At 38.0% G+C, this 62963-nt stretch overlaps 4 protein-coding genes and 1 long non-coding RNA gene across 11 annotated transcripts in view; 4 read left to right on the forward strand and 1 right to left on the reverse strand.

The window, feature by feature from the left end:
- LOC122076499 (NADH-cytochrome b5 reductase-like protein) overlaps nucleotides 1-8885 on the forward strand; it is a 21069-nt gene extending 12184 nt beyond the window's left edge. Inside the window, exons 4-13 of the mRNA XM_042641809.1 lie at nucleotides 2880-2939; nucleotides 3101-3151; nucleotides 3720-3774; nucleotides 3914-3984; nucleotides 4073-4124; nucleotides 6443-6520; nucleotides 7337-7426; nucleotides 7506-7619; nucleotides 8523-8591; nucleotides 8687-8885. Coding sequence (XP_042497743.1) covers nucleotides 2880-2939; nucleotides 3101-3151; nucleotides 3720-3774; nucleotides 3914-3984; nucleotides 4073-4124; nucleotides 6443-6520; nucleotides 7337-7426; nucleotides 7506-7619; nucleotides 8523-8591; nucleotides 8687-8743 — 697 coding nt within the window. The 3' untranslated portion in view covers nucleotides 8744-8885. The remainder of the gene's footprint in view (nucleotides 1-2879; nucleotides 2940-3100; nucleotides 3152-3719; nucleotides 3775-3913; nucleotides 3985-4072; nucleotides 4125-6442; nucleotides 6521-7336; nucleotides 7427-7505; nucleotides 7620-8522; nucleotides 8592-8686) is intronic.
- LOC122076500 lies at nucleotides 8852-11351 on the reverse strand. The gene is made up of 3 exons (XM_042641810.1): nucleotides 11179-11351; nucleotides 9645-9876; nucleotides 8852-9318 (listed from the first exon to the last, which is right to left on the reverse strand). Exons 1-3 carry the CDS (start codon nucleotides 11268-11270, stop codon nucleotides 9022-9024), a joined length of 621 nt encoding a protein of 206 aa, XP_042497744.1. The 5' UTR covers nucleotides 11271-11351; the 3' UTR covers nucleotides 8852-9021.
- A 10434-nt stretch (nucleotides 11352-21785) lies between these two features.
- On the forward strand, nucleotides 21786-27057 carry LOC122077107 (zinc finger CCCH domain-containing protein 34-like). Its single transcript, XM_042642907.1, has 3 exons — nucleotides 21786-22035; nucleotides 22758-22868; nucleotides 25143-27057. Exons 1-3 carry the CDS (start codon nucleotides 21964-21966, stop codon nucleotides 26712-26714), a joined length of 1755 nt encoding a protein of 584 aa, XP_042498841.1. The 5' UTR covers nucleotides 21786-21963; the 3' UTR covers nucleotides 26715-27057.
- A 4566-nt stretch (nucleotides 27058-31623) lies between these two features.
- Nucleotides 31624-60637, forward strand: LOC122077237 (protein OVEREXPRESSOR OF CATIONIC PEROXIDASE 3-like). Of its 7 annotated transcripts, none has more exons than XM_042643119.1 (5): nucleotides 31624-31881; nucleotides 50354-50695; nucleotides 56804-57112; nucleotides 58308-58426; nucleotides 60489-60637. In XM_042643119.1, the coding sequence occupies exons 1-5, from the start codon at nucleotides 31657-31659 to the stop codon at nucleotides 60496-60498; spliced, it is 1005 nt and encodes a 334-aa protein (XP_042499053.1). In that variant the 5' UTR covers nucleotides 31624-31656; the 3' UTR covers nucleotides 60499-60637. The 7 variants fall into 7 exon arrangements, with proteins under 7 accessions (XP_042499053.1, XP_042499048.1, XP_042499050.1 ...); XM_042643114.1 differs by lacking the exon at nucleotides 60489-60637 and adding an exon at nucleotides 58623-58964; XM_042643116.1 differs by lacking the exon at nucleotides 60489-60637 and adding an exon at nucleotides 58623-58964 and having other exon boundaries at nucleotides 56804-57001.
- Nucleotides 50702-55272, forward strand: LOC122077239. The gene is made up of 2 exons (XR_006139748.1): nucleotides 50702-54006; nucleotides 54371-55272. It is a non-coding gene; the product is annotated as an uncharacterized LOC122077239 (long non-coding RNA).
- Nucleotides 60638-62963: the final 2326 nt, after the last annotated feature.

A 62963-nucleotide genomic window follows, 5' to 3' on the forward strand; every position in this document is an offset into this window, starting at 1 on the left:
CTGGGCTATGAGTGTTGTATTGAGTTGATTTTTTTCTGTCTGTTACCAATTGTCTTGCAAGCTGCTTTCCAGAAATATGGCTTTTGGTACATGAATTATGTTCCAACATCACGTTCTATTAAGTGAATCAATATACATGTCAAAGGATTGGTTGCCTGCTAAATGTAGTGCTCCGAGGCTTGAGACTAGCAATGCAGGTTAGATAGCTTGGTTCTGGCATAATTATGGTAGTCTTGTAATTACGTATTTAACACCTTAACTGTATGTGGGTGCTTCTTTTTTTTACTTATCAATATATATATATATATATATATATTCTGGATATGTTTATTACTTCGTAGTGAGGGGACCTCTTCTTGGATTACTTTGAAACCATTTTTTCTTATATTGAATGCATTAAATACGAGTTTTGTGTGACATCAAAACAACCAATGAAGAGAATGTTATTGATTCAAGAGGTTTGGTGGATCTAGTTATGTAGAGGAGCAATTTTAGACACCCTTCTCGTTACCAATTAAAAATGAATTGGTTGAAGCCATTGAGAAAAAGGAAAAAAAAAAACCATTAAACCTTTATACCCTGCTTCTCAAAAGACAATGGAAGAGAAATAGAGGCGTGAGATCAACAATGTTAATGTATACATTGATGCTGCCCTTCCTTAACGGTCTGAGTTTCTAGGTGAAACGGTAGTGAACATGGTATCAGAGCAGGGAGGTCGAGTGTTATTAGCAGGATAGAGAGGGAATTTTGGGGTTGGTCCAGCAACCATTAGAGATGATTGAGGAGACAGAGGCAGATCTAGTGATGCCAGAGGAATAGACCTATCTATGGCCCACAATCAGGGAGAGCACACCGGCTAGATGCCAATTATCAAGCCAGAAGGAAGTATTCAACCCATTTCCAATAGTGTTCTGGATATTTATGTCCCTATGCAGTAGAGTTTTGGTCTGTGTATTCTCATAAATTATAGTATCTCTGGTAAGATGCTCTCACATTTCCCTTGTCCATTCTTCTTTTCCTAAAGACCATATAGCACATTCACTTGGAAAACACTTAGCATGGAAGTGCTTTTTGATCTTAAGGAAGACCTTAAACAACTTTGGGCAACTTAGGGAGGCATAAGAAATTCCAGGTGCCATCAGTTCATAAGATTGACATCAGTAGTGATGCAGTCAAACTGCTCCAGTCTGGTTTGTGAGATCATGTAATAGCTCTTGATTTTAGATGAAGTTTGAATCGAGATTTGTGTGGTTGGATCTGTATTTTGTTTTATGTGATGTTTTTGTCAAAAATCCTGGAAGATGCTTGAAAAGAAAAAAGTTAATTTTAGTGGTTCTGTGGATCTTTAATGTAAGAACTAGAACCACAAGTGATCCTAATCCCAGGAAAGATCTGAAAAATCTGGCTGAATAGGGAGAAATATGAGATCTCACAAACCATAGCTTAGATGGAGCTAAAACTTAGAGTAGATGAAGGTCTTAGATCAGTCAACAAACCCTCAAAAGAAGAGCAAATTCCAATGGTTGAATTGAGAGTTATGTTGTTGACATGAATTAGGAAACTTTTGACCACTATTCTGAAACTAGGGTTCTTGGCTTCAGATGATCCTCAAAATTGGATTGAAGATCCCTTGTACGGTGTATATGTTTCCTTAAAAAAATGAGCCTCAACTTATGGCTGGCTGGAAAGTTATGCTTGACAAATGAAAAAGAAAATTTTATGGAAGTTCTGGAGTAGCAGCAGCTATAGGCCTTGAATGGTCTTCAAACTGATCTTTTAATGGAGCTTCTAAACTTCAACAAGCTTGTTTTGATTACTCAAACACTCTCTCACAGCAAGCAAATAAAAAGGAAAAGAAAGAAAATAAAGAGAATCAATGGAGGGGTTGAGAAGGGGGAAGAAGAATTAGTGAATGGGCATCTCACCCCTCAGGTTTTGGGTATCTCACCCCTCAAGGTAATAGCTATCTTAGCCATGAGTAAACACTCAATTTTCATAAACTTCAATTTTCTTTTTTTATTATGATCAATGGACTTTAAATAGCCTTACAAAACTTGAACACAAAGAAATAACAAAAGGAAACTAATTGACTAAAATAAGACTTTCTTATTTGTGTAACTTGCTAACCAAGCTTAACAAAATTTGAAACTAATAACTTATTGCTTAACCAAAAAGGAAACTAACTTGGACACAAAAATAGAAACTAAATATTATGCTAGCTGGATCAAATCAATGGCTGCTGGAGATCTTCTCTTAGAGCTGAATAAGGGACAGTTGTATAGCTTCTAGAAGATCCTTTTGAAGACCAAAACTTGCTGAGAAAAATACTGTTCACGTGAACATTAACACCAGTTATGGATGCTGCTTGACAGGCTGGATTGATGGCTGCTTGGGCTCTTCTGGAAGACCACTTAGAGGAGTAAGCTATGCATTATTCAAGGGGCTATGCTGGTTCAATGGCTGCAGGACTGGACCAGCATTGGTGCAAAATTGGGGCCAACAAGGCTGGCTTGACGGGACTAAACCACGTCCAGACTTGGGACAGAACTGAACCATGGTTTGGTCAGTTCGAGTCTTCCTTTTGACATCCCTATCCACATCAATCTTGGCTTTTAATGTAAAGTTCTTTGGAGTTTGGTCAAATAGTCAATGGATCATGTTCTTTAATCTGGCTGATTTGATCTTGTTTAATCCAATTATCTGTTCAGTATTTGCTTCCTTGCCATGAATTAACTTAAATGGTCACAGGTCCTATTGATTATTGTGTATCAGTTGTTCTGAATTCTAACATCTCTGACTTCTGTAGTTCCTTCATCCTAATCATCTGAACTTTTCCAAACAACATTTGTGATCCTGACTGATCTTTCACATTATTACAGGTTTTCATTTGATCCCACTTCTAAGTTGGGCCTGGATATTGCTTCCTGCATTATAACAAGGTATAACACATGGCATATCAACCACTTTGTCTTTTAATGGAAGGAGCTTTTGCAATGATTATGGTCCCTTTAAGTGGTTACTTCTATAGCAAAAAGATGGCCTATATGATTGAAATCTCTTGAATTGTCTGATCATATTTAATACTTTCTTGTTACTGCAGGGCCCCGCAAGGACAAGATGATGGAGGAAAAACAAAATATGTGATTCGCCCGTAAGTCTTCTGTTCAAATCATAACATGCTCGATGTGAATATGTCTGTGTGTCTGTTGCCACCGACCTTGGTTTCAGATCACCTCTCACAAAATTACTAACCCACTACACCTGCTTGCCTGATGATGTTGCCATCTGTTGATTAGAAATGAACCGGATATAAAACCAAGCGGAACCAAACCATGACAAGTTAGCTTTGTTATTGGGGCTTATAAGGGTTCAAGAGTCAAAGACTCAAAGTCAAAGTAGGTTTATTCCTTGAGGGAAGTGAACAGTGGTACTTCTTTTAATCAGTTATTTAGTTAATACTTTGGTTCTAATATGGTAGTAATATAACATCTCTTTTATTTAATTATAGGTGTTTGACTACGTAATCAAGAGATTGTATGAGTAGTCATATAATCTTATTGTGGTCCTTTAGTTTAAAATGTATGGAGTGGGAACTTTACATAAATTTCCCTGTGCATGCAGTCACATGCTATTGTATTCTTTTATTTTACCGATCAATTAGTTTTTCCTCCAAGGAACATGGAATTGCTTAGATTTTCTTATATATAACTTATATTCAGGTATACACCTATATCAGATCCAGATGCGAAGGGATATTTTGATTTATTGATTAAGGTATGCCATTGTCAATGGGAATTTATCATCTATTACTCTCCAGTTCTCTTTACACCTATGTATCAGTGCTCTTGCTTCAGAGAGCAACCCCTCCTAATCTGTGTTTCTTGAAGTGCTTTTGTTCTATAAACTGGTGCAGATTTATCCTGAAGGAAAAATGAGTCAGCATCTAGCAAGTTTAAAACCAGGCGATTTATTAGAAGTCAAAGGGTATCCCTCCTCCTATGTACTGTTCTCAGCTGAAAAGCTACTTTCTTTTTTTATTTTTCTTACTATTTTATGGACATTTTATTGGCAGGCCAATTGAAAAACTCAGATACACTCCAAACATGAAGAAAAACATTGGCATGGTAAGGTACTGGCATCTGTGAACGTAAGACCAATTTTCTAAGTTTCATCATTCAAAGGCTAAAGGAAAGGAAGAGAGAAGAGAGAGAGAGAGAGAGAGAGAGAGAGAGAGAGAGAAATCTTTAAAAAAAGAGCAAAAGGTGATAACTCTTAACCTTGACAGCACACATTACTGCTTAGCGTGGGAGGATGGGAAGAGTCCATTGACTCCATTTTCTTTGCTATGCATGGTAAGCATATGTAGGGGAGTTGGGAACCACAGTACAGCAGAAACCAAACTTTTTAGAATTAAAGTCAAACCTGATCTGAGGAAACTAAAATCTGATCTATGATGACACTCTTAAAAGAAAAACTTTAAGTGGCTTGAGAAAAAGGAATTTCTTTAATTCTCTTCCATTAGTTATTTTTGGTGGTATCTTCTTGAATCTTTAGAATTATCCCATATGTGATAATACAGTATCACTTTTTTTTTTTGGTGTGGGGGGGGGTTGTGTGTGGATATGTAACTATGCCAATCTATGGTCACAACCACACAAAATGTTTTTCCAATCATGTACTACATATCACATTGCAAGGCCTAAAATCATAGTGATTACTCGGCTCTTGACCTGCCTTATGGTTGGGTACCAACTGATTCTCAAAAAGTTGGTATTTCATTCCAGAACAACTGGCCAAGATAATGGTAAACATATGAATGCGCCTATCTATGTTCACAAAGCCACAAAAAATGTTCTGCCAACTTTGAATTTCTACGATAACTGTAATGCATGTGACCATGCCGATCTATGGTCACGTAACCACTCAGCTCTTGGGCTTCCTTATAGGCTGGTTCCACCTGTCTCTCAAAAATTTACCTTCATTCCAGCCCAACAGGCCAAAACTCACTCCTGGTACTGGTAAACTAGAATTACCTTGCTTTCGCATGCCAACAAAAAAAAAAAAATGCCAGCTTACCGAAACATCCTTGGATCCCTACATGTCCAACATAACCCAACTCGTTATCCCCTATAATTGTTTTGAAACCTCTTGAGCAAAGGGACAAGCACAATGAATTGCAGGGAACCTCTTAATAAAGTCATGACTTGCAATATATAGTAAAGGTGATATGTGAATTCATTCCTTCTTCCTCATGTCTGCCTTGTGTGCAAAGTCTATGCTTGTAATACATGCACCGCATGTTCTAGAAATAAGATGGTTTTGTACTTAGTTTGGTACCCAGCACCTTGGTGATTACATTTAAATGCTTCAAACCAGATTGATGGTGCTCACAAAGAGACAGAAAATTGAAGGGAAAAAACAAAAGAGAGAATAATTATAGGTGGGCCAGAAATAGAAGTCAGTACCGTTAATGTTAGTATCGGTTAGAAAGTAGTTTGCACTAGAAAAAATTGTTCAATTACAATAGCTATGGATATTGCTATAACTATTTCTATCAATAACATAGTAGCTTGCTTGAATATTACTTTCTCCTTGTAAAGTATAGAAGACTGTTGAAAAAGAGTGAACATTTTAAATCAATATTTATACATATTAGCCATATGGTAGCTTAGTTGGCACCCGAATTTTGACATATTACTTACCCTCTTATAGTGCAGTTTCAGCCTAAATGCAGTTCTCTATGTAGCTAATAGCCCTCCTTTTTCTAGATTTTTTTTGTGGTTAAAATTAATCGCCCTTGGTGGACTGTTTCTTATCAGAAAAAAAGTAAACTCTCTGACAAATTCTCTGACAGGTACCGCAAGGGGAAAACTCAATCACATGATTGATGATATAGTTGACTAAGTTGAGATGGGCCAGAAATTGCCGATAGCTGGAATGGCTACATCACCCCTCCAGTTGAGTCCGGTCACCTGGTTCACTAATGACCACTTAGCCAACATTGACCTAGTGGACCATTTATTTAAGCCACATGGATGGATGATTTGGCTATTCATACTGTTGGATAGATAGGGGAGCCTTCTAGATTTGCCACTTGTTAACATTTGTGGGCAACTTCTACTGTATGGCCTATCATGTAGGAAGTTCTCCTTGTTTATCAGCCATTAAAACCTTTTCCAATTTCAAATTGTTGACTTAACATCCATTTTCCAAAGCTTTATCCTTCTGCATGGCAAACTGCATTTGAGCTGAAACTTACCAGCTGATTAGAGGGTGAAGTTGGCTATAGGTGAACCTTTTCTTTGGGGCCATCTAAGTCTCAATGTGGCAGATTTTGGAGCCCTGTTACCAAACTAGGATATAGGTATACAGATACCAACTGAAAAACATTAAAATTAATGGGCATGTCCATTTAATGCTTAGAGATATTCTTTTATCACAGATTGCAGGTGGTACTGGCATTACACCAATGCTGCAGATAATTGATGCTATTTTAAAGAATACTGATGACAACACACAGGTAAGCCTCTTAATTTGCTATAAAGAGGGTGTAAATAAGGATGGTGCTTATTGTTGATCATTTCAGGGTAATTTTAGGGATATTTATACTATTTTATGGCATACTCTTAACTTGGCAGTTGACAGACCTTACACTCAATGGAGTTGTACACAGGTGCTCATTTCACAATTCACCTGTGGAACTCCAATCTCATTGGGAGGTTCAAACAAAGTTTCTTATCTGAATCACCCAATCCTGATTAAGATCCGAATCCAGGCAAAAATCTACTGTTTGTTTGGCCAATCCTGATTGGGATCCATCTGAACTACTCTGTTTTATGACCAATCCCTCTTCCTTCTACGGCAACTAAAGTACAGCCATGTCTCAGTTCAACATAAGAAATGGTCCTAAACAGATCTGAATTCTGAAATGTGATTCATGTGGCTGACTTGAGATTTGAGAAGCCTTTGTTGAGTTGAGGATCTGTCGTTTTTTTATCTAGAGGCCCAATAATTTCTTCATGTCCGTTGCCAGATTGGCTAAGAAAATTTATTCTAGTCAGTTCAACAGTAGATCCATATTAATTTGGCTGTTTGGTGGTTGATTTCACATGCATTTATTGGTGACCTTCCATATCAAAAGATCTTCTTTGATGATTATTACTGTTCAATATAATATGTCTACATTTTCAGGCTTTTCTGTAGAAGTTTGGCCCTCATCCTGCTTAATAGTTTGTAGAGTTGATGATTGCAATCATTCATTGAGTTTCACGATAAAAATGCCTGGTGTGCTGCATGAGTAGTATGATTCTAAGTGGGAGGGCTTTTTATTCTTCAGGTATCTCTGATTTATGCTAACATATCCCCAGATGACATACTACTCAAAGGAAAACTTGACATTCTTTCAACAAGCCATCCTAATTTGAAGGTAGTATTTGTGGTTTTCAGTCCTGGAGTTGTTTGTATTGTTTTAAACAAAGAATTAATTTGTTTTCTGGAAATACCAGGTATTTTACACAGTAGATAATCCTTCGAAGAATTGGAGAGGAGGTAAAGGGTACATTTCAAAAGATATGGCTGTGAAGGGCTTGCCTGGTCCTGGTGAAGACACATTGATCCTTGTAAGTAGTATTGTTCACTTTATGTGCTCCAAACTTAGCGGCTTTTCACTAATTCATCAATCTTTAGCATCATAGCCATTTCAAAGGAGCACTCCGTCTTAATTGTACTAAAAAATTGCTGCATCCAATATTGGCTGCTTTTTTTTGTTTTTTTATAACCATTACTTTTTAAGGAAAGGTGATAGCTGAACACCTGTTCAATTGGGGAGACTACACAGGCTAGTTATAACTGCCATGTGGCAGCATATTTGCTGCCCACATTTTAGCCTCAGGTAGGTTCCATCAAACCGCATCATGTGTAATATTTCATCCTAAATGGAGTCTTACATATGGCAAAAGTCATGGTCACAGCTTTGGCTAAAAAGTCAAAATAAGAATGAGAAGAAGCATGATCATTCGACGGTTCAAAATATACGAAGTCTAATACAAGGCGAGTTGTATGATTGACTTATATCATGAAATTTGACATGTGACCAATCAATATGGTGATCTATTAAACCAATGGATCGGATTGGCCACAAGGATCCTTGTATGGCTAAATTACAGCTGCCCGTGTAGCCTGCCCTGGCTGAACAGGTGTTTTGTGATACTTTTGCGTTTAATAAGATATTATGTTTTTTACTTTGATTTCATGAATTTATTGGTGACATCCTAATCTACCCCAAAAAGAAAAGGAAGAAAAAAATGATGGCATCCTATTCAACTGGACCATTTGCAAGTGAGGTATACAGGATTACATGGACATATATCAAACCACAAAGCCTATATTTGAAGTTATAATTAGTTTGTAAATATTTATGTATAAAAAAGTGGACCAGAGGCAGAAACCCTGACCTTGCATTGTACACTTCATTGAGAATTCAATCTACATCCTGCAACTATTTTTGCTACTCATCCTTCTAGGTATGTGGTCCCCCTGGAATGATGAAACACATCTCTGGAGACAAAGCTAAAGATCGTTCACAAGGGGAGGTATATGAGAACGTTTTATGCTTTTTCCTGTGTTGATTCTTTGTTACTGGAGATCTGTTTTACATATACTTATTCGATATCTCCTATATGTGCAGGTCTCAGGTCTACTAAAAGAACTTGGATACACAGAGCAGATGGTATATAAGTTCTGACAAGATTGAAACACTAAAGCCTATCAGTTTTCATCATAAACCTCAAATTTTGTATTGAAAACATTTGGTTGTAACGCAGACTCTTAGAATTTAGTCCTGCCTACCCTATAGTAATAAAAATGAAGTCCAATTTCTTTGCTAATGCTTGGTTTTACAGAAAAACATGAGATAATTTTCGGACACTGTTTGCTTTATGCCACCTGAGTCTCAAAACAAGGGACTTCAACTTAAAAAAATTGCTTCCCAGGAAAGATGATACATTTTGTAACAAACACAACTCATTTCAGCTTTGACTTTGCAGAGCTTTTCAGAGGTTTGGCAATAGGACGGACTGGTGCACTGCTGGTAATCTTCTTCAAATCATACTTTACAGATGCAAGTGCACAAACCAGAGCAATTACCATTGTTGGGTATATGTAAACGGGTTTCGTAGGATCTGTGTTAACAGATTTTCCAAGGAACCCTTCCTTCACAAGACCCCAAATGACAAGAAGTGTCCCAAACATGCTCATCCTTCCTCGTTTCATCAAACCCACAATAGCTCCTGCCACAGCGAAGTAGCTGCCTGCAAGAACCTGGCAAGAGAGTCAAAGGAAATTGAGATGAAAGAACTGAAATGAAAATAGAAAGAGGAACTCCAAGGCACTCTCATCTGGAGCTACAGGTCACCATGTCTCTATGAGCTAATAGATGGTTTCAGCCATTTGATCCATCTCATTAAGTTGGAAAACAGATGGATACAGAATTAAGGAGAAAATGCTCAAGTTGAGTTGTTTAGAAGCCTTTCTTGCTCTCTGTTCACCAAATAGAGGACAGGCTCTTTACATGCAAAAGTGCATACCCTGTTTAGTTCCTTGGATTTCCTTAAATTGAAAAGGGTTGAAAAGTTGAGACATTAAACCTCAAGGCGCTTGAGGTCAACCTCTGGTGAAGCTTCTTTTACATTTGTCAAGTTATAGATATTGAGTATGTTATCCCATTTGGGGATGGTCGTATTGTTGATGATACCATTAGCAACAACACCAGGGTAGAGAAGAGCCTTCACTACAACTGCAGGGCAAATCTCAGTTGCTATCAACTGTGAAGAAGTCACCTCTAATGGTGTGGTACACATCCCTGATCGACATGGGACCCTGTGAATTGAAGAGAACAAAATTTCATTGTTAGTTTACCTATCTAGAGAAACGGGGATGGATATTTAAGTGAATTGAATTGGACTAGATTAACAGGCAAGTACAAGCAGGAAAATCAGTTCATCAACTCCAAATCCAAGGCCAAATAGCAATTCATCAGTCTCAAGATCATTTTGAGGCAAAAGATCCAAGGATAAGGCCTGTACAGGGAAACAACTTCTACAACAGGGGCTGCATTAACCATGGATCACACTAAGATCCACTTGATTTAACCGAAGAAAGGTCAAGAAAAGTGGAAATTTGTGTTAGTGAAGGAAGCACAAATCTTGGACCAAGAACTGAAGCAAACTGGGTAATTGTTTCATCAAGAAACATTATATGGCCATGCCATGCCTACGATCAATCTAAAATCAGTTGAAGTAGAGTAGGTTTCCACTGTAAATCATGAAAGTTAGTCTTGGATCAGCTTAATGTAGAATTTGAAACATATCTATGATGCAGAAAACAAAATTTAACAAAGGAAAGAGTAATCAAACAACCACAATGTAAAGATATACACGATTGCAAGATGTCTACATCCACGATGAGATAAGATGAGATAAGAGTGTCTTCACTAACAATGGAGAATAGGGTTTATAAGCTTTCTCCCTCACCTCTTTGTTTACAAAAAAATTCCCATAACCCTGATAATCCTCATCGTTACAAATTTAAAGGGAAAACAAAGAGATACAATTTCCTACAGGCTTTCAACGGCCCTTCAGAGGTCCATGCTGTACTAATCCACTGAGACAGTATAAATGGAAATTCCAAAAAAAGAAAATCTGCATCCCCCAAATTAAGTCAAGAGGCTTCTGCAGCTGCTCCCAGGAGAAGGATTGCAATGCTAGTGTTGGATGACTCAAAGATCAACATTTTTGGAACTCTTACGATGAAGGATACAAATTGATTTTCCCTTCCTTTTTCTTCCAAGAAAGGATAAAACTTAATATAGCACAGAAACGCATTGAGTTTGTTACTTTTGTATTAACTAGATTCGAAATACCCATATCTTTTGAGAAGCGTGGATGTGTTTTCTAAGTATCAATAGGCAGAATATGTAAGAATTCCAAACTCCGAAAAGCATAACCACATCGTAGAACATTTGAGTTAATTAATTCCCCAAATGAAGATCTCGAGACTGCAACAATTCTAAGAGAAAACAGATCCAGATCCAAGAACAGACCGTAATTTGGTTCTATGGTTTGTAGATTAAATCATTTCACCATTGAGACAAACAAGAAAATGAGAGACGGTGAGACTCACCTGAAGAGAGGTATCTGAAGGATTATGAGGAAAAAATAGATGCGAGAAGCAATCGAAGCCATGTTCTCCATCCATCCGCTTGAAGAAGCCATTGTCGCAGAGAGAGAGAGAGAGAGAGAGAGAGATTGCTTCGTTCCTCTTCTTTGGCGGGAGCGGGACACGAGCAAGACAAGGCAAAAGTTAACGGAAAACGTTTCTGGTCAGCCGGTCAAAGTAATTGAGCCTTGGTCGGGTGTCTAATTCTGTCATTTGGCAGATGGGATTGGGTCAAATTTTTCGGTGTGAAAATCGTTGCAATTGTTGCTTTGGTGCAATGAGCATCGAATGGCTAAGAGTCCCTTGGGACATGTGTTCAGATATTTTCAGTCGTCCGTTGCTCATTGCACCTCACCACTCGCTGCAGAAGATGTGGACTCAATTTTTTGGACAAAGTAGAACCTAGTATGCTCTACTCCATGGTTTAAGAAGGTATTGGTCTTGGTTGACCAATCCATGGCTGATACTGATATCAAATCGGTTAAGTGTAGGAAATGGTATGGACCAAGGATATTTTTGCTAAAATACACTCAAAAAATCGAAATCTTTATTGACAAAATAGTTTTGTGACTAATCCAAGCTGGATTGGATTTGATACCAATCTTGATCTTGATTCAATCTACTCAAGATCTCAAACCGTTCCCTTACTCTTTTTATTTTTTGATAAGTCAAACCATGTCTTACTCATATGTCAAGTTTCAATGCAAATAAAATTCATTATCATGAGAAAAAACATAGCATTGATTTTTTTCTATGAGATCAATCAAGAGGGCATACATAAAATGTATGATAACCACAGCTTCAAGAATGGATCCGCTAGGGGAAATCCTGATTTTCACTGTTTCGATGGTTGATTTCCATTGCATTTCTAAGGTTCAGGCCAAATGTAGCTGCCAGACTGATTCCAAGTTTAATAACCTTGATTCAAACACACAGGTATGTGATTGATTCCAGATATAAGCATTTTTTTTTCTTTTTAATTTTTGTTACCTTCATTGAAAATTAGAAATTTATATTATATATATATATATATATATAAAGTGACACAAAATGAAAAAAAAAAAATGTAACTTCATATGAATTTTCAACCTAGTGAGCCTTACATCCCAATGACTTAAAAATCATTTTTAGGGTTCTTATAATACTTCACATACATCTCAATAGAGTCAAATTTTAGTCTAAATTAAGCAAAAAAAAAGTTGCTCAAATTCTGATTCAAAGTTTTAGTAAAATTATTGTTTGAACATAGAAGGTTTTAAGATGATTATGTGTTTCATGTATATGAAAATCTTGTGTGAAGTGTGTTTGGGTATTCTTACATTTTTGTTTATGTGTCAAGAAAAGTATGAAACCCAAGTACTTGACGTGAAACTATTGATGTAAGAAATAACATGTTGATTGGAGAAAGAACTATTGTTGACAAATGTCTATGATGTGACTATGGTCTTTTGGGAAGAGAACGATCAAAAGACTTCAAGCTGCATCAAGTTGAAGAATCTCTGAAGACATGAGATTTGTTTTATATTTCTATAGAGAAAATAACCTTGTCGTTCTAGCGTTTCCCACGCTCAGACATAGTTGAGTGTGAAAAGCCCCAATTGCCCCCATGCACACTATGTATCATGCCTAATTATATCTGGGCATGAAAAAGCTCGATTGGAAGAGTTCCTTTGCCTATTTCTAATGTTGATGGGCACAATATGTAAATGCCCAAGTAAAAGTCATCTAAAGACCTAAATGAATAGTCCCAAGAAAATATGTGGTTTGACTAATAACTATATTTGAAATTAGTGTTTATGAATTTCCGTGAGTTAGTGAAGACATTTTTACTTACAAAGAAAAATCAAGTCAGACTAAGCCTTCTCGGATGGACAATAGTACTTAGTATTAAGTGTATGTGAAAGGTCTTGACGAACTTCTGTGAACTGCTTTCATGAAAACTGAGAGTAAGGTTCTTAAGTCTCTATTTTGTGGATATTGCACGAATGTCTGTGTGAAGAGTATTTAATGTTTCATTATAGTTATATTTTGAATGATTTACAATGGGGTTGGTAGCCTAGTGGTGAAAATTCCCTCAACCCATCAGTGCTTGAGTCGGCTAGCTGTGGGTTCGAATCTTGGTATGCCCACTATCTCCCATTGGGAAGCCGTTTACCGTACGAGGGCTTGTCCTGGGAGCTATGATCACTACCATGGAGCATCTTTTTATGTTATTAAAAAAGAATAATATTTGAATGATTTGACCATCTACATTACATCACTTGGATTCTAAGCAATTGACGGAGAACTCTAGTGTCCTACAAAAATAAGATTGCTTTTTGGAAGAGCTAATATTTCCAATAATTTAAAGAATATCATGCTTGACTCTAACAATTAATTTTCCACCTATACAAAAACTAGGTCATTTGAAAATTATGAACACTTTGGAATTGAACAAAAAAGTATCAATTTGAGAAAGGACTATCAAGTGATCTTATGAGAATCAAGTTATGCTGAACTGGTACATTTTTCAGGATTGAGAAAGAAGCCATTCGTTGTGTGAGCTTGTGTAACTCAATTTGTACTTTGTGTACTTGTCAGTTAATGTGTGTTATTGTTTATGTGATGAAATTGTTGGGTAATTGTATTACAATTTCTTACAAAAATAAAACAAATTGTAATACAAAGCTTTTGCAGTAGAAACTACTATGATGTTGTAGTATTGATCTTTGATTGAAATGAAATGAAGAAAAGCTTGAAATAGATGTTGAATCACCACCATAGCAATTGAAGAAGTTTCGAACAGAATTGATGTTGAGTCACACTTGTAGTACTACCTTTAAGGTAATTGATGTTCTCTACTGTCAAAAGTTGTTCTGCACATTTACCTCCAAGATAAAACAACCTCCCATTAAAAGATGAGGCAGTTCTTCTAGTCCCTTCAATGAGCAAAATGCTATAACACAACAGCCCCCTCTAACCTTACACAAGACTTAGAGAAAATAGAAGAAAGAGAAAGACTTGTATGGTTGCAAAGAGTAGAAATATATGGAGTGTCAATGTATTAATGTATATCTCTGCAAGGTATTTAGTTGGATTTATATAAATCCAAAACCAACCCTTGCACCCTCTTGGATTCCCCAAGAGTAACCTCCAACTAATGGCAAGTTAATTAGAGAATAATGTCATATGGACTTGAATTGAAAATTAATTCAATAAATTGAATTAATCCCAATCAATTTCTTAATCCACCTCCCCATTCGTGGTAGTGACCATGAATGGACTTTAGGGCACCCATATAATGACATTGACCATTTACCTCAATTTGACAATAACTTATGGCATGAATTGAGAATTAATTTTATAAATGAAATTAATCCAAATCAGTTATCTTTACCCACCTCTCCATTCATGGTAATGGCCATGAATGGACTTTAGGGATCCCATAGGGTGTTATTGACCCTTTTTCACTACCTTGACCCTAAGGGTCCCACACCATTACAAGTCATAAAACATATAAAAGAAAGACCTCATTTTAAAACTTAATTATAATAAAATAAATATAAATTCTAATAATCCCCCACAAGTTTCAAATGACATGAAGGACACATGTGTTATGACTGTATTAGACACTATAAGACGCATCATTGTATGTGTCTTTCTGACTTGAACCTATACTTAGTCTAATGATTCGCGCTACAGAGTATGGGTAGAGTCAGACTCCTTGAACCTTTCCTCATTGGTGTAGCTGACTGACCCATCAACCACCTCCCATAAGTTGAATTTTTGAACTATCCATCATATAATCACTTTGGACTTTTGAACCGACCATGTACCTTATCTTGGATTCATTAATGTTTTGAGAATTTGCCTATAAGTTCTCATCGGCAGTTGTCACACCCCTTACATTCACTTAGGTTAGTCCCCGATGTGCACCACATTTAACACACCCCTACATTTCCTAGGATTAGACTAATTAAGAGCTTTACTGCTCAACCTTTCTCCTTGTGGTGGTACTATTATCACCATCTACATATTGAAATGAAAACTTATATAAGTAGTAGTACTAAACTGGTCATCCCATGACTTCATCTATACACCTTGAACCTAATTCAGGTGTTAAGCATCTTCACATTGATAGGGTGTCCATCACATGACTTAAGGATTAAACATCAACCCCATTCCTGTAGATGTACTACACAAGTTCTTGACAGACATAGGCTTTATGAACATGTCAGCTTGGTTACTTTCTGACTTCACATAATCGATAACTATCATTCCTTCATTTATGTGTTGTCTCAAAAGATTGTGTATTAGGCGTATGTGCCTCCTTTTATCATTTTATATCTAGTTCTTGATTATCACAATGTAATGATATCGATGGTGCTGATTTTTACTACAAAGGAATATCCGCCATTAAGTTTCTAAGTCATTCGGCTTCCGTTCCCACATTTTCTAAGGCTACGAACTCAGCTTCCATAGTAGAGCTTGTCCTACAAGATTGCTTTGTGGACTTCCATGAGATGGCACCGCCTGTTAGTATAAATACATACCTAGTAGTAGCTGAGGACTCATTTGTATCCGCGATCCAATTTACATCACAGTATCCTTCCAACACCATTGATTTACCACTATAGTGCAAACTATAGTTTATAGTGTCTTTTAGGTACCTTAGCAACTTATTAATGGTACTCCAATACTCCTTATTTGGATTGTGAGTATGTTGACTCAATTTTCTTACCACAAAGGCAATATCATGATGTATACAATTCATTAGATATATGACTGAACCAATAATTTGAGCATACCTTTTTTGATTCACCGGTTCACCCAAGTTTCTTTTCAAATGACATCCCATTTCAAAAGGTATTTTAACCATTGAAACTTCATATTACTCATACTTCTTAAGTATATTTTATATATAATGGGCTTGGGATAGTGAAATATTATTCTCTTGCTTGATGATCTTGATCCCAAAGATCATATTAACTTCTCCTAAGTCCTTTGTGTCAAAACTAGACATTAAAAGTTTCTTAGCTTGATTCACTATTTCCAAGTTTGTTCCCTTTATCAGCATATCATCTACATATAGTAGTATGAATATGCCCTTACCACCATGAAATCTGCTATATAAGCACTTTTCAGCATCTTTCACAATGAAACCATTTGAAATTAGAACTTTGTCTAATTTTTCATGCCATTGCTTTGGCGCCTGCTTCAATCTATATAAAGATTTTCAAAGCTTATAAACTTTTTACTCTTGTCCATTTACAACACAACCTTTTGGTTGCTTTATGTAGATTTTCTGCTCTAAGTCCCTATTTAGAAATGCCGTTTTCACATCCATTTGATGGATGACGAAATTATATATTGACACCATTGCTAACATAATCCTTACTGTGGTAATCCTTTCTTTTGACTTCATTTCTTCATAAGTCAATTGACTATCCTTACTTATAGGTAAGTTGGACTTAAAGGGAAATATGTTTTCAAATAACTCAACATCCCTTGATTCTATGATGCTATTTGTTTCAATAACATCATCCATGACTTTAATCACCATGAAACTGTATGCAGTACTATTTGAAGCATATCCCAAAAATACACAATCACATGTTTTTTGCCCCAATTTTGTTTTCTTAGTATCCAGTAATAATACCTCAGCCAAACAGCCCCAAATCCGCAAGTGTTTTAGACTTGGTTTTCTTCTAAACCATTTCTCAAATAGAATCATACCAGTCTTGTTATGTGGGATTCTATTTGATAGATAACATGCTGCTAGCATGGCTTCCCCTTAGATATCAAGTGGTACACTTGAACTCAATAACATAGAGTTCATCATCTCTTTAAGAGATCTATTTTTCCTTTCGGTAACCCATTGGATTTCGGTTGGTATGGAGTGGTTGTCTCATGGATAATTCCATTTTCTTCACAAAACTTTTCAAGGTTAAAATACTTAGTCCCTCTATTGGTTCTAAATCTTTTAACATTTTTGTCAAGTTGATTTTCAACTTCCGTTTTGTAAGATATAAATGTCTTTCCGGCCTCATTCTTTGATTTGAGTAAATAAATCATGGTATACCTGGAGTGGTCATCTACAAAGGTTATGGCATAATTGTTTCCTTCCCTAGACTCATATGACTTATAGTCACTTAAGTCACTATGAATCAATTCCAAGAGATCACTCTTTCTATCCACAGTTTTATGAGGTTTTTTAATTAACTTTGCCTCTACACAAGTTGTACACTTGTTCACAGGGGGTTCCACCTTATTGGTGATCATGTCTAACATACAAAGTTTGGTGATATATTTCACACTACTTTAACCCAACCTACCATGCCACAAATCAAAAGAGTTAATAGGGACAACAATGTAAGCAGAAGAAGTACTAGATTTCTCAATTATAATATTTTCAACACTTAGTACAAATAACCCCTCACTAAGGTATTCCTTTCCCACAAATACATTGTTCCTAGTGATAACTGTCTTATCACTCTCAAAAGCTAATTTCATTCCTACTTTATTAAGCAAAGAAACTGAAATTAAATTACGCCTAATGTCCGGCACATGGAGGATATTGGTGAGAACCATAGTCTTCCCTGAAGTGAGCTTCAACACTACATTTCCTTTCCCCATAATATGGGCACTTTGAGAATTTTTTATGAATACTTTTTCATCTTCCATACTCATGAAATAAGAAGAGAACATCTTCATATCACCACAAAATGTATCTTATAACACCGGTATCTAATACCCAATCTTTTGATTTTTCAATCAAATTTGCTTCTGTGATCATAGCTACAAAGACGTGTCTTCAAATAGGTTCACATTTTCAGATTTTTTCTTCTTGAATCGACAATCTTTCTTGAAGTGCCCTAGCTTACAGCACACATAACAAGTGAGTTTCTTCTTCTTAAAAGAATGCTCATCTTTATAATGACGATTCTTCATTTTCTTGTCTAGTTTGTTGGTTTCTACCAAGTTCACTTTTAAGCATTTCTCCCCAAGGTCTTTTTCACCCTTATCCTTGTTATGATTATTCTTCTCAATGTTGATCCTTACAACCAACTAGTCCAAGATCAACTCCATCTTCTTGTGTTTCATTGACAACTTAAAAGCATCCCAAGAAGATGGAAGCTTTTCAATTAAGGCACCGATCACAAATTCTTCTGGTATAACCATTTTTTCCTTTGCTAGCTTTTCAACCAAAATTTAAAATTGATCAATTTGGTTTGAAATGGTGTCACTATCTTTCATAGTAAAATTTAAAAAGTTAACCACCAAGTACTTCTTTGAGTCAGCATCCTTAAGAGAGTACTTATTTACCAAAGCATTCCAAATCAAATATGCATACTTCAATGAACTATACACATGGTATAAGTCATTGGATAATGCATTCAAGATCTGATTTTTGCATTGGTAATCCGCTTGAATCCAAACCACCCTTTTACCCTCCTTTATAGGATTATTCTTTTTTTTTTTACATGGATTCAATCAAGGTAAATACCATTCCAATTTGGGCTAATGCAAACAACATCATTTGCCTCCACCGTTTGAAGTTTTGACCTACAAATTGCTCAATTTTGTCAAATTCAGTAACAATCCTCATCTTACCCAAATTCGGGATAAGATCAGTTACCGACGGGATAGCATTGGTGGGAATTGAATCAATGGTGGGTAAATGAGGAATCCCCTTACCATTGTGGCTAACATGAACCCTGCCTCTTTGGTTGTTGATTGTTCCTTCAACATTAATGTTTAAAAGATCTCTTACATTGATAGTTCCATCAACAACATTGTTATTCGAAGCATCACTTATAATAGTGATTGAAGGATCATCATTGTTGTTGGAGTCATCACCTCTGTTGAGGCTCGCATCTTCAAGATTAGCCATAGGATTTTACAACTATCAATTACCTTAAAATTGTTGGGTAATTATATTACAATTTCTTATAAAAAAAAATAAATTGCAATACAAAGCTTGTGCAGTAGAAACTACTATGATGTTGTAGTTTTGATCCTTGGCTGAAATGAGATAAGAAAAAACTTAAAATAGATGTTGAATCACCATCACAGTAATTAAAGAAGCTTCGAACAAAATTGAGGTTGAGTCACACTTGTAATGCTGCCTTTAAGGTGTTTAATGCCTTCTACTGCCAAGAGTTGTTCTGCACTTCTACCTCCAAGATAAAACAACCTCCCATTAGAAGATGAGACAGTTCTTCTAGTCCCTTCAAAGAGCAAAAAGCTATAGCTCAACAACCCCCTCTAACCTTACACAAGACTTAGAGAAAATAGAAGAAAGAGAGACTTGTATAATTGCAAAGAGTAGAAATATATGGAGTGTTAATGTATGAATGCATATCTTTGCAAGGTATTTGATTGGGTTTATATAGACCCAAAACCAACCCTTGCACCCTCTTGGATTCTCCAAGAGTAACCTCCAACTAATGACAAGTTAATTGGAGAATAATGTTATATGGATATGGATTGGAAATTAATTCAATAAATTGAATTAATTCCAATCAATTTCTTAACCCACCTCCCCACTTATGGTAGTGGCCATGAATGGACTTTAGGGCACCTATATAATAACATTAACCATTTACCTCAATTTGACAATAACCTATGGCATAAATTGAGAATTAATTTTATAAATAAAATTAATCCAAATCAATTATCTTTGCCCACCTCTCCATTCATGGGAATGACCATGAATTGACTTTAGGAATCCCATTGAGTGTTATTGACCTTTTTCCACTACCTTGACCCTAAGGGTCCCACACCATTACAAGTTATAAAACACATAAAAGAAATACTTCATTTTGAAACTTAATTATAATAAAATAAATATAAATTCTAACAGAAAATCCTTGAGCCTACAAAGAGATTCCAGGTGGAACCAAAAAAGGGTCCCAAGGGTTCAATCCAAATGACTATGATTAAGAGGTGGAAGACTTGATTCTTTGCCATTTGAAAATGGATTGTTTAATAGTAAAAACCCTGTTTATGTGATGTGGGAGGAAATCCTTAGTCAATGTGTTTATATAGAACGTAGGATTAGGTGGATCCGAGCCCGTTTAAATCTGTCATTATGTCCCTCTTCTTTGTCATTTGTCTTTGCAAAACTTGTTATAATTGTTTGTTTCATCTTTGCAAGAAAATATTGTCACCTAATTCATCCGTCCTTATTGGATGTTGCCATTCAATCATGCACTTACTAAAATGCCATCAAATGGAGACAAAGATAAATACAAAATGACATCTTTTGTACTTTTAACTACTTGTTCTACTCATTTTAATTTGAAATAGTACCAATGAGATGCTAGTCTAGTCTTTTATCAAAATTAATAGTGGTCCAAGCAATTGGTGGAATTGGAGAAGAGAGAATCTCTTCACTCATGATGATTTGTCAGTATGAATGAATTCTAGGAAGAGTGAATGTCATCATTAGTTCCCACTCTTCTATATATTTACGGGTCTAAAATACATTTTTCTAGTCTAATAAGAGAATTAGATACCATGAACGAAGATATTCTCTCTTCACCAAAAAATGAATTCTCTCTTCACCATGAGTTAAGAGAAAATGAATCCCAAATGATGACTTCTACCAAAATGTTCTCATTTGGTAGTGGTGAAGAACTACTAAGCAATTCATGTATCACTTGATACTGACGACTTCTGTTTTTCTACGAGACCACACTGAAGACCTTCAATTGAGCTACAAGTAAGAGTAGCTAAGTAGGTAGGTGGCTGGGGGGTTGGGAAGGAAGGAAAGACCTTTGTTTTTTGCTTCGGACTCCTCAATATTTCATTATGTGTTGGACGAAGTTTCTCTCAACCCTAGTGAATAGATTTACCACCGTTGGATGGGACTCTTAAGGGTAGACAAGGACATTGAAAAAGTAATGGGAAAGGACATCCTTTGATTCTCTTCACCCACATTGAAGAGAAATTTTCTCTATATCTATACACATTGGTCTTCAAATTTTCAAGCAATAAGGCATGAACTGATGGACTATACTATGATCGAAGAGTCAATCACCCAAGATGTATGGTTCTGATGAAAGGTTCCACTCAATATGGTGTGTCTGAGTTGCATCCTATAGCTAAACCTCACGGCGAAAAATTTGTAGCCCGTACCAATATCATTTGGGCCAATAAAAGAGCGGGCAAGTAGAGATGGGACCAGACCGGACCGGTACAGATCAGGCCATCCAATTTTATGCACTTCAGTTAGCACTTAGCACCGAACGTTTCTTTCTAGCCCGTTTACTTAAAAGCAACACACCGACCCACCACATTAGTCCTTGAGGCCATGTCGTTCCTCATCTAGTAAGAACAGTATCATAGTCCTTAAAGGGGCCCACACACGGAGCCCACCAGCTCTAGTACTAGGACCAAAGGGTAGGGCCACTTTTTGGAGTTCTATAAATCAAACGGTGGAAATTTCTGGGTTGGTGGGGTCCAGAAGTAGAAACTCAACTCACTCTAGTGCTTGGATTGGAATATTGGATAGCAGAAGGCATCAAAGCGTAATTTAGCGAGAGATATGGGGATTTGCATAAATTGCACTTGGTAATTCATACTGAAAAACCCCTCACCCTTGAGATGGCCAGAACCAGAGCCAGCCCCAATGGAACCATAAACTCACGAAACAAAGATGGCGTCTCTCGTTCTCTGCGCGATCTGATTTCTTCGCCATGACTGCAAATGCGAAGAGCTTGAAGGGTACCATCTCATTCTGAGATAACCCTTTCGTGTTTCGAAATGGAAGATGAAATACAGAAGCGCAACACTGACTGCGTGTACTTCTTGGCTTCTCCCCTTACCTGCAAGAAGGTTTGTCTTCTCTGAAATCTCTTTCGATCTTCATCGTCTTCCGTTTTTTTCTACGATTACTATGTGTGTATCAGTTAGATTATGTTTCTATTACTACTTGTATAATGTAACATGTTAGTTTTTCTTTTCGGCGCATTTTTCCCCTTGATTTGTCTCTGTTTTCTTGGAACCCTTTTAGGGATCTTGGGCATGAACGGTTTTTCTGATCAAATGATGTCGGATTTTTCTTTCTCCAACGAGATTGAATGGAATGTTGGAAATATTAACTTTCTGTCTTTTGATGCTTTGGGAAATGGTTTCTCGACTTCTCGTTTCATTGCTCTTTTCATATTTAATCGACTGGGCATCTTTGTTATTAGGATTTTTAAAGAAAAATTAGAAGCCTAGTGGAACTATGCCCCTTTTTCTTCCCTGATTAGGTTATCGATTTTATTTTTTTTGCATTCCTTGTTTTGGCCTTTAAAACGTATTTCTTCTCGCATTGTGTGCTCTATTTCCGTCATCGCCTTCATTTAACTTGCCCGGATTCAACTGAGATTCGTTTTGAAGTTGGCGGTCCTTGTATTTTTTGCAAAAGGTTTGGCAGATACTGTGCATTGAGCCCAGTTGCGTTATGTCTGTGCCTGCATGTTTCAGTGTCTGTTCATGTATATATGTCTATTTAGGGTTCCGTAATTTCTTTATCCAATAAAATTATTGAATTTTTTATTTGTTCTTTGCAGGGGATTGAGTGTGAGTATCGGCATAGTGATAGTGCAAGGCTCAATCCGAGAGATTGCTGGTACTGGTTGAGTGGGAATTGCCTCAACCCAACCTGTGCTTTTCGACATCCGGTGAGATCTTCTTTCTATTTTGTTTATTTTGTCTGTGTAAGTATTCAGTTTGGGAACCTATTTGGTTGCACATAAACTAAAGTTGCATCAGATTCTGATAACTTTTAAATTTAGAGTTGATGTGTTTTACCTTTTCCCTAATTGGCCACGTGTAGGACTTTCATATTACCGGTATCTTCTTTCTTCATTGCTTAATGCCTTTTCCTCTTAAATGTAAAATCATTTTCTAAATTTAATAAAAAATGAAATGATTAGATTTAGCAATCTGATGTTTGCCAAAATGAAAATAAAGTTTTTAGCTTGGTAATTATCTTTGACTTATATGATACTATTAATTGTATCTTCCTAAAGATTTGAGGAAGGTTGATTAGTCTTTGTTGTAATCTAAGGTTGATTAGTCTTTTTTGTAATCTAAGGTTTATTAGTCTTTGTTGTAATATATGCATTTAGTTGCATCATAGTGTTCCACTTTTGTGAGCACTAAATAGTGTTCTAAGAGAACATTGCTTGGGCTGCAAAACATTTGTTTGATATTTTTTATTTTTTTACATTTCTCGGCTTACATAAGGGTACACTTGGGTAAACATATTTTCTTTCTTCAATTTCAAAATTTTCAACTAATCTATTGGAGATTATCTACCTTGGTTAATTCAAGGATATGGAGGCTTTCCTCTATTTACAGAGAGGCACAGAGTGGCTTTTTCTCTACTTACAGAACCAGATTCTGCTAAAGGTAATGTATCTATATGACTGCAAATATTGGAAAGGTTTCAAATTTCTCCGGGGATGGGAGAGACAACAGTTTTACATGGTTTCAAAATCTGAAATGCATGTGGGTGGGTCAAGTTCAGGATGGGAGGAACACTATAAGCTTGAATGGTTGGAGGGGGAAGGAAGACAGTCAAAGACAAATAATAAGTGTATCCAACCCAAGGGACCGAGTAAGTGGTGGTTCAATTCTATTCAATGAAGTTGTAGGACCAAACTATACCAATCCAATTCCTGTAGTAATCACATCAGCATTAAGTTTTGAACCACAAAGCATGGTAATTGGATTCTGAAAATGGCAGAATCTAGATTCTGGGTGTAGTTCTAGAATTCACAATTCTTGTTTGGGACCCAAAATTCGAAATTAGAATCTGAACCAAACATATCCTGAAAGAAAAATGTCTGTAGAATCCATCATTATGAATCTGTTTCTACAATAATTGTCTCCATTGAAGGTATCTCCACTAATGTTTGTCATGCATTGTTGTGTTGGAATGCCGATGAGATTAAATTTCAACTGTAAGTCTGTAATTGCCAAGAATTCGGTAATGCAGTAAGTGCACTCCATGGTCATGAATGGATGAGGAGTTTAGTCCCACTCCCACATCGATTGGATAATGTGTGACTATTAGGCTTGCGACGCCAAATGATGTCAGAATGGATTGTCAGAACACCGATTAGAACATTTAATTCATTGTTCATATAAAGTAGGAGATGCACTTTTAGCATTAATTAATTAAGAGGAGATCAAGAGAAGGTCCGGTGGAGATCTGCTCCCTCCTTCCAAATAAGAAGCAACTGATGCTTTAATATATGTAGCTTTTGTTTTTGTTTCTGTGCGCATCTCTCAAATCCTTATGAGGAGCATGGTAGGTAGAAACAAGGCCGAAAATAAAAAAAAGGCAAACTAGAGGGAAGACTCCATAAGACACAAACAGAAACAGATGTGCACATGGTCAGGGCTGACAAGATCCATCAAACCCAACAAAACAAATTTCATGAACATAATAAGCATACCAATCTTCTTCTTTTTTGATTTTTTTAAGGGACCAAAAGGAAACAGAGAAGGAAAGGGAAAAAAGAAGTGGGGTTTGGACACCAACCACCCCATGTAGACATGGTAGGGGTTTGGCGAAATATTATATGTATGACCTTTATCCTTATTGCAAACCATTGAGGACACTTGAAAAGTATACCTCAAAGGTGCACTGTAGATTCAGGAGGTTCTTAGCTGATCTTTTAGTCAAATATATGCCTCAAAAAGCTTTCTAGGATGCATATCTCGAGCTCCACCTTTGAATGCTAGATCTTGATGGTTCCATGCCTGATTGTGATTTGTGCTTCGGGTTTACTAACATACTTTTAAGAATGGTTTCTTGGCTTTGGTGTTCTTAAATCAATGAGCTTTATTGTTTCTCTCTTTCTCTCTCCTTTTGGTGCTGGGGGGGGGGGCATTTGCTTTATTGCTCTGATTTGCCTGCTGACTATTTGCTGATGTTTTCACAGCCATTAGAAGCGCATACTGAAGTTTTATCAGACCCTACTCCCTCTCTCCATCAGTCATCTGTGCCGGTAAACAAGACCAGTGTCCCCTGTTATTTTTATTTCAGTGGATATTGTAACAAAGGCGACAGATGCTCTTTCTTGCATGGTCCTCCTAATGGTGCTAATTCTGGTACGAAATCCACAAAATCCACTGGTGTGGTCGCTGATGTCCATCATATTGAAAATAAGACATCAACAGGAAGTGATGCTGGTGCGGCATCAATAGTGACCCTTCCTAACCCATCTGAAATCACTTCCAAGCCTGCATTGAGCATACAGTCTGGGCACGATAATCAAGAATCGGTTCCTAATACAGTTGTGGAGCGTAGCCCATCCCCTGAGATATCTGTGCCTGAGTGTGAAGAAGTAAGGATCAAGTCAGAAAACCCACTTCCTACAGAAGATTTTATTGAAGGTGGATCCCCTTCATGCCAAGAACAGAGTTCTGAGGAGCATGCAGCTGCTGGTCCCATTGTACCAGAGGAGTGGTGGGAATCATCACCTGGATTTGATGTACTTGTGGATGATGGATCAGAGAATTTGGGCTATGAGGATGATCCTGAGTACTTGCTTGCCCCTGATGGTGATGCAAGGGAGCTGCATAACCATTTGCTCCAGTATGATTACGAAGATCCAGCTGCTTATGATCCAATGGAATACACAGATGCAGGAAATTTGTACAAACATGGTCATTATGAATCTTATGAGCATTTGGAGAGCGATGATATATCTGATTATATCCATAGAGGCTCTGACCACTCGAGGATGGTAGATCCTATATTGTTCCCGAAGAGGAAATTCTTGCCTAGGGATCCTGAAATTGATGGGAAGAATAGTGTGGATCTTAGAGATCGCCTGAGGAAACGGAGGAGGATGGATAGTCGTCTGATGTCCAGAAACCCAAGAAGGCATGGCTCAGCTCACCTGAATGACCGGATGAGGGAACGGCCTGGAAGGCACGGAATGGCGGACCCTCTTCATGGAAGACTGGCATCTGAAGTGGGAAAGAACACGATAGGGTCTCATGGTGATAAGGTTGCTGGGCCAAATGACAACCACAGAGGTAGGTTTACACATTCGCAGTTAAGGCAAAATAGGTCCAGGCACAGAGAGAGGGAAAGAAGAAGGCAGGGAAGGCCTGAGTTTCTTCCCTCCGAAGTTTCGAGGGGCACAGCTCCTAGGGACAGGAGACATATGCAGGAGTCTTCTGAGTTTAGTGGACCAAAAACCCTTGACCAAATCAGAGAAGAAAAGAGAAAGGCGAGGGAAAACAAAAATGGCTTTGGGAGCACAGCGCGATCAAAAAGAACATCATCTGTGGACTTCCAGGGCCCTAAACCTCTTAGTGAAATCCTCAAGGACAAGAGGAAGCATTGGTCAGAAGACGATGAGAATTCTAGCAGCAGGTCAAGGCATGGCAATGGTGAGCCTGGTAAGGGGCATGATTATATAAACAAAGACGAGAACTTTGTAGATGAGGATGATGAAGATGATGATGGGCTTGAGAAGAAGCTTGCTGCCATATTCTCTTGAATCCCTCTTGAATCAAGTAAGTCTGTTTCTTAATTGGCCTTCGATATTGAGAAGACAGACTAGCAGAATCTTTTGCTGATCCTTGGGAGATCATTTGCGATGACTGGCGGCCTGGGCCCTTTGGTGCCCGTTAGTATTAATAGTTTTATCTTAGAGCGTAGTTTGGCTTCAATTTAGATTTACAACCTTTACTGAGAACATCATTACTTCACTATTGTGAATTCTTCTTTTTGTGTACAGTACAGTTGCCATTTTGGGGTTCTCATATGTCGGTTGAACTAAGTTGTATTGTGGAGCCTTGCGATTATTGATGGACCCTACTGGGTCATTCTGCATAGCAAAAGATGGGTTAACGAAAATTTTCCCCTATGAAAGATGGGATCATGGAAGAGACCTCTTACCCCCAACCCCTCTAAAAAAGGTTCATTAGGATGAGCCGTCATGATAAGCTTACCAGGGTGGTTCACCAATTTTTAGTATCATGGTAGGGTGATGTGGCAATTATGATCCTTGGTTGGATAGTTTCGATGAGCCATATGATATACGTTTTTGAGAAGGCATGGATCCTTTGATTAGATCCCTACAAAAATCCGGTTGTTGTGAATAACGTATTAGATCATAATTTCCTGTATTGTATTATATTGTACAAGTATTGGTATTCGAATCAGTAGCCAGTTTCAAAAATGATGACACGTGTGGTTTTCCATGAAACGAATCGGATCCTTCTAAATGACTCTTCGATCCCTCTTAATTCAAAAATCGACGATTAAATTTTGTATGAATTTGGAACCTTTTTTGAATTTCTTTTTATTCCAATAGTTTTTTTTTTTTTTTTTTTTAGAGCCTAGTTCAATTCTCTCTCTCTCTCTCTCTCTCTCTCTCTTGTCCATTGGCATGTGTCTTTGTATTTTACTAATCGTTGGATATATGGGTCTATGATTGAATTAGCCACATGTCAAATTTCAAGACTTAATTCAATCAAACACCCTCTCTGTTATTTGCATGAATCTTTGTATTTTTCAATCTCCTTTGTATGTGGATGCATCTTCTTGTAGTCCTTTGATTTTTAGAGTTTTATTTTGCCATTGGTGAACTTAGTATGAGCTGAAAATTGACATTTAAGTCGGGAAACTTGAGGTTTACCCATCCACATAATGAGTCTATTTGATCTGTCACATGGCTGAAACTTTGGTCGTTCTGAATAAGGTATAATTTAGTCCATTTGAAAGTGAAAGTGGAAGTGGGGCCAGTGCATAGTGCACTGGTTGTAGCCTCTGCTTATAGAGCAGGTGCTAGGAGTGTGAAAAGTCTAAGGATCGACTTTTGTCACATGCATTTCCCCCCCCCTCCCCTCTAGTGTGCGTGAGTGTGGGACTTTCGATCATATATCCACCTCATTACCAATTTAAAGATTGGTTAAAAAATGCAAAAAATTATTTAATGAAAAGAGAAGAAGAAACATTAATTTAAATATCCGTGTTAAATCTCCCTTCACTTGGGATTTACATGCGAAAAATGGATAATTTTTTTTTTTTGGTGAAAACCAAAATAGATAATTTAGAAGCTACATATTTAATAAGCTGTTGTTCATTAACCTGAATATTAATAGAATGTGGATAACTGAGTTGCTTAGTTGGTTAAGCTCTTGTCTCATCGTTGTAGGCCTCACATCGGCCTGAGTTCAAACCCTCCCCTGGTATTCATAGTATAAGTTGCTATTTCCACCCTATTTGGTCTCACCTCCACCCAATCACCCCGAGCTGCTTTCTTGGGACATCATCCTAATAGCCTATGAGCCCTCATATACCTTGGTGATTGTAGAGGTTGAGTATATCAGGCCTTCTCTGCGTACTGTGGCTACCATTTCCATTGCCTCTTTCAATCTTCATTGAAAGCTTCTTGCCTTCGCCTTTTGTGAACATCTTGTTATACCTTGTTCATAAAACCCCAAACAAATTGACAGTTAACAACCATGGAACATCATCATCAATCAAAATAACGAATAAGGTAATAGGGGCAGTAGCAAATATTCGATGGACATCACTACAATCAAAATCGAAGTCATTAAGGATTGAATTAAAAAGGTGGAGAATGTATTCGAGTGGATGGACACATGGATTCCCTCCAATCCAGAGTTTATAAGCTTCAATATCTCATATCAGATTCTTATAATGATTTACTTGTTTCTGAATTGATTGATCATCCCAATCGCTCTTGGAAAAGGGATCTATTCTCAAAATTAAGCTGGGTATGTTCAACCAATTTGATAGAAGAATGTGGAGGGGTACCAAAATGGAGTTTATACGGCTAAAGCTGGATATCATTTCTTTTGCAATTAGTTGGACAGAGAAGAGCAACACTATGGAAATTCACATGGTCTTGTAATTGATTGCCCAACATTCGTAGCTTTTTATGGCGTGCCTGTGTTGAGGGACTTGCTTCAGGTGCTGGTCTTTCTAAGCGAAGAGCCCCCATTGACCCATCTGTTGGTGTACGATGTCTTGTATTCCATCATAGTTTAACCTAGAGAGTACTAGTGCAGCGCCTCGATAGGCAGGACGACGATCCCGCTAGCTGGTTAGCGGGCTGTGGAGGTTGCAAGGGGGGCAGGAAGCCCCCTACATAGCAGGGGGTGTAGGGAGGCGCAACCCTCCGCTCGAATTTTTTATTTGAGGGCAATTGTGCATTTTCCGGATTAGGGTTTTTCGCTATATATTTGTAGCGAGGGTTTCTTTCTCTATAATGCAAGCAATACTAAGAATTGTGAGAACGAACACTGTAACCCTATTCTCCATTGATAGTAAAACAGAATCTCATCTCACCAGGGATGTAGGCAACCTTGTCGAACTTTGTAAAATCCGTGGGCGTTGTTTGTTCTTGTTTTTCCATTATCTTCTGCATCGTTTTAGGGTTACGTTTCTACACCATCTTGTCATAGATGTGGAGAATCAATGGAAACTATTGATCACATACTGCTTGATTGCCCCTATGCGAGAGCAGGTTAGTTTGGTTGTAAGCTCTGTTTCTCCCTTCCTCAATTTGATCCATAACTTCCCAATCTTATTCAATATTGGAGTTTTGTTTATTTGACCAACAAGCAGCTGGGTAGGGAGATTTCAGGCCTTGGTTCCTTGGTTTGTTGGGCTCTATGGAAGGCTAGGAATGCTTTGCTTTTTAATGGCAAGAATTTCTCTCATGCGGAAATGATTAGATATGTTGACTATCAGTTTCCAGAATTTTTTGAAGTTTGTTGTACAAGGATTCCCCTGCTGCCTACTCTCCAACAACATCCCAAGTTGCTCAGGTTTGGACCCCCTCCAAATCACCCCTCTTTCAAACTTAATGTGGATGCTTCTCTAAGTGGGAACAAATGAGGGCTTGGGTTTGTTATCCGGGACAGTAGTAGTAATCTTAGCATGCTTTGTAGACTCCCACATTCATAGTGAATGTTCGTCAAGGGGAAGCGTTAGGAGTGCGCACAGACATCCTTTATGCTATCTCGGAATGCATCGATGACATTGAAGTTGAATATGATTGCAAGGAGTTAATCTCATATATTTCCCAAGCCTCTCCAATCCCACCCTTTGAGGTACTTGGCATTGTAAAGGACATAAGTTCTTAGTCACTTACTTAGGAATTGTTCATTTCACCATATCTCCAGAGAGATTAACAACGTTGCTGACTCCCTCACTAGGAAGGCCATGTTTTGTGCATGTGAGACAAATTGATCACTCTCCACTCCTTGATTATCTTATGTATGCCACTTAGATATGTTGCATTAGACACACTATAATAAATAAGTTTTCTTCTTACCATAAGAATAAAGAATTAAAAAGGTGGAGCAAAAAGACAACTTGGAGAACTTTAGTTTTAAAACCCAAGGCCATGCAAACATGCATATATAGAAAACAGGCAAGAGAATGCTATCCACATGTGCAAGTACATGCCAGCAAGTGCCTATGGGCATCTTTAGTGCGGAGTAATACTATCTTTTCGTAGCTATTATATCTAAGTGTAGACTCAAACTTAACATAGCATTCTTTCTTAGGAAACTTACAAGAAACAAAAATGTGCCAATCTGATTATGTTTTACATGGCAGAGATATGTCAATAAGAAGGAAATTACATTCCCCTCTCTGTACTTTGTAGTTTCCAAAGAAATTTCTAACGTTCTTAAAACTGGCTATGTAATTATTAAGAGCAAATTACATTTCCTTCATTTTTTACTTTGCTCGTATTATAGATCTCCCCTTGTGTTTTCAAAAATTAAATCCCCCCTTATTAGTATGCCAAATCTTACGAGTTGACCAACTGCCCTCAATTTAAATCGTTAAATTTTTATTGGGTTCAATTTGGCTTTTTATTGGTTTCAATTATTCTATTCAGCCGATAAAGGATCCACCGTTTGTATGATCATCTATTTGTACGAGTTAACATTTAACACCTATTCCATCTTTTACCATTACAAGGATAAAGATAATATATTTGAAAACAAAAAAAGATTGATGCTGGATGCTGACTTGTACGACCAAATGATCGTATGAGTAGCTGATCCTTTCTACATTCAGCCCACAGTAGGATGCTGTTGAGACTTGTGACAGTGTCATCGACATGGTTTAAATTATTGGTTTTAGTCAATGCCAATACGATACCATTAATATGACCGATGCGATACCGATACTTGAAAACTATGCTACAGATACCGAATCCTCAAACCATGGTTATCAGTGGCACCGGAGCAGGCCCCACACATGCTTAGATACGAGTCACGTGGCAAGTGTCAACAAAATCAGGCTTTCAACGGTCTCGATCTAACGACGTAAGATTTTCCTACGGTAAACAAAATTTTTGTGTAATATCCATAATACCCCTACCAATCCCCTTAATTGGATTTTTCGGATTTCGAAAGCGGCGGATTGAGTTTGGTTTCGGAAGAGCAACAATGGCTGCTGCGTGCTCTGCTTCTACCACTTCTTCATTTGGGGGTCTAACGGCTACCCGACTTAGTGAACGCTTCTTGGTGAGCCAACCCAGAACGTACCTCACTCTTCCACGTCTCCCTTTCCCTCGCTCCGCTCTCGTTTTTTCCCGACGTCGAAACGATGGCTCCGCGGTAACATCTTCGAAGAAGAAGAAAAAGAAGAAAAACGACGACAAAAAGAAGAAGGTGAGCAAATCATCTTAATCATCTCAGGGGAATTTTGGCCTTTTCACTTCTCATTTACATAGTGACATGAGTTTCCATAGCTGCTTTACTTTTGATTGGAGATGAATGAGGCGCTGTAGATTTGATCCACCATTTGTATTTGCTGTATTCGCTCATTTTTCTGTTTTCGTTGGTTCAAATGGGCCTAGTGATTTCACCAATGATGGGAAATGCTTTGATTTTCTTGAAGATTAGTGCTCCTCGCTGTCTTTTTTTATTGAGAAATCAGTTAGAACGATTTCTTTTACTGTGTGGGTTCGGTGGGCTTGAGGGTTGGGAAGAAAGAATATGGGTTACTATTAGTTGGTTATTTGATGAAGATGGGTTCCACAGGGAACCAGTCTGTGGTATGGGCAGTCAGACGGTACTTACCTTTAAGGCAATTGCCATTTTGTATACCAAATTCAGGACCCTTCTAAAGAAACTGGAATCGACCTCTTTTTTTTCTTGAGAAATTCTAGTACAGGCAACAATACACAGGACTCTTGACAGACAAAAAGCCAAAGGAACTAATTTCCTAATTACAAATAACGAACTAGAGGCAAAGAAACTTCCTGACAATCCTTCTAACTCCTTAGAAGCTATGCCCAAATTGGTGGGTAACTCCCAAGTAAACTTTAAATTCTAGAGTTTGCTCTGTACTGGCTCTGAACAAGACATATTCTTTTCTGACCAAGCACACCACACCAGTGCGTGAGGGAGCATATTAAAATGACTCTGCCTTTCCTTCTCAAACCTCTGGACTGCCATATATAGATAGAAGTCCTTTTAGGTCGCTAGGAATATAGCAGCCAGGACTCATACATTAAACTAAAGTGAACCAGGAAAACCTCACTGAGTCAACTAGAAATCTTATGCAGCATTTTCAATCCCAACCTCTCTGGAATGATGTGCTCTCAATGGTTCTTAAGTTAACTATCTCATTTGGTACTGATCATTGAACCTATTCCATCACTATGCTCTCCACTAGCTTTGTGGTTCATGAGCATAAATTGGTAAACAAATTTGGAAGTGAAGTCAATCATCAGTTTTGTCTACCTCTGCAAGTCCCCCCATGAAGCATGCATGGTGGCAACAAGGAGCATCGTAATCTGTGGATGCCCCTTGTAGTTTGGCCTTTGGGAAATTGGTTGACCGGGTCTTTCACAGCTGTGGATTAATGTTTAGGTGACATCCAGGCTTTGGGTGGAATTTCCCCTTTAGGAACCTTCTGCTAGGTTGATGATCTCACTCCAAAGTTCAATCTGATCCTGTTGTAGGATGCCAAGCCTCTGGCAGCCACTTATTAGAGGTGTTGAGTTGTTAAACCCTGCATGTCTGATGTCTCTAATTGTGTCCTTGGTTCTGGATCGACGTTTATTTGTGAAAACTACTTTTCAGTATGACATCAAACAAAACAATATTTTGTTGTTATTATTCCAAATAATAACAATGGAGGTGATGTAGACACCCATGCTGGCCTACACTATAAAAGGAGGAAGAAAGCCATCCAGCCCAACCAGCCTAACCAGCCTTTGGGCTGATCGGGACAGCCAGCCAGGCCCCCGTTTTGGTCCTATGCTGGTCTGTCTTTGCAGCCATCGAACCAGCATAGTAGCCCCCTATTTAGTGCATATTTTACTTCCTGTTTTAGTCTTCTATAAGAGCCTCCAAGATACCATCAATGCATCCTTGCAGCAGCTGTCCAGAAGCTTCAAGTTGTGTCCTGTGATTTCTCCATACAGCTGATCTTTGTCTTCTTGTGTTTGACCAGTCAAACTTCAAGTTGGGCAAGTCAAGTAGTCTTCTAGAAGATCCCTACTATTCTCTTATGTTTGCTTAGAGTACAGGTCAGTTATTAGATGCCAAAAGCTATTAATTTCCTTTTTCATGCTGGTTTCCCATTTGTTCTGTTTCTATTTTGTAATGTTGTGTCCTCACTATTTAAGGGAGATTGTTGTACTTAATGAAGAATTGATGAATTGCAGCCAATGCTTGCTCTAAACTTATTGAGAGAGGATTATCAACAGTTGAGGTAGCTGTGGGTGAGAGGCTCAGGCTAAGATAACCATTATCCCACCCACGTGTATTGCAGCTAATGCATGATCTAAACTTCTTGAGAGAGGATGATCACCAACTGAGATAATTGTGGGTGAGAGGCCCAGGCTGAGATGCCATTTTCCCACCCACATCTATCCCAACTCCATCCTTCTCTTCTTATTTTCTTCTTTGTTTTAACTTGTGAGAGTGTTTGTAAGTGAATTATCAGTTTGAAGCCTCAAGAGTCATCTACAGTTGAAGATTGAAGATCAACCAAGGATACCAAAATCAATCTCAGTTGGTTGGGGTTTTGGAGCCTAGATCGATTTCCCTTAGAACTCCCCAACTGAGAGTGTGATTCAAAAACCCTTTTAGGGTTTTGTTCCTTGACCTAGGAGGCCCACTACCAGAAAAATAGGGCTGTTGACATAGAGATCTAATCTAGCATGTCCTAGTAAAGAGGGAGGTGTCAAGTAAATATGTGGATATAATTCGGGACATGTATAGGGGAGATCTGTGGGAGGTTAGAGCAAGGAATTCTTTATTACGATTGGGTTACATCAAGGATTAGCTTTAAGCCATTATTTGTCTGCTCTTATTATAGATGAGTTAACCAAGAGCATTATGGACAAGGTCCCTTTGGTGTATGCTCTTCCCTGATGACATCGTATTATTGGATGAGACTAAAATAGGGATCAACGCTAAGTTGGAACTATGGAGATCAACCTTGGAAACAAGAGGTTTTAAGATCAGTAGATCAAAGTCGGAATCAAGATTCGAAATTTTGTTTCGTTTTGGTGTTTCGGTGGGCTCAGAAATACCGAAATTTCGGCAAGATTTCGCTGAGATGGTGTATTTTTTTTTTGTTTTGGTTGACTGTTTCAGTAGTCAAACGGCCATATTTTGACCTGAAACTTGGTGGGTAGTTTATTTTAAGGTTAATAAACATGCTTAGAACATAAAAAATGCGAAAATATTAGAACATGACATTGTTTTAGAATTGCCCTTGTTTGGCAGCAACTGTCAAATTGTTCTGGAAATTTTACCAACATGTATTTATGTACTATTTAAAAAAAAAATTGGTTTTGGAGAAAGAACTTTATCTTTCCTAAGCTTTGAATGTGTAGATCTTCTTGTAGGAGTCCAATGGAAGTCAAAATGTGTGATGATGTGGCTAACTAGAGGCTTGTTGGTGATGGAGGGCCGGTAGAGGTAGGGAAGAAATCCTTGAGATGGCTCTTAGAGTTGCAGGGGAGAGGGAGAATTCACACTAAGAAAGGGGGGGCAGAGTCGCACACACGCCCACAGGCTCTCAAACACTTTACTCAATTCATATTTTCTATTCTCTATCTAATACTTAGGTTATATGCCTTTATATAATAAACTCAAATTAAAACGTGCCTAATAAAAATCTAATACTGAAATAGCAACTTCTAATTTTCTTCCTAAATTCTAACTAATGAAATTAGAAACAAAATAAAATTTAAATTGGTAACTCCCTAATTGACTAAGAACTATTGAAAAATAAAAGATTACATATCTTCCCAAATTAAATAACTTAATACATCTTAAATAAAGTAACTCCTAAAATATCCTACTGATTTCAAAAATCTAATTGGACCCGACTCGTCTCGGTCGAGATTGCCCGACGAGTCAACCCAGTTCAGCCTCGATTTTGCATCAACTCCCCCGATGTTAAGAAAAACTCGTCCACGAGTTTTAAAGAATGATAACAATAAGAACTCACAAACAGGGGTGAATTGCGCGTCGTCTGCATCACGAACAAAATCTATGAGGTGAAGCTTTGGAGGTGCAGTCAAGTCCGGAAAATCATGGGGAAGAACAAATTCATGATAGTGAACCACCGGCACTGCATTGATGGCCGTTATTGATCCATGATTTTCTCACTTTCCGTTGTCATCTGTTCCACAATAGGACGATCATCCACTTGTGTTGATGCCTTTGGTTTAACTTGTGGTTGTATTGGGGGTATCATTTTCTTTGACGCAACCAATCCATGAAGATTAAATTTCTTATGCATGTGGTAAGGCTGGAGGGTGCACACATTGTTGTCACAATCAAGAATACCGTCCCGTTGTTCCAACCAGCCTTGACCCAATTTAGTGATGCGCTGAGGAGAGTCAAACACTTCACAAAAGGCACCATCATAATAAGGAGAAACAGAAAATTCAACAAATACAATATCCTCTGACTCAAAAATAATTTGATTGGTCTTTGACAACATATCCACCACAGATCTGGAGACAAAATTGTCATTTAGTCGTTCATCAATTAACAATTTAGCAGACTTTCCATTGAGCAACCGCACTCCAAATTTGAACACAAAGGTATCCATGGAAGTAATAGAAGGCTCAGATAAGAGGAGTGGCAAATTGATAAATATCTTAAGTTTATGATGGAGTGGCAATACTGTAATTTAAAGACTTCAAATATATCCCTCAATATGGAGCACGTATGGAACAAGGGTATGCTTGGAACCAAGATTAAAATAGGAGTAAATCAGAATAAGGCACTAAGGAGGGGTAAATATGGAAAGAAAAAGGTAATTAAATAAAAAAAGGAGACAAAAGGGCATCGTGGGGTTGGGTTTTACCAATAGAAGGGGTTTACTCTTCAACCTGCAAACGAAATCACAAACCAGCAAGGATTCTTGTGTGGAGCCTTCTCTTGGCGATGGTAAGCGGCAGCGAGATTCAAGGGGTCTTCAACAACCAGCGATGGTGGATGAAGGTCGTCTTCGAACCTGGTGAGTAATTTTCCTCATTTCTTTGTTTCCTTTCCCTCTTCGACTTCCTACTTCTTCTTCTTCTCGGGATCTTCTTCTTTTCTTCTTCTGTTTCTCTTTCTCTGAACTGCTGTTGCTGCTTTTTTTTTTTTTTGGTCCTGATGGAAGAACCTAGGAAGGGGTGGGGTTTTGCTATGGGATGGTACGACATACCTGCTCTGACAGAGACTTTTTTTTTTTTTCTTGCTTCATCTGATTCTGTTTTTTTTTTTTTCAACCAAGCAGAACCGGGGAAGGGGAGGGTTGATTGCCGCTACCTTTTTTTTTTGCTGCTATCGCTGTTGCTTCTCTTTGCTTCTTTTTTTTGTTTTTTAACTGGCTGTGCGGAAGGAGAGGAGGCGGTGGGTTCTCTCCTGTTTGGAATCGAAGGGGGGAAAAAGAGGAGGGATTTGACATGGGTATAGCGGTTTTTTTTTTTTTTTGTTCTCAGTCTCGGTAGAACCGAAACAGAGATGGGGAAGGGGAGAAGAAAGATGGTGAAGGAATGGGATCCTTCGGCTCTGATACCAATTGATGGAGGGCCGGTAGGGGTAGGAAAGAAATCCCTGAGATGGCTCTCAGAGTTGCAGGGGAGAGGGAGAATTCACACTAAGAAAAGGGGGGGAAGAGTTGCACACACGCCCGCAGGTATTTTCTATTCTCTATCTAATACTTAAGTTACATGCCTTTATATAATAAACTCAAATTAAAACTTGCCGAATAAAAATCTAATATTGAAATAGCAACTTCTAATTTGCTTCCTAAATTCTAACTAATGAAATTAAAAATAAAATAAAATTTAAATTGGTAACTCCCTAATTGACTAAGAATTACCCAAAATAAAAGATTACATATCTTCCCAATTAAATAACTTAATACTTCCTAAATAAAGTAACTCCTAAAATATCCTATTGATTTCAAAAATCTAATTCGACTCGACTCGTCTCAGTTGAGATTGCCCGATAGGTCAACCCAGTTCAGCGTTGATTTCGCATCAATTGGAGTGTTTTTCCTTTAAAATATGCAAATGGAACTGAAACCACCAAGACAGGCGAGACAGAGTCGAAATTTCGGCTAGATACCGAAATGATACTGAAATTTCGACTCTGTCTCAACGAAATATTGTATTTATAAGGTATGGAATGTATCGTTTCGGAGAGATACCGAAAAAATACCTAAAGTTCGGCCGAAATATGGTACACATATTTATTCGTGCGAAGTGGAGGGGTGCATCTGGAGCGTTGTGTGATTGACATATTCCTTTAAAGCTAGAAGGGAAATTCTATAGGATTGTTGTGCGACCAGTAGGGTTTAAAGTATCGGTCCGTATCGTATCGATAAGGGCCGATACGGACCGATACGATACATAAAAATTTTAAAAGCCTTTTGTATTGATATGTATCCTACCACCGATACACACCGATACGATACAATATACACCGATACGCACCGATACTGTATAAAAAATTCAAAATCGAAGTGAAATGTACGTTTCGGTACGTATCGGTACGTATAAGTGTGTATCGGTATGTATCGACCGATACAGTACGATACGTACTGATACAGTCATAAAATGGCCAAGATGGGTCATTTTTCAGAAAAACAATTTTTTGAGGTGTTTTTGTTCCAAAGTTGTTGCCAACCATTTTTCTCTCTAACTAAAGTGGAAATCAATGTTGGGAACAAGGATTTTACATTTATAGGACTACAAACCTTGGATTCTTAGTGCGATACTCTCAATTTAGTGTTTATGCATAATACATGTTATTTCTAGTTTTTTTTTTATTATTTTTTTATGCAAAAGTGTATAAAAAAGTGTTTCCTATCCATTTATATGCGTATTTTTAGAGTATCTTAGCGTATCTCCGACACGATACGATACCTTTCGATACGTATCTTAATTTTGACGGACCGATACGGCGACCGATACTGATACTTTAATCCTTGGCGACCAGACATGAGGTATGGGGCAAAATGTTGTGTAGTTAAGAAGTGTCATATAGATAATCTATGTTTAGCTATGACGTGGATGTTAAGATGGATGTGCAGCAAAACAAGGAAGGATAGAGTAAAGAACGAGTATACTATACCTGATTTGGGAGTTGCCCCAATCAATGACAAGCTCTATGAATGTCGTTTGAGGTGGTATGATCATGTTCAAAGGAGGCCTATGGATGCCACAACAAGGAGGAGTGATTTGATTAAGATTGAAGGAGCTAAAAAGGCTGGGGGCAAAGCCTAAAATGACTATAAGAGAAGTGAGGATTGACATCCATAGTCTCAGTCTAGTCCCAAGCAAGGTTTAAGATCTCGCTCTCGCCCCCTATCTCGTTAATCCAAAAAAGAGAGATCTCGCCAAGATCATATATTTTTTCCCGGTCGACTCGGTGGTTGGTTTCAGTGGCTATATGGTCTTTGTAGCCCCTGAAACTTGGTATTTACCCTATTTTAAGCCTTCTAAACACAATGGAAGCATTGGTTTTTTTTAAAAATCAAACCTAAAATGGTACTTTGACTTCGTACCCTATGTAAGTAGTCTCGGACTCTTCGGACCCTAGGCTAGTTATGCTCTATTTCACAATCCACATTCCACAATCAACACATGACACAACATAATCATAAAAATTTAAAGACATCATATATAAGAAAAGTAACTCCAAATATGGATGAGGAGGTACTATTCTCTACTTTCAAGCTTCAATGAGTGTAGGAATGGAGATCCTCAGGCAAAAGCACCAAAATCCTTGTTCATTAGTGTTTTTTCTTAGAAAAAGTAGAGAGAGAGAGGGGCGAGATTTGAAGGGATCTTGGCAAGATTTGGTGAGATCTGGAGATATCGGTCGAGTTTTTGTACAATTTATACCTTAGAGCCATTTGGAGGGCAAGGATCCGTGTAGGTGAGTTTTTCCTGGCTTGTTGGGACGTGCCTCTTTCTCTTACTCTCTTCTCATCTTTTCATCTCTTCCTTCCTCCACCCCCTCTTTTATTTATGTGGATCCATGTTACTGACCCCATTAAGTTGGGATAAGGCTGAGGTTGTTGTTGTAGTGTGAAACCTATTGGGATTGTTTATCGAGGCGAACCAACCTTACATCAAAGTGGTATCAAAGCTATGGCCGGGTCAAACTCTAACCACAAGTCTATGGATGATTTGATGCAAGCCATCCAATGGATCTCTACAAGGATGGATTCTATGGACCAAAGGTTTGCAAATATGGACAGAAAGTTCGAAGATCTTAGGCTACGATTACTTAATCAGCTGCTCAACCAACCCCTCAATCGACCCCTCAACTGACAGTCAGTGCTACTCCTACTAATGCTCGACGAGTCCTTCCTCAAGCATGAAGGAACATACCTGCATGTATGTATCGTGAAGAAGACTGATGATGAGATTGATGAGTACCAACCCCACCGTGATGATACACATAAGGTAAAGTTGGAACTGAAGGAGTATAGTGGGAAGCATGATCCTCTCTTCTTTCATGACTGGCTGAATGTGTTAAACAACTACTTTAAGTGGTTTCAATGTCAGAGGTGAGGAAGATTCAACTTGCTAGCACCAAGCTCACTGGAGGAGCTAAGGATTAGTGGAGATTTGAGGAGAATAAACTCATCTGGAGACGAAGAGAACCTCGTACTTGGGAGAGTTCAAGGTGTGTGAAAGTTACCTTCTTGTAGCTCATTGGCGACGTCCCTATGAGTTGCTCAACACCCTTAGGCAAGGTACTATGACTGTGGAAGAATTTATTGATAAGTTAATGACTTTCTTGCTCATATAGGTGCTCATGATGAGGATGAGGAATTGCTTATGTCTCAATTTAAACTGGGTTTAAGGCATGACATCCAAGGCAAGATTGGTGTGTTGGAACTTTCATAATGCATGTTTTGAGAAGGCATTGGATGTAGAATGCTTGCTAAAATCAACCCCTTGAAGATACAACGAGCCCACTGATGCGAAGAGGACTTTCGTGCCAAATAGACCTAGGCACCGTTTGATAACGCTTCTGCTGTTTCTTGAAATAGAAACTGCAGAAACAGAAATTTCCGTTTCTGTTTCCAGAAACGGAAAATGAGGTGTTTGATAATACTTGTTTCTGGAAACAGAAACGGAAAAGAAGGTGTTTGATAAATGTTGTTTCTAGAAACGTTTCTGACATGAGTTGATGTTTATTTTAATAAAAAAATTCCACATTAGTCCATTTTTATAGAAACTCATAACCCTTCATTCTACCAAGACAAGCGACCGAACGACCTTCGAATTTTTCTTATTTTAACTTACATCTAAATATTTTTCTTACTAAAACATATTAACCTACAATACTAGGAATACAATGCAAATATTTCGGGTACGCAATGTCTTACATATTTCCACCAGTTTGTCATTACCCTCTAACTACCACCTTTGTTGATGTCCATTTTATTAATTGCATCTAGGATATTTGTATATATCCTTTGTTTTTCCTCAGACAGATCTTTTCATTTTTCAATACTCTTGACTTCTCCTCTTCACCTTTAATTGCTCTTTCCAAGTATCCCTTCACAAAATCAGAGGACGGTGCTGATGAAGAAGAGTGACCTCCAACCATCGAATTGCTTGTTCCATAATCGGATGAAAGTGCACTTGTTGAACTGCTGTCTCCATAAATCCATTCGAAAAAATTGCAACCTCGTTCTTGGGCCTGGAATTACATTCAACTGAATTACGAAATGTATTCACATAATAAAGGTCAATAGCTTACTTTCAAAAAATAAGGACAATAGTTATACCCCATTGGATTTAGGATAACACCAGAATCGAAAATTAAAGTTCGCCGTTGTCTTCGCGATGCGAACCTTACATTGTCCCTCGCCACAATTACATAAGCGAAATTCATCTGCCCACAAAAATTTCATTATGCCTCGGACATTTGAAGTACGATCTACCTCTATTAGGCCCATGTTTCGTTGTGAACTTATCGCATAAACCATTACAGTATTCACACCTTGCCATTGTGGTGTCACTTGAAGACATCTGTAGAGCACAAATACTACAATTCATACCAAATTATAATGTGTAAAGTGAAAAAATATAATTAGTAACACCACATAGACAGATTGGAAGAAAACAGGTGCCTCAATTTTTTGTCAAACATATAATACATAATGAATGTGATTGGAAAACATTCAAGATCCATCTAATGGAATCGTAGCCATTCTCCTAGAAATTGCCAATTGGTTGGCTATATTTACGCACACTATGGACATTTGTCTCGCTGAGCGTCTCTGGGACGTATCAGATGTCGAAGCACGGTACGTTTGAGGATCAGGGTTCATAGGGTCCTCAACAGGTTGTTCGCTTCCAAGCTCATTAAATAACTGATCTTCAATAGTTTGTTCCTTGATGTAATTGTGGATCCCACAACAAGTAACCATGATTCGTGTCTGATCTTCAATATCGTATGCCTTCATACTTCTTAAGATGTGGAATCTATTTTTCAAGACACCGAATGTTCTCTCAATAACATTGCGTAGGGACGAGTGTCTGTGATTGAACAATTCCTTAGTTGTTCTTGGCCCAGGTTTACTCTCACCATAATCTTGTAAGTGATACCTTTGTCCTCGGAATGGCACCAAATGCCCCAGTTGATTAGTGTAGCTCGAGTCAACAACATAATACTTGCCTTCAATTATTATGGAAACATGTATGGTATTAGATACCTATTTCATATCATACATATACGGAAGGATAACTATAAGTTCATAATATATTTGTACCTGGTGGCGGATGAGGGAACCGTAGGGTATCATTGGTTCTTGCTGCTTCAAACACCCTTGCATCATGTGCACTACCTTCCCAACCCGTATACACAAATGTAAATCGCATGTCGAATGAACATGCACACATAACATTCTGTGTGATCATACCCTTTCAATTTCGATAACGTGTTTCCTTCGACCTAGGTACGATGGCACTTATGTGGGTGCCATCAATAGCACCAATGCAATCCTATTTTTCATTCCACATAGGTTAGTCCATATAATTGTGTAAAGTGCAATGAAATTTAAGTGTCAACATCGAATAATTTTTTCATTCCAAATGTGGTGCCGGTTACCTTGAAATATGGATAGAATTTCGGATTGTTGGCAATCTCGGGGGGTACCACTTGAAAATTTGGTGGCCTGATTGTCTCAAGTGACAACTGAAGCATAGCTTGCAATACCGTGTGGAAGGCAGCACTAATCGTCTGTTTGGACCGATTGAATCTCTGTTATGTTTGTCTATTACTCAATCCTTGACCTACTATCATGATAAACATTGCTGGCTGCTCAGCAACTCCAATGTAATGACTGTCTTCTAACTAGCCTCTATGTACCATTCTATCTCGCAGGTTGAGGAATACATGCCGTTCAACCCTAAACTCTCGGTAGCACACATCTGCATGGCTTGCGAGAATCTCCGCTACCATTATAAGTCTCGTGTAACTACTATCATTCAGTGGTTCTCGCATCCTATATGTGCTTAAAAGGTTTTGGAACTGATATAATATAATCATATCATCGTCATCACTAGATGACCCTATGATGTTGGTATCGGCATCATTTGACATCCCTGTAATTATGACCACATTCAGCAGACCACAAGTACTACCTTACCTAAAAGTAATATCTCTACCATGATGTCATAAAAAGAATATAACAAATCCATAAACCTGACTAGCAAGATTGAGTAATATCCCTACCATGATGTCATAACAAAAGTTTCTGTGTCATTTAAAAGCGTCCACCAATCCTAATAGCATTACTGTCTATATGCTAATATACCTAGCATCATTTAACAAGTAATTAAGAACACCATACACCGATCTTGCTAGGACTTCAATCCATAGCCATATGCATTACCTGTCAATATTATAATATATCTATAACCCTCTATTAAATAGGTAAGAAAAGGCAAACACCAATCCAAGAACATCCAGAACCATGCAATATCCAACAAATTAACAACATGCACCAAAAGTCAAGTGTCTACATCAGAAACCATTAGTAAGAAGAGTAGATAGAAAAGTATATAAGTAGTCAACAGTCATAAAACAATCCCCCATAAAACTAGTCCATCTGTATGTAAAATCATTCACCAAAACCAACTGCTCCACTTCAGGGCAACTCCTTCAGATGCCTTATCATCTATGACCTTCTATTCGGGCGGACCTCCATGAAAGACATGCGCCAACCAGGATCACTATGTATCTTCTTCTGAGCCAAGACATACAACTCTGATGGAATATCTTCTAAAGTATCCAACAGCTTCTGGCAGTTCATCATACTATGTGGCCCATCATACATAGGATCAGGAGGTCGGACTACGGTTGCAATTGCAGAGAAGTTTCCCTTATCCATCCTCCACCTCACAAAATCTCTGAAGTCCTGAGTGGAGTTCGTGATTGCCCTTGTCTGGCTCTTCCTCCTACAATCCATAGGAGTCTTGTCAAGTTGCCACTTGGAAGGAGCAGATCTTTCGGGTGTGCCGCTACTACCATCACTGTCATCAGGATCAATCTCCTGAAAATCATCATTATCATTAGCAAGGTTAGTAGACGAAGGAATAACAACAGTTGACTGGGAAAACCCTCTATCTCCATGGGCAATTGAGTTAGAGAAGATCTCTAACAACTCTAGCCACCAAGGAAGATCATTTCTTCTATACTTTGCCCAATCTTTGTTTCCCTGTAAACAAAAAATTGAGAATGTAATCATAACAGTTTGTTTAAGTAGTAAATTATCATCCTAATATAAACCAAATAAATGGTCATACCTGAATAGCTGATTCCCATACAGAATCCTCTGCTGTGGCAGTCCGAGCATTTGCATCCCATCCGAATCCAGTTGTTTCCAACAACCGCCTGAAGCTGTTATAGTCCTTCCGCAACTTGTTCATCTTATTACAAAGTTGCTCATTCCCAAAGGGTCACTTGAATTCAGCCTCCAATCCTTTACAAATATTCTCCCATCCAATCTTTGTGAACGTTGAGTTGGTCTTCAATCCTTTCCTTACACTCTCAACCATATGATTGATGAATGCTCTTAGTTCAGCTTCATTCCATATTATAGTATTGCTTTTGGGGTTAGGGGTTCTTGGAGATCTCATAACTCTGAACTTGCATAATTGATTAAGCAAACATTTTTCCACATAATAAACTATTTAAAATATAAAAAAATGGTACTTATGCATTAGGAAACATGAAAAAGTAAAAGAATACAAGCAACGAGCATAAGCATAGAGATGAGCAGAACTTGCACTTGAGGGAAAAAAATATAACTGTCCATCATAGTTTTTGTTGAGTAAGAATAGTGAGGAAAAATGTAAACAGGTAAAAGGTACAATACAAACAAAAGGTTATATAAAATCATATGCGAACATGACCAAAAAATTAATTTCATATACAGTGCTTTGGGACAGAAATAAAAAGATATGACCTAAATTAACACAATTTCTAACTATTTCACTGTTTTAGTAATAGTCATGGTTAAAGAAGGTCAACTCTTTAGTACATGAAAGATGTCATAATCTTCAATGTATATGGAGATCCCTAGAAGGAAATCATATGTGGATACGAGATGGAAGATCAAGCAATGATAGTAATGATTATGCTCCAAATACACAAGAAAATCAGTCAGAGTCTGAAAGTCATCTTACTTTTTGTTGAAGCAAACCACAGATTTCAGAAATCACGGAAGAGGTAATGGATCACAGAGATGTGGACGTCTATAACCGTGTAATACCACGATCTTGAGATTCTGCAGTTTAAGGTCAAACAATCAATAAAAAGCAGATTTTAAAGGAAGAAATTCATTTGAGGCTAGAGACTCGTATATAAAAGGGAAAGGAGCTAACACATTATGGTTATAATGACCGGAAATTAATAATTGCATCTTACTTATAATTCAGTCAATGCATTTCCTTCATAACATATACTAGAGTCCAGGATATAGCATGATATTTACCCATTGTCCAAATGAAATCTACTCATCACCCGAAGGAAAATATTATTCCATCAATTATAAAATCACTCAATCATATGTTTGAAGAAAAAAAAATCAACTAATTTGGTAAGCATTCAAAGATGACCGAGATTTTTCATTGTGGGTTGGTAGTGGTACACTTTCCTAATCATTCTCTCTCTCCCTATAGGTGTTGTGTGTGTGGGGGGGGGGTAGCTGTAGTAGTACTGTTGTTGTCTCAATAGCTTAAAGGGTAGAAGACTGGAGTAGGCCTAGAATAGGTTTTCATATGACCATGTGTCATTAACTGTCGGCAGCTCTCTCTCTCTACAATAATTTCTGGCAGAAAAAATGAGAGACAAGAGTATTTGTTTCTGGGTTTCTTTTCATTTGGGTCTGTTAATAAATGATTGTGGGAAGAAGTTGAAATTGAAGGTCTTCCTTCAGTCTGGCTTTTGAAACATCTCCACTCATTTGGGATCCCCTGCTTGTTCCACAATGTTAACAAAAGGAGAAATGTTTTTCTAAATCATGCAATGACTAGTATAGGAGACAAAAAAAAATATTGTCTGATTCTGACAGTATGATCTTAAAAATGGGGACAAGAATGCCTCCAGAATGGATGAAAAGATCGCCAAATATTAGCTAAATCCAGTGGTTGGATTGGCAGATGATGAATGCCTCCATAATCTTCAGAATTTAGTAACTTCTAAGGTCTACCAATCCAAAGGGCAGATGAAGAACAAACCTTTGTAGATGATGTGTCTAGTCAAGGGAGATGAATCCTGGAATATCTCAAAGATCTAATGGTTGGATAAAAAATAAATAAATAAATAAAATAACCAGTTTTCAGGTGCAGGAGAACACCACAAAAAAGAAGGTGCACCAATGAGGTAGTATGACAGGAAACCACGGTGCTGCAGGGTGTTAATCTCCACCACAACAATGTATCAAACAGAAGATAAACATTTCACCAGAATAGAAAAGAAACTCAGGGGAAAAAGAATTGCTGCCCACAGATTTCTAATGCAGAATACAAAACAAAAAAATAATTAAACAAAATTAATCCAGACTCATAAACTTCATGTGTATGGAAATCCACAGTAGCAGAGAAGTACTTGTGCAGAGAAAGAAAAAATCATTCCAAATAAAAAAAAAATAGAAGTAACATAGGTGAGGGTAATCAATAATGGTTTAAATCACTTACCTGTAGATGTTCCCCTTACTAATCTTCGAGATACGGCTTCGATTCACTCTGATCTGTAGAAGTCGAAACACAGCAGCAAAAATGGCTTAAAAAAAAACCCTACCTACAGATATCGACAGCTTTCTACAAAATTAGAATAGAAAAATGCTGACTCAGAACCTTCACTAACCTAAAACATAAACCTGTAACAAGAATCACGAGTTTCTATTGAAATTGGAAGAAGATTTTGCCTACTGAATAGAGAAGAGATCGTTGGCTTAAGTTGAAGCGATGTTAGGGGTCATGAGCTTTTCCTTAGTGTGCCAAATTTCGTGATGGAAGCTCGATCGACCTTGCCTCTATTGTATAGTTCTCTTTTCTTCCTTTACAACTCACTTGTGGTACGATTTGCAGCTCCCTGCGACGAATCTTGGCAGATGAGAAGACATGACGGAGGTTCATGGGTGCTCCAGTCGTCTTCACGAGGGTGAAAATCAGTGGAATCGCTGCTCTGGGAGGTGCAGCTTTGCGGAGTGGTATGATGGAGGAGATTGTGTTCACAACAGAGGGAATGGGGCACCGTCGACTGTCGAAGGAAAATGTCGGGTTTTGTGGTTAAAATGGCCCTCATTTCTGTTTCAAGAAACGGCTAAACAAGTTCAACAGTTTCGTCATTTCTGTTTCTTGAACCATAAATAACTATAAATTCTTATTTATGTTTCAAAAAACAACAAAAACGGAACAGGTTTATCAAATGCTTTTTGTTCCGTTTCTACCGTTTCTGTGTTTCTGTCGTTTCTTGACACAGAAACGGTAGAAACGCATTTTTGGAAACGTTATCAAACAGGCCCCTAGTGGACCACCTACCCGAGCTCCACAAGTCACACAAGATAAGGGTAAGGCCCCTATGGTTGTGGGGGAGACACTGGGATCGAAGTGTTATCATTGTGATGGTATGGGACACTATGCCAAATTCTGTCCTAAGCGTGGAAGGGCCAACTCCATCATCACCACCATTGAATCTAAATTGGATATGCAGGTTTGTGAGCCCCAAGATGATGATTGGGCTATGAATGCCGTTGAAGGGAGGGTGAGTATGAGGCTGAATATGCATATGAAGACGAAGATTCACACATTGACATTAATATGGTTGCAAAAATTCTGATAGCGGAAGCAAATGATGAAGATTGGGGGATATATAATATCTTCTATACATTGATGACTAGTGGACCTTACATGGCTCAAGTGATTGTGGACAGCGGTAGTTGTATGACCGTTGTTTCTTAAGCATTTGTGATTGGGGGACAGTTCAAGACCGAACCCCATCCACAGCCATACAGGGTGTCACTACTTGACAACATCACTATAGATGTAAATCAGCGTTGCTGGGTGTCTTTGAAGAATTCAGGATATGAAGAGAATGTGTGGTGTGATGTGACCCTATGGTGCTAACCAATGTGTTGTTGCTTGGAAGGCCTTGGATTTGTGACAACAATGTTTTGGTAGGTGGAACCAAGAACCAGTGCTTCTTTGATCACAATGGTAAGCGCCTTACATCGAATCCACTCAACATACCTCAAGTCAAGGCTAAGTTGAGGGATGCCCAAGTAAGAAAACATGTTTTGAAGTCCCTTGAGAAGACCCCTCCTAAAGAGGCTACTACAACAAAGAAGCAACCAAATAAGGCAAGTACAAGCAAAGGACAGCTGACCGACAAGAAGTTGCTAGTTCTACCACATAGGGAATTCATGGCTGCAAGTGAAGAAACCGGACTGATATTGGTACTTGTGACAAAGGAGGTTGAGTTAGTGAAGGAAGTGGCACATCCTAAGCCTATAAAGGACTTGCTAGTTGATTTTTCAGATTTGTTGCCCGATGAGCTACCACCTATGAGAGACATACAACATTCTATTTCTTGTTGACTATATACTTGAGAACATTTTCAGAGCGGAGGACTTTAATTTACGCACCAAGTTGAGTCTTTATATCATTATAAAATTGTTTAAAAGTAGATGGAAACTTTGGTCGATCCTTTAAAAAATATATCTTATTCATTGAAAAGTGATTAAAAAAAAATCTACTAATTGACTCGTGAGTTCATGACAAGACACGGACCCCAAACATTAGAATGAACTAAGGAAAATAAGGGAGGACTCCTAGAGACATCTTGAGGAGGGAACCAAGCTCGCATGCCTCACACATAAGATGAGAGATATGCTTGCTACTGAGAACCATAGTGAAGTTTGGGAAGAGAAAGTAATGACACTGAAGAGAAGATAAACTAGAAGCGAGAGAAGCAAAGGAGGAGTGATGTCATCCAGGTAATAGAGGCCTTCCTCCTCTCGCCATCCACCAATCATCTTCTTTGTTTGGAGATCCTGAAAAACACAGCAGGTAGGGTAAAATGTTATTGAACAATTAAGAGATTTAGTCAGCTGTCTAATAGACATAAGACTTAAGGGTAAGCTAGGAACATGAAGAAAGGATTGCAACATAGGAAGATAAGACTAGGTACCGCAACCAAAGGCAGATACTTGAGTAGATGAGCCATTATATTAGTTTTCTGAAGTGAACAAAGTACATGGGACTTACCAGTTATATACTTATATGGGAAGTGGCACCAGAGGCAATGACTCATGGTGTAATGGAAGAAGAGGCCAGATGTGCCAATACTTGAATGAGCAATGGTAGCAGTAGATGTAGAGGCAAATGTCTCAATCTGTTGAATTAAGTATGTGGTTGAAAACTTCCATGTAATACTTCTTTGCTTGTAATTTATGCAAGGAGACTTTAGTTCATCTTCATATACTCAAGAAATAAGGCCTCATATAGAGGTATAACAGTGTAGGAGCTTAAAGCACTTTCAAACCAGCAGGAAGTAGGGACTGATTAACAGATTCAGAGCTTGAATACGATGTGAGAGTATGCTGAATCTGTAAACCAGTACCTGCAAAAGAGAAAGAGAACAAAGAAGAAGAAAAAGTAGAAGATGGAGAGCGCGATTGAGATGAGAGTGAGAAGGAAAGCTCGAACTCAATAGTCTGACTGAATCTATTGTGTACTAGTGATGTTACTATATAATAGCAAGTATTGTGTCTCAGTAGGAATCCTACTAAGTCCAATTACAATGAGGAAACACAACTAGAAAAGCAAATAATGGCTAAAGACCTAATCCAGTTACAATTACAACTTAAACACTATCGCATGGTACCACACTGACCACGATCTGTATGCTTTAACACTCCTTGTTTATGGAGACCATGTATGGATGGCGTAGCCAATTTTGTTACCATTATATTAAATGTCTGATTAGGTTTATTTTTGAAGCTTCTTGGTATCTCTAAATCCTTGGATTCTATATTTTAAAATTTACATTAGACCTTAGCCAAGTGCTTTTGATTATCTGAGATATTTGTCTGTTTTAGTATTCAAAATACATAACTCGTTCACTTTGTCACTTCCAGCAGTGTTTGACTCAAAGTGATGATCTGGAGGAGGATGATTTGGATGTTGATCCTATCGAGGCTCTTTTTCGTCAGTTGGAAGATGATCTTAAAAAAGACAACCCATCTATGGGGGATACTGATGATGAGATAAGTGAGGAAGACCTAGCTAGGCTTGAACGTGAACTGGAAGAGGCACTTGGTGAAGATGATGAATTATCAAGGATGCTTGACTTGGCTGAGGACCAAACAACAGGTGATGAAGATGTTGAAGAGGAAGAGGAGGAAAGACCATTGCAGCTTAAAAATTGGCAGCTTCGACGATTGGCTTCTGCTTTAAAGATTGGTCGCCGTAAAACTAGTGTAAGCCCTCATTTGTGTTGATCTGTTTCCAAATGTGGTGATCTAGTGAAGCTTGTTTGCTTGGCACATTCATATACACCGAATTGTCTAGGGTTTTAGGGCATCTGTGAATGTCTACCTACCGGATGGAGTTACTCATGCCTGGGGTTGGGGGCCAAATTTTGGAGGCTTTTCTCCTCCAAGCTTCCTTTTAGACCAAAGTTTGACTCCACGAGATCATTCTAATAATATGTTATGTCATGTAGTTTTGAGCAGCAAAACATTCCCATTTTATTCCAAGATGGAGTTGTAGGCTTTGAAGCCTGGTTTGTAAGAAGGTTCTTTGCCAGGTGAATGGCTGATTTTGAAAATCCAGAATTTCTGGCTAATAGAGAATAATCAGGGTTAAATACTTATATCCAGAACTTTTGTAGGCTCAACTGGCTGCTGCATATATCCTTGTAAGGAGTGATTTGGTTTATACATGAGCAGACACGTGATTTATAAGTAATTATGCTATTTTCTATGATGACCAAAATACCCCTTACAAGGTGGTATCTAGCATCCTCCATGTCGTTATTGGGTCTGTAGAGGCCTCTATGTTGATGCGTATCAAACAAGAGAAAGAAAAATGGGTGTCTTTTTGGTTTTTGCCACATGGGTTGAAGATTTTTAGGATGAATTTGACCACAGGGAAGGAGGCTAGGTGGCAAAAATGGGAGTTGTTTTGCCACATGGTGAGAGTTTTTTAGGATGAATTCGACCACATGGAAGAAGTATTGATGGTAATAATGTGGATCACTTTTGAGCGACCGACATGTCCCTGTAAAACTTAAGGGAAAATTCTGTAGGATATATGTACACTCGGCTATGATATGGGGCCGAATGTGGGGTAGTTAAGAAACAACATATTGATAAGTTATTTGTCGCGGAGATGAGAATGTTAAGATGGGTGTGCGGGAAAACTGTGAAGGATAAGGTAAAGAGTGAAAGCATTAGAGCGGATTCTGGACTCGCCTTAATCCATGATAAAATTTCGGAAAGTCGTTTGAGATGGTATGGCCGTGTTCAATAGAGGACATCAGATGCACCAGTAAGGTGAAGTGATCTGATCCAAATAGAAGGATGTTCAACCTGCCAATGATTACAAAATTTAGATGGTCGATGATGAATGAGCCACCAACGTGGGAACATAGAAAATCAATTTAATGCAGTGTGTGCATGGTAAACGATGATACTACACATGATGCAGTAACACTTGTGTTGGCTTGAACCAGATTGGAGGCCCAGTTATAGAACTGGGTCCAAGTTTGGGTTTTGGGACCAGTAGAACATTTAGGCTTTAATTTGGGAATAATAGTGTAATCTTTTTATTTTGGGGGAGATAGCTATGTAGTTGTTTCAAGCTTTCCTATATTTTGTTTTAATTCCTAGATTGAATTAGTTTCCATTTTTGATGAAGTCTTTCTTATTAATATAGATATAATAAACACAATTTGTAGTTGATTGAATATGGAATATTGAGTGTCGTTGAGTGTGCCTGTGTTTCTGTGCCTCCCCTCTTATCTCTTCCCTGCGTTTCAGAACTTCCTATCGCCAGGTTGTTCTTCATCCCAACTTCTTTCCTTGTTTCTCCTTCGTCTTTGCTTTTAATATTTTTTTAGTATTGCTACCCTGTCCTGGCATGACCTTGGGTCCAGCAAAGAGTGCATCAATCTCTCTCGATTCTTCACTAATGAGATTCAAAACCCTGGGGTTTGAATCATACCCTCAAGGTGGTCCTACATGGAATTACCTGCTGGATATCAAACTAGAATCAAGATTTATACACTGAAACTCTCGCCTGGAATAGTTTCAGGAGTATCTTTTATTTATTTATACTTTCAGATATCTGATTGATCTGCCTGTTAGTTGAGTTTGAGAAAGTTTTGTGTTACCTACCTAACTCCAAAGTTCCCAATTGATTGGGTTGCAGTGCTTGAGTTCCATTGATCACACTTGAGAAGGGTTGCCGCTGGTTCTTTCTCTACCATTTAACCCCACTCGCAGAAACTTTTTTCTGCTCTCATCTCCAACCTCTGGTCCTCTTATTGGCTGAAATCAATGGATCTTAGGGTTAGCTATCAATCCTTAAACCTTCAACTTGTTTGGAGTTGTGTGTGAAGAGGAGTATTCATCGCAAGCTGATGCAGTTCAAGGAAGCAGACTACTGTTCACGTGTTACTGTTCACATGATACTATTCATGTGGTACTGGTCACATGAACAGTGATACTGTTCATAAATGGCCATCATTGTATGCTTCAGTTTTAGGAATATGGACAGCTGGCATTCTTAAGAGATGCTGCCAAAATTCTCTAGGATATTATATCTTAGTTTCTATTTTCAGTGGTTACTATTTTCTTGTATTGCTATTGAATAATTAGCTAGAGTTTCTATTTTGATGTTAGTTACTATTTTTTAGTTAGCTTGGCAGCAAAGTATTGTCCCCTCGTTATTGGGAATTGTTAATTTTGTAATGATGATTTGAAGATTATAAATAAAGAGGATGGACTCCTTCTGCCCACTATTTTGGTTGAGGCAAATGCTTTTTGAGTATGGTGAGCTGTGGTGAATCAGCCACGTCCATTGGTGGTGAAACCATGGGGGGAGGGTAGTGATGCCCAACCACAAGCGTAGGTGGTGATACCTACGGTCATATCCCTTTTCTCTTTTTCCATTAAAGCATCTGTCGATCTTTGATGGGACCCTTGGAGGTGATCTCATATTCTGCCAGTGGTTTAAACTTGCTTTTATTCTGTTATTACTGTGGTCACAATCCCCTTTGTTAACCCTTTCTAATCTGTCAGATTTACTCTTAGTTTTAGCACCCTACGATTTCTAGCGAAGGCCATATTCTGTCTCAGATTTCAGTCCTGTTTTCTAGATATCCAACCGTCAGATGAGCCTCCTGTTTTGAGGGCTTATTATTCCATATAGCACTTTCCTTCAACCTAACTTTGAGTCCCATCAATTTTTGGATATGGAGTTATTCATCTATGTTCTGTCTCTTACTTTCTAATTCTGTTCTAATGAGTTTTCTGCAGATCAGTCCGTTGAATCAGCCCCATCTGTGGAGCATATAACCAGGAGGATTCTCACTCCATTTTACCTGGTTTCAAGCCACACCTGAGTGCCGGTTATCAAGTTATTAGAATTTGTATATTATGTTCTGTTTACGCTACTGTTCTGGTCACTGTGATTCTGTCCTGTGGTTTTGTTGTCGATTAATCTGTCCTACAGGTTAGCGTACTCCATCACAAGCCTGCCTCCACTGCTGGTTCAGAATTGGGAGGTAGAAAACAGCCCCCTTTTTTATGATATAATATATAGTGTCTATTTCTGTTTTTGCCCTCACCTTTTATCCCTTTTTGTCTTGCTTCCAAGTTTACCCCTGCTTAGTAAATCCTAAATCCCTTTGTCCCTTTTTTCTTAACTTCCCAAGTAGCCTATTGAAAAGTTCTGGTTAATTACCGGAAGCCACTCTCATTATATGTTGTCTTATTTAGGCACTAAGGTGGGCCCACAACAATAAAAAATGGGGATTTTTAAACTCGGGATTATATCAATTGCTATCAGAGCAAACCTGGCCATGACACCTTATATTATCAAGACCAGAGTATGTTTGCCCTACTGAAAAATTGCTATTTTCTTCGTAGATGAAGGGCAAAGGGACTATTTCATCTTGCAGTCCATGGTTGAGATGTTATCAAAGCCCAATGAGATCATCATCAGTCTGAGGATGATTCCCTTGTCCAATTCTCCATTTTACAATATTGTGATGGTGCTTATTGTGAGGTGTTTGATTCTTCCAAGTGCATTATCAAAGCTGGTCACCAATGGTTAGAAGCACGAAAGTGTGTAGTTGATCGTGATAGCAACATGTGCTTCCTAAAGCCTATACATCTACATCATACATTTATTTTAAAAGGGCTGGTTGATCAAGTATGCTCGGAGCCCTAGGATGTGGCACCAACAATGCAACCATAGGAAGAGCCGGAGGGCTCAACCCAAGAGGAAGACTGCTTTGATGTGGGACAATAATTAATGGTAAAGGGCGACAAGATGGTTATTGTGGGTGAGGCGATAATAAACTTTACTGCAACAACAGGTGTTCATATTGAGTTTGTTATTACCCACATATTTTAAGACGGATGCAACATCGAAGCTCCATATTTTGGATTCAGTTCAAGTTGCAAGCAAGGAGTAGCAAGCTCCCGTTAGAGTGTCTTTATTTCTGCCATTCCACAAAACTTGAGGAACAATTTTTCTCAACACTGGGGGAATTTATGCAGTGATGCTTGCGTGGGCCAGCTCAAAACCTATTGGAGGCCAAACAAAGAACTGGGTCGAAGTTGGGTTTTGGGTCCAGTAGAATATGTAGGCTTTAATTTAGGAATTATATTGTAATATTTCTATCTTTTGGAAGAAAGCTATGTAGTTGTTTTTGGTTTCCTATTTTATTACTACCTAGATTGAGTTAGTTTCCATTTTTTGTTGAAGTCTTTCTTCTTTATATAGATGTAACCAATGCAATTAATAGTTGATTGAATATGGAATATTGAGTTTCTTTGAGTGTGCCGGTGTTTGTGTGCCCTCACCTATCTCTCTTCCCTCTCTCCCATTTCTTCCCTGTGCTTCAGAACCTTATATTGCAGTGGTGTCCTTCATCCCATCTTCCTTGTTTCTCCTTCGTCCTTGCTTTTAATCTTTGTTCTGTTATCGTTACCCTGTCTCCTTCTGACCTTGGGTCCATCAAAGGGAGCGTCGATCTCTCTCTTGTCTTGATTTTACTGATCAAATTTAAATCCTGGAGTTTGAATCATACCCTCAAAAGTGGTCCTACATGGAAGTAACCTGCTGGAAATCGCACTTGAATCAAGAGCTCTACACTAAAACTCTAAAGTCCTGAACTTCTGCCTGGAACAGTTTCAGGATTTTCTTTTTTTATTTTTTATTTTCATAGCTCTAATCGATCTGCTTATTATTTTGGTTTGAAAGTGTGTGTTATTTACTTGCCGAACTCCAAAGTTCCAAACCGATTGGGTTTGCAGTGCTTGAGTTCCATCGATCACACTTGAGAAGGGTTGCCGCTGGTTCTTTCTCTACTTCCTAACCTCACTTGCAGAAACTTTCTCTGCTGTCATCTCCAACCTCTGGACCTCTTATTGGATGAAATCAATAGGTCTAAGGATTAGCTATCAACCCTTAAAGACTCAATTTGTTTGGAGTTGTGTGTGAAGAGGAGTATGCATCGCAACTCACAAGCCTTCCTTCTGCTACTGGTTCAGAGTTGGGAGGTTAGAAGACAACCTTTCCCCCTTTTACAATATAATATATAGTGTCTATTTACCTTTTTGCCCATCGCCTTTGATCTTTACTCACTTTTATGTTTTATCCCTGTTTTTTATTTTGCTTCCAAGGTTACCCCTGCTTAAGAAATCCTAAATCCCGTTGTCCCTTTCCTTTCGCTTGCCAAGTAACTCCTTGAAAGTTCTGGTTAATCACCAGATTACCACTCTCATTACATATTGTCCTATTTAGCCACTTGGGTGGGCCCAGCCCATAGTGATCACAAATGCCCGGGATCGCATCAATGTTTCTCTTGAATGGTGGAAAATATGTACCCTTTTAACTCCTTCAGAATCAGTGATCAAAAATATCACTTACTAAAAACCTTTTCTCTGTTCTTGCACAATCATAATAAAGCAACAGGTTTTGTGTGTGGTAACAGTCTGAGTTAAGAACTTGTTAAATAATGTACTGTATGGATGGTGCTGAGTGAGCATACATGGAAGACAGTTTTTTAGCCCCATCGGCTTGTGCATTATCTTCATGTGCTTGCTGGAGTAATTACTTAATGGCACATCAGTTTGTGCATTCTCATTCCATGCTATGGTAATTACTAAAGGCTTGGTTTTTCCTTCATATATGGTCTTCTATTCATAGTAGGCCAGGTACCCATTCTCTTTGCATGCTATGGTAATTATTAAAGGCATGGTTTTTCCTTCATATATGGTCTTCCATTCATAGTATGCCAGGTGCCTGTTCTATCTTCAGTAATCTATATCAGAAAGCTTCTATTCTTGCAGATTAAAAGTCTTGCGGCTGAGCTTTGTCTTGATAGGGCAGTGGTCCTTGAATTGCTTCGTGATCCCCCTCCTAACCTCGTATTGATGTCTGCTGCTTTACCTGATAAAGTTGAAACAGCAATTTCAGAGCCTGAAACTAAAAGCACAGAGCCTTCTAGTGTAGAAGAGAAGCTTGATGTTGTAAAGCCTGAGACCAAGGTGAGAGAACCAGTACATGTAATGCAAAGTAGATGGTCCACTCAAAAGAGACTGAAGAAAGTGCATGTTGAAACCTTTGAAAAAGTTTATAGACGCACAAAACGTCCATCTGTGAGTAAATTTTTTATTTCTTTGTCTGCGGGTAAGTTTTTCCTTTTATGTTGGTATGCAATGTGTTGGCAGAGCAAATATGCCGAGTCAAAATAACATCAGATAATTTTTTTTTTTTTGGGGGGGGGGTGGGGCGGGGGAAGAGGAAACCAATATTGTTCTTTGTGGAATCATTGCTTGTTGCTAAGAAATTATTCGGGTATAATAGTAGTCATGACTCATAAGTCTGCCGATGAACAATACAGAAATTCATGTTGGATATTTAATATCCAGAAAGTCATAACAGATCTGTAAGAATTAGAAATCCATTTAAAATACTTTAAACTGGTATTAAAATGGGTATATGGAAATTGCATGTGAGCATGTTTTGTATTGTGTTCTTTGACTCAAAACATCAAATGGTCACTGATATGTTCGGTCTTTGTATTCTTGACCATTTTGATGGTTACTGTTCCAGTGAGTTAATGAGTTAAAATTATAAGTTATACTACCATAGTTTTTAACCCCCTTCCTAGTTCAGTTTTTGGCATCATAAATATACTGAGAAGTTCTACTTTATTTTTATCTATCAATTTAAGTTCAACCATTGCTATAGACAAGAAATGTTTATTTCCTTTTCCAATATTTTCATGTAATAGTGTAGTTTTACTGATGGATTTTCTGTGTCTGCCTGTTTTCTGCTCAAGTATGAGTTCTTATTAGTTATTGCCTATATTCTGTATTATTATACACTATGACAACACTCATAATTGGACATTAAAGTTCAGTAGACCCTTTCCCGTTTACCTTGCCTGAATATGATACAGAGGGGCCAAAGCCCCCAACTCGAGAACAGAAGTAGATGCTTCTCTGCTCACTCTCCCATCTTTTGGAATTGCAAGTTGCGATGGTGGGGTTGGTCTGTCTTGGCCATCCATTTTAGTCTTTCATATATTCTGACCTACCTAGGTTACCCACCCATCTGATGGCATATTTGTGGGCATAAAGGCCAAAAAAAAAATTATTTTATTTTGTCTATAATTGCATGCATTACCATGATTGTGTGGATGCTATTTTATTTATTTATTTTTTTAATTTCACTGAGGGTACATTCATGTAATGTGGCTGTTATTCAATCAATACTGTTATTCTAGACATGTATTAGCTGTATAGGAATCCTTTGGTCCTTACAACTTGCCCAAAAATGACCATGCAGAACACAATGATTAGCAGCATAGTTCATGTGACTAACTTGCCTCGCAAAAGAGTGCTGAAATGGTTTGAAGACAAGCGTACAGAAGAAGGGGTCCCTGATCACCACCTCCCATATCAACGGTCTGCTCCTGAAACTGTCTTTAGCAATAAAATTGATCTGTAAAAGCTGGTTTAGATGTATTTGAATCTGATTTCCTGTTTATATTCTATAGAGCATTTTGTATTCATCCTTTGCTTCGCCCAATCTATTGCTGCTTTGACACTTCCAGGAGTAGATTCTAGCACTTCATAGGGATTAACTTTCATCTGCCTTCAGGTCACAAATTCAGTGTCATAAAATGCAGTTCAACTTAACAGTGTCAGCATCCAGACTACCTGGACATGGAATATCTCCATCTCGTCTTCATCTACTTCCATGTACCATATTATTGGAGCTGATTCAGGAGCCTTCAGATTATCCAATTGTAGATTCCCTGGTCTATGTGAATCCATACTTCACTGACCCACTTTGTTGCAGCCTTGGAAAATTTTCCTTTCATTTTTTCACAATACAAAGGTAGCTAGCTCTCTTTCTGCTACTTGGTGGAGAAAGTTGAAATATGAAAGTAGTTGATATAGTAACTTTGTTGACCTCTTTTCAGTAATCATGTTTGGAAAAGACCCAGTCCTTTACCTCTGACCTCAAAACTCTAAAGTAGCTACCTAATCTCTAAATGGTAGAGGGAATGCCATGTTGCTTGTTTTATCCTTGCGTAGTGAAAAACCCACATTGACATCATGACTGATGATAATCTTTTAGACTTGAATTTGACTTTGCTTAGGTTGGGTGGGAGGCAATAGTTGTTGTGGATGGGCTCCCAAGGGGCTGGCAAATGCAATTTGTTGATTGGGTAATTTAAATAATGGGACTGCAAAATGAAATCTCCATATGTATATTTAAGATTTGTAATCTTCTTTTATTGGTCTTTGGTCTTTTGGTCTTTGGTCTTTGGTCTTATTCCCAAAAATTTTTTAAGTCGAAAAATATAAATTTTCAAAATAATTTGAAAGTGATATTGTGTTATTATTATAGAACTTGTCAATATCTTTGTACATCATTCTACACAAAATGACAGATTTATCCTCATTGAAAAAAAAATATAATACTAAAAGGACAAAGTAAAAATGACAAAGCGGGAGTGTCACAAATTATTTATCACTTGGACGAGTGTCAATAAGGAAATCCTTTTAAAAATATAATTGTCTATGAGGCTGATTATAATTCAAACATTAATGCATGCTCCACCAAGTGGAAAATATTCGAGCATTAAGTCAATTACGACTCTGAATACTATAGATTTTTTTTTAAGTGCGTAATGGTCCGTATCGACTGGGGTTAATCCATATCAGTGTAACGGCTCCTGGTAAGGGTAAAACTGTCTAAAAAAATCATTTATTTTAACGTGGGAAACTGTTCGATATGGTCGATCTATATCGGATACCGATATTTAAAACTATGCTCCCAATCTTACATGACCAGTTCCAAACTTCCCCCCAAGTCAATGATTGGTTTGGGGGAGTGGTACCAAACTACAAATGATCTGAGATCAAAATTTCATTGTCCACCAAATGTGCCATTGTTGGTCCACTAATGTGTTCTTTGCTAATTCTCTCTCCTCCCATGGGACCCATGATGTTAAAAGCCCAGATGGTCTTAAAAATAAAAATAAAAATAAAAATTAAATTTGTATATAGATTCACTATTTCTATCGAATCCACGTAGTCAACACCATTTAGTTGGAATAAAGTTATGATTATCATTTTTCTCTTTTGATTGACTGATATTACTCAGTAATCTTGGTAATTATCATGTTCTTATCCTCATCCAGCTAAGATGGGTTTTTGAATCAGTCAGTCACTGATGACTATATCAGAACCTGCATTGGAGAAATTAATAATTAATAAACAGTTAAATTAGGTGCTTAGGGATAACTTCTAGTATATAATAAAGTCATAATTACATCATTAGGTATAAGAAACTTTATTATTATATTTGTGGGCAACATCACACATGCCCACTGCCCCTCCTTCCCCTCTTTTCTTCTCTTCCTCTCTACATATATATATATATATATATATATATAGATTAGTTCTCTGAATAAGGAGCATATATATGGTTTGATTCTCTCATAATTCACAACAGAAATCTATAGATCATATCACAGGGTTAGAGAGGAGAGTGGTTGTGGGCATGGCTGGTCTGCAAAGGTCTACAATATCATTTAGGAGGCAAGGTTCATCAGGGTTGGTATGGGATGACAAAGTTTTGTCAGGGGACTTAGATGAGATGAAGCAGAAAGAAGAAGGAACAGAAGAAGTAAGGGAATTGAGAACAAGCAAAAGTGTAAGGGCAAGCAGGACAAGAGTGGATCATCAATCGGGTGCAATGAAATTGGAGCGTAGCCAATCGGAGGGCGGCCGCCGGCGACGACGTGAGCACCGGACTGAAAGGGTGGTGGTACCTGTCACAGACCCACCTTCTCCTAAGGTATCATTTTGTGGCTTTTGTGCTGTCTTCAAAAAGCCAGAGATTCATAATAATAATAATCAACCTTCACTAGGTAAGCGCGAGTCCTAGTAGTATATAGTACTTGTTAGGTGTTATATTGATCTTGGCCTCTTTCCTTTTTCTGGGTTTTCCATTTCATATATACAGATAGACCAAGTCACTTCCATCTCTAAGTTTCTGAATGAGATGAGATGAAAGACAGGTCTGGCATATAGACATACCATTACCACCATCTTCTTCTTGCTTCTCTCTCTCTCTCTCTCTCTTAGTTTCTTTCTAGACATGGTTTTGTAGTTTTGTTGGATACTTTTGCTTGTAATGCTTGTGCATATGGTGTGTCTTTGTTTGTTTGGGTCCTGCAGAAATGATTTTGATGTATAAACAAATCCCAATGAAAACTTTTGAGGTTCTCTCTCTCTCTCTCTCTCTGTCTCTCTCTCTGTCTCTCTCTCTCTCTCTCTCTCTAAAACAAAGCTTTTGCACAAATGGTGTCTTTGTTTGGATCCTGCAGAAATAAATTTGACCCATGAACCACAATGAAAACTTGAGTGAGAGGTTATATCAAAAAACTTGTTTGGGTCTCTCTCTCTCTCTCTCTCTCTCTATGTTAGGCCATTGATGGAATTCTGATGAAATTGGGGGTTTCATGTGCCAAAAGGCGCATGTTAGCTGGTGTATGGGTGGAGAGAGAACTAGCCCTATAATTATTTTATTTATTAATTAATTAAAGATAAGAGAGGTGGTGGGCTTGGCAATTTACAGGCGTGGAGTGGGGTCATGGTGACGTTTGTTGCTGTCTCCAGTCAGTTTCATCATTTTCTATTGGATAATAATTATAACGATAATATATCTCTTAATTAATTAATTATCTTAATTATTGTAACCACATGTTTACATGCCAGTTAAGCTAGATTGCCGTGCATCATACCCTATAGGATTTATCACTTCGAGTAATTTAAGCCAATAAGCATAAACGGATGAGAATCTCAATTGATGATATGCTCTACTCGCATGCTCCTCTAAATTTAAGATTTTGGGAGAAAAAATGCTATTCAATAGTGTTGTGAATGATCAAACATATGGGAAAGTCGAGTCGCGGCATGATGTCTTTTCATAATTTGATTCCACTTTTCCATATGTCTAGGCATATGCAACATTATCAGGTAATTTTTTTTTTCCCTAAAATTTTTTAAGGGTGTTGCAACAGCAAGTCTCAAAGACAAACCATGGATCAAGGTATCAGCATCGTATCAGAATACCTATCAGAAATATTAGTCATTACATGATTGTTTTTTAAGCATCGTCGGTCTTTGAAGTAATACAACCCGATATCAAATCATTACATATGTATCAATATCAATATTTTTAGAGACCGATACAACCGATATATGATACCAATACCTATAACCTTGTCTGAAACCCATGTCACGTCTCCTTCTTCCATGGATGTATCTTGCCATCTTGGAAACTAGTCTGTTTGAAGAAATCAAGGTTTTAAATTACTCCATGTATAAAAGTGGTCAAATTCCTATTTGATTTGCATCAGAGTCAGTTTGAAACAGTCCGGAAAAAGAAAAAAAAAACCTTAGAATTGACATATTCGAGGAATCTTTTAATAATTTTAGTATTTTTATCTAGGAATTCGGCATATTAAATCTGTCAAATATAGGAATTCGTGACTGCTGATTTCTATCTTAATCAGCCAATTCCTTATCCGATTTGGGTTTTTTTTTTTAGTTGGAGGATCAGTTATATATTAGAAAAGAAAATTACAGAACAGGGGTAAAAAACACCAGACGAATAAGCAAGAAGAAGAGGGGAAATAAAGAAAGGAGGATGATTCATCGATTCTTGAAAAGCCTAGAATAAAATTAACTATATGATCTAGGTTGAATGGTAAAGACCCCTCAAAAATGTAGTCTGAAAACTATCTTAATCTCCTATATCAAGAAAACAATTGAATAAATAATCTCAAAGGGGTAGTTGAGTTGATGAGGGACCTTCTCAACCCTGATATGACCTAGTTCACGCAATTGTGGGGTCAATATAGGCCCGAAGAGCTCGTCAAACCGAAGACCTGGAATCCGTTGTTAAAAAAAAAAAAAAAAA

This window comes from Macadamia integrifolia, chromosome 4, assembly GCF_013358625.1.
Source record: "Macadamia integrifolia cultivar HAES 741 chromosome 4, SCU_Mint_v3, whole genome shotgun sequence".
NCBI classification, from domain to species: Eukaryota; Viridiplantae; Streptophyta; class Magnoliopsida; order Proteales; family Proteaceae; genus Macadamia; species Macadamia integrifolia.

Bases quoted from the DNA above. Each gene is read 5' to 3' on its own strand.
- LOC122076500 (XM_042641810.1), bottom strand. From the start codon at position 11,270: ATGGCTTCTTCAAGCGGATGGATGGAGAACATGGCTTCGATTGCTTCT. The intron at 9,877-11,178 runs GTGAGTCTCACC...TTCAATTCACAG, and splicing joins CTTCAGATACCTCTCTTCAG to GGTCCCATGTCGATCAGGGA. The intron at 9,319-9,644 runs GTTTAATGTCTC...CTCTCTTGCCAG, and splicing joins TTGACCTCAAGCGCCTTGAG to GTTCTTGCAGGCAGCTACTT.
- LOC122077107 (XM_042642907.1), top strand. From the start codon at position 21,964: ATGGAAGATGAAATACAGAAGCGCAACACTGACTGCGTGTACTTCTTG. The intron at 22,036-22,757 runs GTTTGTCTTCTC...TGTTCTTTGCAG, and splicing joins CTCCCCTTACCTGCAAGAAG to GGGATTGAGTGTGAGTATCG. The intron at 22,869-25,142 runs GTGAGATCTTCT...ATGTTTTCACAG, and splicing joins CCTGTGCTTTTCGACATCCG to CCATTAGAAGCGCATACTGA.
- LOC122077237 (XM_042643114.1), top strand. From the start codon at position 31,657: ATGGCTGCTGCGTGCTCTGCTTCTACCACTTCTTCATTTGGGGGTCTA. The intron at 31,882-50,353 runs GTGAGCAAATCA...TGTCACTTCCAG, and splicing joins ACGACGACAAAAAGAAGAAG to CAGTGTTTGACTCAAAGTGA. The intron at 50,696-56,803 runs GTAAGCCCTCAT...CTATTCTTGCAG, and splicing joins TTGGTCGCCGTAAAACTAGT to ATTAAAAGTCTTGCGGCTGA.